Below are 71,522 nucleotides of genomic sequence, written 5' to 3'. Positions count from 1 at the left end.
TCACCTAGAAACAATGACCTCCTGGTTGTAGCATTTGAACACACCTAGTGCCTATATCTTGGTATCTCTACCAAAAGGAACCAAGGCTGGATTCTTAGAGAAATGGCTGATTCCAGAGCTGGGGCAGGAAAAGTACAAGATGAACCTGGAATAACTCACTTTTCCAGAAAGTAAGGAAGTGCTCAAAGAACGGTGGGCATATGAAAAGGACACAAAAGCGAGCTTGAAAGACGCCACTTGTCAAATTCTGGGACAATTTTGGCATCAAAATAAGTAATGAGTGTAGCAGTTTATAACCTATTAAATAAAGGAAGAATCCACAAACCCACATGACAAAAATAAATATATGAATGAATGAATGAATGAATGAATGAATAAATAAATGGGGGAGAAGAGAAAGCTCTTCTTTATTGTAGATGAAGTAATGTAGAAGGAATAATGGAATTAGAAAATCACCATTTGGCAGCCACCAAAAGAATAATTGCTTCAGTCAAGTGCAGTGGGATTGGGCGAGAGAGAAGGCAAGCCATGGCTTGTTATTCCACACACTTCTGTGTTGTTCAGGCATCTCACAATATGCATGCTTTCATGCATTACTTGTGTAATTAAAAATATGTTTATTCTTTTGACATGCTGAGGGACAAGTGTTTGTCACTGTCAGTGCTCACTGCAAGATAGTGGGAGATAGATAACTTGCACTGAAGCGACACCCAGGAGCACTGTCTCCTGAGAGACAGAGATAAGAGCAGCAGCCCTAATTAACTGTAATACCGAAAAACACACTAGAACATGGTGATAAGTGGAATTGCTCTTGCCTGAGTACCTTAGCACAGTGCTGGGAACATAATAAGCACTCGATAGAGGCTTGCAGAAAGTATAAAACAGCATATCCAGTCCACTAACTCTGAGTAAGAAAGGGAGAATGCAAAGTATAAGTATTATGTAGAAGTATATATAGCCCTAGCTGGTTTGGCTCAATGGATAGAGCACCAGCCTGCGGACACAAGGGTCCCAGGTTCAATGTACCTGGTTGGGGCTCGTGCAGGAGGCAACCAATTGATGTGAGAGACAAATTGATATTTTTCTCTGTCTTTCCCTCTCTCTAAAAATCAATGGAAACATATCCTCAGGTGAGGATTTTAAAAAATAAAACAAACAAAAAACCATGAGTTCATAATGACACTAAGAACAAGAAGAACCTCATTTGAAACTTTAGTCCCATAGGGCATCAATTTCATCCTCTAATATTGGCATTTGTAATGACAGCATTACATCTTTACCTTGTCTTTCTGGTATGAACTGTATTTTGGGTAGCCTGAATTGATGAAGGAAAGTTTTTACTTATATAAGAATTTTGGTTAATAAATGTAGGAAAGTGAGAAAATTTTAGAAAAATCACCACTTTGCAAGTCCTAATAAAATAACTGATTCAGGCAATAATCATCAATAGATGAAAGGTGTATGGGGAAATTTTCCATGAAGGGATCAGGAGATTACCACCATAACCCACTGATGAATCTGAACATCATTAAAAACAGAACCATGCCCTAGCCGGTTTGGCTCAGTGGATAAAGCGTCTGCCTGCGGACTCAAGGGTCCCAGGTTCGATTCCGGTCAAGGGCATGTACCTTGGTTGCGGGCACATACCCAGTGTGGAGTGTGCAGGAGGCAGCTGATCGATGTTTCTCTCTCATCAATGTTTCTAACTCTCTATCCCTCTCCCTTTCTCTCTGTAAAAAACCAATAAAATATATTTAAAAAAAAAAAAAAAAACAGAACCGCAAGATATTATATGCTTCCTGGTGTGATGAAATAGGAATGTCACGGCACCACCTATGAAGTATTCTTGCAAAATACATACATACATACATACATACACATATACACACATAAATAAATAAATAACCTGAATGCAATAGAGTCCTCAGCACTAACTTCCATATCCAGGAAAGATGGGGGAGTAAAGAACATGTTAAATGATACCACAAGGGAGCAAACAGACAAATTCAGGAGATGAGTTCTTCTGTAGCATAACTGCAACAAGTCAAGGGCATGACACAAAAACAGGAAGGACCTGCTCTAGATTAAGGGACCCTTAACAGACATCAAACAATGCAATATATATATATATTTCTAAAAAGGACATTTAATTATGAAGACAACTGGGTAATTGTGGACTTGCTTATTATTAAACATTACCAAGGACATTATTAGACGTAATAATGCTTAAGTGTAATGTCATAGTGGTTTTATTAAATTATGTCCTTTTTAAGAAATGCATGTTTGATTATATAGGAACGCAATATGGTGACTGGGATTTGCTTTGAAATACTGCAACAAAAGGAAAAATGGAATAGATGAAATAAATATGGTAGAATCTTATTTTTTGTCCAATCATGGTGGTGGTGGATGTGTTTGTTCATGCTACTACTCTCTGCTTTGTGTGTTTGAAATGTTTATAATAAAAAAAAAATAGTTTGTTGAGAGAATGACGGGGCCGACTAAGAAAAATTCCAGAATAAGTTGGAAAGAAGCATTTTTATTCAAGCTTAAAGTAAAAGCGTTGTTTAGATTCAGTAACTAGGACAGTTAAACATGGGTGAGAAGTGTACCAAACATTCTCAGCCGTTTAGACACCAATCTGGGACATTCGTTATGATTGAAATGTAGTCTTTTGTGTGTTTTTTTTAAATAAAAGAATCTTTAATCTATGAGCTTCGGGATATTGTTAATATCTATTTCTTGAGCTTGTAACAGCAGAGAATTGTAACCAACCCCGCCATCTTTTCACATTCTTTCTGTAAATGCTGACTGAGAGTAATACATAGCTTGTAGATAAACAGCATTTTGTATAAGAATACTAGGAACTAACTTTAGAAAATACAGACTCTGACCTTCAGTCATTCCAGCTCTAAGAGATTGCTGACCTTCAACCATAAAACCAGAATGACAAAGACCAGGATGATGCACAGCAGACCAGCACTTGAGATCCTTATCAGAATGGATTGTGCTGGCCTGCACGTAGAGAATTTTTCAACCCCTTTCCCTTGATTCCTTCGTTCTGTTTTCCCTCTCCCTTCTCATAAAATCCTCTGCCTGAACCAAGATAAGGAAAGGGGTTTTTTGACAAGAGTTCCCCATTCCTCAGGTGTCCAACATTTGAATAAATCTCTTTCCTTTTTCTCTAGCATCTGTCTCCTGAGTTTGGTTTTTGTGATGGCAGGCAGCTGAACTTGAGTTCCAGTTACAAGCTGAACAGTGGTTACATGGGTGTATAGTTTATAACTATTTGTTAATCTGCATGTATAAATCTTATGCACATTTCTATCTGTATATTACATTTCACACTTGAAAATGTTCTGGTGTGTGTGTGTGTGTGTTTTTTAAGCCTAATTGAATGCTAAAACATGGCATGCTTCCTCCCAATTCAGTGCAACCTGGACTGGTTAAGTAGAACACAGTAGCCCCACAAAGGTGGTGCAGTACTGTCATTTCAGAGAAAGAAACAGGAAGAAATAAGGAACTTTTAAAATCCTCTAAATGGGCTTATCTCCCCACTGTACATGGGGGGTAAATAGAGGGGCAGAGGCAAAAGGGAACCAAGGATTTCCCATTCCTAGAATGTTGGTTCAAAATAAGGGACTGCCCTAGCCGGTGTGGCTCAGTGGCTAGAGCGTCCGCCTGTGGACTGAAGGGTCCCGGGTTCGATTCCGGTCAAGGGCATGTACCTTGGTTGTGGGCTTGATCCTCAGTATGGGGTGTGCAGGAGGCAGCTGATCAATGATTCTCTCTCATCATTGATGTTTCTATCTCTCTCTCCCTCTCCCTTCCTCTCTGAAATCAATAAAAATATATTTTTTTAAAAATAAGGGACTGTGGCTACAAATGCATGACTCAGTTTCCCCTCTCTTCTCCCGCTGCAGCTCTGCCTATTGGTTCCTATGTGCTCATCTCATAGAGACAAGCCTTTTTGGAGAACCCTTTCTTCCCCCTGCCAAGGGAAGAAGGTTGCTTCAGGGTGGAGGGTAGGGTGATGGGCTTGAGTCTAGCTGGCCTCTGCTGCCCTCCTTTCCTTATTGCTATTCCTTGCCATTCCAAGGTTCTCACCAGAACAATCCTTTCTCCCAAGGGCTTTAGAAAGACGTGCGTTGGAAGCTAACCGAGGGTAAACCAAGATAGCAGGAGTCTCAAAGATAGAAAAATAGTCTGAGATCCTTAGCCTGTCATTCAGGGTCTGGCCTGTACTGGAGGAGCATTCCTCACCCAGACCACAACAAATTGCCAGAAACATCTGGCTTTCTGGAACCCTCACCCCACCCCCAAGCTTTTGTCTGAGCTGTTTCACTCACGTAGGCATCATTTTTATTTAATCAAGATGTGCATGGTACTCATTATATGGCTTGACATTATTAAGAACACTTTACAAAGATTACCTCATATATCCTCACAGCTCTATACTGTAAGCACTATTATGACCTCATTTAATAGAGAAGGAACTTGAGGGGAAAGGAGAGGAAGAGGCATGAATTCAAAACCAAAGCAGCCTGGAGCCAGAGTCCATGTTCTTAACCACTACACTATATCACCTCTTAAACATCTTCTAATTCACTTCCACTTCCCCCTACCTCTGCCCATATGGCCCCTGACATCCCCAAGCTCCCAGTTGCCACTTTTGCCTCCCGTTATGATGAAACAATCTACTTATTTGACTTTTTCACTAAAAAATTTTTTTCTTGCAGTATAATACACATAAAGAAAAGTACACCAGGCCTAAGCGCACAGCTCTCAACGAATTGTTACTAAGTAACCACCTGTTGAAATGATCGCATAATTTTTCTCCAACTCCCTGGAAAATGTTGTGCAAAATTAGAAAATCGGTGTTCTCTTTTTCTTTAAATATTTTGTAGAGTGCACCATTGGCAGCCTCTGGAGGTTTCTTTGTGGAAAACTTTTTAATTATAAATTCAATAACTTAATAGTTAGGACTGTTCTGATTTAATTTTTTTCTTATGTTTTAAGTATTCAACATTTCCCCCATTTTATCAAAATTTTCAGAAATCAAGAAATAGAACATTTTTAGCATTCTGGAAAGTCTCTTAGACCTCCTACTCAGACCCCAAAGACAATTCTCATGTCTATCACCCTAGATTAGTTTTACCTGGTCTAGAACTTTATCTCAGTGGAACTATATAGTTAATGTGCTCTTCTGTGTCTGGTTTATCTTGCTCAGTACAATATTTATGGAATTCATCCTTATGGTTGTATGTAGTTGTGAGGCATTTCTTCTAGTCAATGTATAGTAATCCACTATGCAACTATACCACAATTTATTTAGCATTCTTCTGTTGATAGCATTTGGGTCATTTCCAGTTTGGACTATTACAAATAATGCTTTTATGAACATTATTGCGTATGTTTTGATAAACACAAGCTTTTCTGTTGGGCATATACCTAGGAGTAGGACTGCTGGGTTATGAGGCGTATATACGGTCACCTTTTGTAGACATAGCTAAACAGCTTCCAAAGGGTTATATCAATTTATATTTTCATCAGCATTGTATGAGAGTTCCAGCCACTCCACATTCTCACCAACATTCAGTATTGTCTTTTCCTTTTTAGTCACTCTAGTGAGTGTGATTTTATATCATATTTCATTGCCTACAAATGAAGTTGCATGTTTATATCTTCCTTTCTAATCATCATGTCTTTTAGTTATTTGTCTTGCTTTAGTGCACTAGCCAGGACGTCTAGTATAATTTAAATAAAAGTCATTATAGTGGGCATCCTGGCCTCATTTCCAATCATAAATGAAAAGTATTCAACATTTCCCCACTAGATATGATATTTGCTATAGGTTTTTTGTAGATAATGTATGTTAAATTAAGGACTTTCCCATATATTTATTGCAAGTTTAAGTTTGCTAAGTTTTTTGTCATGATGCGTTTTTTTGCACCTGTTGAAATGATCGCATAATTTTTCTCCAACTCCCTGGAAAATTTTGTGCAAAATTAGAAAATTGGTGTTATCTTTTTCTTTAAATATTTTGTAGAGTGCACCATTGGCAGCCTCTGGAGGTTTCTTTGTGGAAAACTTTTTAATTATAAATTCAATAACTTAATAGTTAGGACTGTTCTGATTTAATTTTTTTCTTATGTTTTAGTGAATTGCATTTTCCCCATTTTATCAAAATTTTCAAAATTGAAGGTATAAAGTTCTTCATAATACTGTCTTCATATATTTTAATGTATCTGTGACCTGTATTGTAGTACCCCCTGTAGTGTGCCTCATACTAGTTATGTGCTTTCTACATTTTTTTTCTGGATCAGTCTCAGGGATTTATCTTTTTTTTTCTATTTTTTTTTTTCAAAGAAAAACTTTTAGATTTGTTGAGTCTCTCTGCTATAGTTCTGTTTTTCTATTTCATTGATTTCTGTTCTTATCTCTGTTATTTTTTCGCCTCTACTTTCTTTAAGTTTAATTTGTTGTTTCTAACTTCTTGAGATGGATTTTCATATAAAAAATAATATATAGCCCGGCCAGTGTGGTTCAGTGGATTGAGCATCGTCCTATGGACCAAGAGGTTCTCAGTTTGATTCCTGGTCAGGGCACATGACTGGGTTGCAGGCTCAATCCCCAGTAGGGGGCATGCATGAGGCAACCAATCACTAATTCTCTCTCATCGATATTTCTATCTTTCCCTCTCCCTTACTCTCTATCTAAAAATCGGTAAAAACATATATTTTTTAAGTAATAATATATAAATGTAAGCCTATAAATGTCTCTCTAAGCATAGCCTGAGGAGTATCCACAGGATTTCAGATGTAATATTTTTATTAACTGCCAATTCAAAATAAATTTTAAGTTCCATTGTGAATTTATCTTTGACTCATAGGTTTTTCCCCCCCTCTTCCAAGTATGGTGTCCAAACTTCAGTGGGCATAAAAGCTACTACCTGAGGACCTTGTCAAAATAGGGTTTCACCCCAAACCTCCTAGATTAGTACTTCTGGGAGGTAGGTCTGGGGATCAACATTCACAAGCTCTCCAAGGGATTTAGATGCAGTTGGGCTGCAGGAACACAGTTGGGTAGCAAAGCAAGGGTTTCCTGAGGGCAGAGAGCAAGTCTGATTCACCCGTTTGTCGGTAGCCACCCCGGGGCCTAGCATAAAGCATGTTTAAAAAGTGGGTGAACCAATGGGTGCGGGGAGAAAGGAAGTAAAATTGCTTATATTGAGAGAATTTGGATTCTTGAAAGCTATAAATTAGAGGATCCACTATGGCATCATTTGGTCCCAATTTAGTCCATTCAGGACAGAAATATTTTTTTTTGTCTTCAAATCTCTGCCTACCAGGCTGTCTCTTCACCTGTCCGGTTCTGCTGTCCTGGAACATGGACTTAAGTACGGGTGCCAGGCAGTCTAGCGGCCCCAAGAAGGTAAGGGTGGTACCGGAGATTTCCTGAGAGGGGTTGTTCAGAGCTGGGCAGCATTCCCTGCCCTGCCCGCCCCCACCCCACCCCCAGCCCACCTCCAGGTCTTGGCTGGGAAAATGCCCATAGAACCCATTCTAAATAAGGTTATCTACCCCACCTCTCAAGAGCTCTAAGCATCCCTCCCATCCCCACGCCTTTGAAAAACTTCCACAGGACCTTTCTGCCCCACCCCAACCCCAGAGCCCCCACCCCGGTCTCCTCTGCACTCGTAGACCCTGTGAGTTCCTTCTCAGCAGCCTCTTGGCTACCCCTCCCCACCTCCACGCATGGCTCTCTCGAGCATCTCAGAAAAGCCCGGGTCTGACTTCCACAGCCAGCTATTGTCCTGGCAGCACAGCCGCCACGCCAGCATCCCCACCCAGTCGGCCAGCCAGCCAGCCGGCTGCTCCCGGCCTCCCCAGCCCCCCCTCCCCGCCCCGCCCCAGGGAGGACCAGGCTGGCGGCTGGGAGTCTCCCTGCCGGCTCAGCCTCCCTCCTTCCCTCCTTCTCTCTCCTTGCCTCCCTCCCTCCTCCCTCCTCCGCCCGCCCCTGAGGTAGGGACCGTGCAAATCGAGGAGAGGGGGGACGGACAGTCAGAATGGGGTCCAGCTGAGGGCCCTGGGCTCCCCGTTGATGCTCTATTCAGGCTGAGTGTCCCGGAATCTTAGAACCTGGTTTTGTGTGCGCCGCGGTGGTTCCTAGACCTGGAGGGTCCCTCCGGCAGGCCCGTGGTGCCCCCGTTTTGCACCAGGACCCCCCCTCGGATGCTCTGAGCCACCCTCCTCAACCCGGATCTAAAACCCGGGACACAGCTCTCAGGCCAGCCTCTCTCTCCACCCCAACCCCCCTTTCTGGCGTCCATCCCCTCCCCAACACCACCTTTGCTGCTGCCTCTGGCTGTGGACCTGCACCTCTTCCCCATCCCCGCCAGGCCCAGGGAGCAGGGGGAACCTGGATGAGAGCCCCCTCAACCTGGGGCTCTCCCAGGCCATGGCCCAAGTGCTCCCAGGGAGGAGCCCCGGACCCTGAGCATCTGCTAGAGGCTTGGCAGAGGCTCCGCGGGGACCGTGTCTTCTGAGGACAAAAGGCGGCGGCCAGCAGGCAGACAGGGGGGGTTGGGGGGGGGGCAGAGGGACCGGCAGCCAGACGGGCAGACGGGTAGCAGGGGCCAGCGCTGGCCCCCTCCCAGCTTGGCGGTGGCATGAAGATGGGGGTGGGAGTGTGTAGTGGGGGAAGCACCTGCCGGGACCCCCACCTGCCAGCTAGCTGGGCACCCCAAGGCTGTGTGCTGCCCACCTGGTGTTCCCCAACACCCCCAGCCCTGCTCAGTGCACCCCTCCGGTGCCTGCTTCCCCTGATGTCTGCGATTTAGACCAGCCCAGCTGTATCCACGGCAACAGAAGCAGGAGTGTCACTGGCCGCCAGATCACGGAGGGTCCCACAATGTGGCCTGGGATGTGATTTATCCTGGGTGAGACAGCTTGAGCTCCCTCCCTGGATTCCAAGACAGCCCTGCTGAGAGGAGCCCAGGTAAGTAGTCAGCATCCCTCCACCAAGGATGGGGGCTGGGACTTCTCTTCTGTCTCCCCACACAGATTTCAGAGTCTCCATCACTGCATGTTCTCTGTCTCTCTCTCTCTGACTGTTAGTCTCTCTCTCTTTCTGCTCCATCACAAGGGCTACTTGGACACCCAAGCCTGGAGATTCCTCTAGCCATCCCCATCTTTTTCCAATCCCAAATGTCCCATGAGAAAGGGTACCACCACCTGTTTCCCCCGCACGGGGTCTGTTATCATCATGGTCGCATTTGGACAAGAGGCTGTGCTAACATTTCCTTGTGTGCTAGCTGTGGAAGGCATGCCTGGGAGCCGGTGGTGCTCTCCTCACAATGCCTGCACCCTGAGCAGGCTCAGCCTCCTGCAGCTGCCTCCTCTCCCTCTCCCTCCTCTTCCACTCTCCTCCAGGTTCCTTGGCCTGCATGCAGGGTGTGTGTCTGTCTGTGTGAGCAGGCAAGTGGGTAGACATGATAGGGAAGCTGCTCCCAGCCCAGACCACCCCCCACTCCTTCTTTCCTACTTCTCTCCCTCCCTCCCTCCATTCTTTCCTTCCCTTCTTCCCCTGTTTCTCCCCACAGGTAGTAGACTTTTGCTCACTCACCACCGAAGATATCGCTGCGATCCCAAGCTAGGGGGAGGAAGCCACACTGTAGGGCTAAAAGGAAGGTGAGGTGGGGGTGGGGAGCATTTCCAGGCCCTAGGCTGTCTAATGGCTCTGTGGGCACAAGGACCACACCACACATCAAACTGCAGGGGCCAGACACAACGTGGTTGTCCCCACAGTGTGGACCCCAGCCTCCATCACAAGGCTGTCTGTCTTTGTTTCAGACATGCATGTTGTGTCTGGGACCCCAAGATCTTATAGCCTTATGCATAGTGGCCAGTGTTCTCTGTCTGGAGGGGCAAGAAAGCCTGGTACATGGAGAGTATGGATTCTCCAGGGGCACTTCCCCAAACTGCAACTTGAGTGAAAGCGGGCCCCTTACTAAACCTCAGTTTTCCCATCTGACAAAGAGACTGGTAACCCTTCCATCATGGGTGTGTGTAGTGACTAAATGAGTTGGTGCATGGAAAGAAAAGATGTGTATAGAAGTGGCTCTGAAGCAATGTCAGCAAAGCTCATAGTCAATACTGTTGCTGATTATTCATGATTAATATTGTTATTGATTATTCAGGGGAGACACTGACCCCTCTTCTCTAGGGTCTTGGTAGAGATCTGGAGAGGGCAGCAGGTAGGCATATGGGGAGTAGTAGAGTGGAGGCAGATCAGCTCTGTGTTATAGCTCCTCATTTGTAGGGAGTGATAAGTGGTGGCTGTGGGCAAAGCCTCCTGTCCCCACCCCACTCCAGGCTCCTTTTCTTGCACATGCCCCGTCCCCTGTCTGTGCAGAAACACACACACACACACACACACACACACACACACACACACACACACAGGCTTGAGCTGCCCCCTCCCCCCTATGATCTAGCAGAGGCCTGGCTTGCAGCCTGCAGCATTCCTGGCCCTGGTGATGTATGCGTCTCCCTGTTGAGGGGAGACTTGGCAAGAGTTTGGCCTGTGGTCAGTGGTTGGCATGGCCTATAGACAAGGCTGAAGCTTCTGAGATCTCAGGGCTTTGGGTAGAGCTGGGGTGTGGCCCATGCAGCAGTCAGACCTGTGGGGGACGGGTCCCAGAGAGTTGCTAACCTAGAGCCTGGGCTGGGGAAACAGTGGGGTCTGCTGGCTGGTTTCTGGGTGTGGAGATGTGGTGGAATACTGGGTGAGGGGGTGGTGGCTGGAGAAGGGTCCTCAAGGCTGGGGAGGAGGAGGATGGGAAAGACTGAGGCCCAGAAAATGCCCTATGTGGGGGCAGGGAAGGGTGGGGCTTTGAGGTCTAGAGTAGACTTTTCTGAAGATGCATTTGGTGCAGAAGGGAAAGGACCCAGCTTGCGGTCCGGAGGCATCTGGCCCTCAGTGTGGGTGTGTATGTGCAAATGAAAATGTGGCTGTGTGTGCAGTCTGTTTGTGTTTGTGTGTCTGTTCACGAGCACTGTGAATGTGTATGAGTCTGTATCTGTGAGCAGGCCATGTGAAGGTGTGTGCAATTGTGTGCATGTTTGGGTAGGCTTGTGTGTGTGTATAGGGGAGTGGGTATGACTTTGCATGTCTGTCTGGGTAAGCGAATGGGCATGTTTGATTCTGAGTCTGGATGAGGGTGTGTTGCTCTGAGTCAATAAGCCTGTTGAATGTCTGGTTGTATGTGTGTGGTATCAATTTGTCTTTGAGTGTGCGTGTGTGAGTGTGAGGGTTTCAGAATGCCTGGGAATACATGTCCAAATAAGTGAATGCCTAGTTGTATCTGATCGTGTTTATATCTGTATGTGCCCATGTGTGCATATGTGTGTAGGAGCATCTAAATGGTATGTTTGTGAGTATAAGGCATGTGTATATGTCCATGCATGTATGGCAGAGTATGTGCGTGCACATGCTTCTATATGGGTGTGTCTGTCATGTATATGTATGAGTAGGCCTCATGTGTATGTATGTGAATGTCCATGTGGATTCTCCAGTATTTTTAATTGTGTATATGTCTGTGTGCATGCTTTAGTACATTTTGTTTGTAGACAGCCCTATGGGTTTACATCTGATTGGGGAGATGTTAGTGTAGATGGCCACATTAGTATAAGGAGAGCTAATTGTGTGGGTAAGGAAGAGTGTGTGAATACATGTTTTGTGCATGGAAATATATTTTGTTTGTGCACATTTGATTATGTATATAGATGGGTAGGGCTGGGGGAGGTGTGTACCTGTATGTATATGCACAAAAGGCTGTGTGCAAGGTGAATAGATGAATTTGTGTATATGTCTCATTGTTTGTGGGTACGCTGTTATGTGTGAGTGCATGTCTGAATGTGGTATGCTTGAATAACTACATTTCATAATACTTGAGTGCACATGTCTCATGTTTTGTTTGAATTTCTAAGTATAAATGTGGATATGTGACTGAATGTATATATGTGTCTATGTTAGTACGTGTGAACATCTGGCTGTTTGTGCATTTGAGTGAATATTTTGTACATTAAATATTTCCTGTGTCCATGCACATTTCCTGTGTCCATGCACATCTAAGTATATGCATGTGTGTGAATATGCCTGTATGTGTACCTAGCTGAATGTACAGATATGTGAATGTACCAGTTTTCACAGTTCTAATTATTTGCATATGTGTGTTGTGCTTATATACCATCATTTGTTCTGGAACATATGTTGTGGAACAGTGTAAATGAATGTGTGTCCATGCCACTATTGGCCTATAAGTGTGTTTGTGTGTGTATGTATGAGGACGACTTTGCATGTGTGTGTCGTGATGAGTGTTACCAATTCTTCTTTTGCAGCTGTACAAGTATGTGAGAATATGTGGTTGTTCTTCCCTGTGTGCATGTGTGTGGACATACCTTTGTGTCCAAGTCTATCTGGGAATGTAAGTGTAAATGAATCTTCTTTTGTTTACATACTTCTCATATGGATGTATGAACATGTGGGACCATACATGGTGTGCACATCTGTTATTTGTGTGTGTTTTTAAGTATATTTAGGTCTCCATGTCTGATTGTATACATAGAGAAATGAATGCTGTACAAGTCTGTGTGCATGTGAATATGCTCACAGGTGTACATGCTCAGTTGTGTGTATAAGTCTATGTGTGTTAGAATGTCTGTATATGAGTACATCATCTCATTGACAAGCTTGTACACACCTGGGTATTTATATGTGTGAGTACACTCATGCATGAATGTGTGTGAATATACTTATCTATATAAATGATTTTCACAGAGAGCACCCAAATTATGCCATCTAGGCAGAAATCTAGATGTGAATGTGAATGTGTATGTTTAAGTGAAAGTATATATGGGGAAAGCAGGGAGGCAGAAGGAGAGGGAGAAAGTATTTGCATTGTGTGTATGTAAGAGAGAGCCTTGGTGTTTCTGGTTAGAGTGTGTATGTGTGATATTTGGGTGTACAGGTATACCCTGCTTTCCATATGTTCTCATTAAGCCATTTCCCTTTCATGAAAGACCTATTTCGGTAAGGTAATAGCTTTTTTCATGAAAGCAAAGTGGCATAACACAAACTTTCAGAAAGTGTGAGGTACTTCTGACTTTACACCATTTTGGCTTACAAAAGTTTTCATAGGAATGCTCTAGTTTTGGATAGAGGGGAAACCTTTATTTGGGAAGGATGAGTGTGAGTGTGGATATATGTAAATGGTGTGTTTGTGAGGTACTATGAGAGTATCAGCCTATTTGGGTAGAGGATCATATGAGTAAGAGATTGGGTGTGGCTGGATGGGAACATGTGTGAGGATGTGTATATTTGTGGGGTATGTGAGGATGGATGTATTTGGATGATGCAAGAGAGTGGGAGTATCTGAATGATGTATATGTGGATATGTCTGTGTTGTATGAGTAAGAGGATGTGGGCATTTCTGGGTAGAGTATGTGTATGAGAGAGTATGGGTATAACAGGATGGGGGCATTCAAGTGAGAGCATACCTGGATGGTGTGTAGGTGGGTGAGAGCACAAATGTATCTAGGCAATGGAAGTGTATGATGTAGTGTATCTAGATGGTGTATATGTGTCAGAGAATTTGGGCACATCTTGGTGAGGATGGGGGCGTATGTGAATGTGTGTATAATCGGAGGGTACTATGGATGGTGTGTGTGGGTGTATTGAGAGAATATGGGTGTAACTGCATTGTGTGTATGGACTGTGAGTATTCTAGATGATGGTGATTAAGAGGAGGAGGAGGATCTGGATTGTGTGTATGTGTAAGAGAGAGTAGGTGTTTCTGAGTGTGGTGGGGGTCTGAGAGCACAGATGTGTTTGGTAGGAGGAGTGTGTGAGTGTATCTGGATGGGGTATAAGTGTTTGGGTTTAATTGGGTTGGAGTGAGTGTGGGTATATTGGGGTGTGAGTGGGTGTATCTGGATGATGGGGGGGTACGCCTGGGCTGTGTGTGAGATAGTATGTGGGTGTATTTTGAGGGAACATGCCTGAATGTGAGTGTATCTGGATGATGGGTGGTTGAGAGCACAAGTATGTTTGGGTGGCAGAGTGTGTGCTAAGGTAATCTAGATGGTGTGCTGTGAGAGCTTTGGTTTTGTATCTGGGTGTGTATGTATGTGAGTGGGTGTATAACTGGTTGGTGTGTGTGAAAGAGAATTTGGGGGCATAGCTGGGTGGGAAGCTTGTGTTTGGAGTGTGTGTGGGTGGTGTTGAGGGGTTGAGAGCATTGGATGTATCTAGGCAGTGTAGTGTCTGGAGAGATGCACCTGGATGGCATGCGTAAGAGTTGGATATATCTCAGTGGGATATGTGTGTGAATGCAGATGTATCTAGACAGTAGTGGAATGTATCTAGATGATGTGTGTAAGGAGTGATTATATCTCAATGGTCCATATGGGAGGAATCTGGATGGTGTGTGAGAGGGTGGATGGATCTGGATAGAGCCATGTGACTGGAGCTGTGTTTGGGGAGAGGTGAGAGAAAGACAGACAGACAGAAACAGAGAGACAAAGAAAGAGACAGAGAAAGAACATGAGAAAGTCTGGATGTACATGGATAGGATTTGTGTGTGAGTAGGTATCTCTGGATTATATGTAGGTGGGTATCTGTGTGTGGATGTATTTGGGTTGGGAATTTGTGAATGTGAGTATCTGGGTGGGGTGTGTGTAAGTGTAGTGTCTTTGAATGGTGTGTGTCTCATTTTGGGTGTGTCTTGATAATGTCTGTAAGAGATTGTAGGTGTGCTTGGGGCGGATATGAGGGCTCTGGGTTGGGGGGTGCATTTGAGTGTATCTTAATGTTGTATGTGAGAGTGTGGCTATACTGAGTTTGGAGTTTGCGTAAGTGTGGCTGTATCTGGGTGGAGTGCCTGTAACTGTAGGTGTATTTGAGGTGTGTATGTGTATAAGAGCGGGTGTGTTGAGATGGGATGTGTGCAAGAGTGTAGCTGTGTCAGTATTGAGTATGTGTGTGAAAGGGAGTGCATCTGAATAGTGTGTGTGAGAAAGAGAATGTGCAACTAGCTGGATCAGGGTGTATGAGAGTGGGTATATTTAAGCAGGATATGTAGGGTTCTCTCTAGATGGTGTACAAGAAAGAGATCAGGTTATCTGGGTATGTGAAAGAGAGAGTGTATAGCTAAATCTGTGCAGGGTGTGTGAGTGTAACTAGGTCAGGGGGTGTGCTTGTGAGCAAATGTGGTTAGTTTGTATAAGAGTGTTTGGTGTATTTGGGTGGGGAACTACCTGAGAATTCGTGTGTATCTGTATGTGAGTGTGGACTTATCTGGATGCTGTGTAGGTGGTGTATCTGGGTGTTTTGTGTGTTTGATAGTGTGTGTGTGTCTGTGTGTGTGATTGTGAATGTGTGTGTATATGTGTGTATATATATATATACATATATATACACACACACACACATTCACTATATATATATATATTTCCTAGGGCATCTATACCTCTGCTGGAGTGTCTGTGAGCACATACATGTGTATGTGTGAACGTCTGTACCTGAGCATGTTGGTACATGGCTTGTGTGTGCACATGCTTGTGCTAGGATGGTGTGTGTATATGTATATGTACATGAGGTGAATGCGTTTCTACACATGAATAAGTTGAATCTGCAAGGTCTCTGGAGCCAGACTCTGGGTTTGAATCCTAGTTCTGCCATTTTTTAGCTGTGCAGCTTTGGGCAAATCACCCAACCTCAACTAAGCTCGTTTCTTATTTGTAAGTAAGGGTAATAATACAGCCTGTCTCTGAGGGGGAGGATTGGATGTGTTAATATTTGAAAAGTGCTTAGGACAATGCCTGGCACATAACGAGTCCTCTGTGCCAAATAAGGTGTTATCCTGTGCTGTAATTATTACATGTGCTGATGTGTAAGTAACATTATGTGTCCACCTGGGAGTGTGAATGGGATTGTTTCTGCGTGCATATTTGCTATATCTGTATCCCTGTGTATGTATGACAGAATGAGCAGATCCAGTTTATATGTGAGAGTGTTTGTACATAAAACTAGGTTTGTACTTTTATGTGTCCCAGTGTGTGTATACAACTGTGGATGTATGAGGAAGGAAGTGTGTGTCTAGTAGGATAACGGTGGGGGTCAGTGCACAGACATCTGGTATATGAGTGCACAACCCTGTATTTGTGGCAGTGTTGTGTCCATGTGAGTGCAGGTGTTACCTTCATTTCTGACGTGCCTGCATATGTGTGTGTGCATGTGTGAGAGTGTCTTTTTATCTGAATATATAAACACGTTTGTAGTGGTTAGGATATAAATGTGTGCTTGTGAATCTCTGTTGTGAGTATCTGTAAATGTAAGAATGTTGGTATCCACGCTTATATGTGATGATGTAGGGTGTGTGTGTGTGTGTGTGTGTGTGTGTGTATAAAAGATTTGTGCCTATCTGGCCATGTGCTAGGATATGTGTATCTGTGTTGTGTGAGTGTATGTGTAGGTGTGAATGGGTGTGTGCATCAGAATGTTTGTTCCTATCTGTGTTTATAAGAATCAGTGGCTCTGTGCGTGTAAATGCATGAGTCTGCACTGCTCCCCATGCCTGCCTGCTTCTGTGTGTGTAGCAGTGAGCCTGAGCGATGTGCCTGTATGTGCAAGCATGTCTGTACTGTGCATATATGTGCCAGGGCTGATTTTTATACTGTGTGTATGTATATGTGAATGTGTATGTGTGGGAGGGCAGGGTTTGTATAATAGAGTGGGTTTTAATCCCTTAGCGTAAGAGCATAAGGTGGAGGAAGGCCTGGATCTGGAGGATGTGAGCAGGACTTGCCTGTGTCTGAATGTCAGTTCTGTGCATTCATGACTGTGTCTGACAGCATGTGGGTCCATACAATTTGGTTTGTAGGTGTATGTGTGTCCATGTGAATGTGTCTCTGCCTAGGCCTGTATTTCTATGGAAGGGTGTGTGTATGTGAGAGCACTTCACTGCACTTATCGGCTCATATAAGTCTGAATGGGAATGCAAATTTGAATCTCCGTGTGTGTATGTGCCTGTGTGCATGTATCTATCTATGTATGCTAGTGTGTCTATGCAATGTGACTCGATGTAATGTGCTAGGGCATTAGTAACCCACCACACAGAGAAGGTGAAATAGGTGTATGGCACACTGGAGTAAACTGAAGAGGATTTAATTTAGGGGTACTGGGGTTTGATGAAAAGAAAATCCTTACATTTTCTTGATATTATACAAATTGGTAAGAAAAACAAAAATGCAGAGTTTTAGGGAATTTACAAAATTTGATTACAACTTTGAAATGAAATTTTCTCATAGCACACTTGGCTCACTTCTGGAACTATAACTTTTTTTATTCCCTCATGCAAATTAGTAGTGGTCAACATTCTTCTGAGACTTTGGTCATGATGGCCTTGATTTATTTTACGGTCATTTAATTCATTTATGGTCATTTTTATCATGACTGGTAAATCACTTGGTGCTGAGCATAGGTCTTCTACATCAAGTTATTTTGTTTCTTGGTAAACACACACACACACACACACACACACACACACACACACACACACGAAATAAATTAAAATGACCAGTTTTGACATGGATATAAGCTTCCATCATGGCCTGCCACTCCTTGATCTTGGAAGGCATGTCGTTGAAGGTAAGATTCATTCCATGGAGGATGCTCAGGCACAATTTGCCCCAATGCCCTCAATAATTAGCTTGAATGTCTGAAACATAGATGCATAGTTCCGCAGATCAGCAAAGCTCACCTCAAAGGCATGAGCTTTGGAGTCATCAAGTACCATTTTTGAAGCATCAGATGTAGTTTCTAGTGTTGAATATGGCTGATGATACCAATCTTTCCAAAGAAATGGAACAATTGTTTGTTCGTGCCTCCTCTTTTCACCTCCCTTTGATAACTCACTTGTTCTTGCCATGGCCAGGCAGAGACCCAGGTTTTATGCCCGAAATAGCTACATGATCGCTTCTATCTCTTTGTAGTCACCAACAACAGGAAACTGCTTGCATTAAGTAGGTGGCAGCAAATGGTCAAATAGTATTTTCTTTCTTTCTTTCGTTCTTTCTTTCTCTATTTTTTTTGAAGAGTATGTTTTTAATTGGTAAAACTTTCTCATCAATAAGCAGAACTTGGATAATTCGTAGTGTTTGAATTTTGTGCTTCAAAGGTGGGATCCTTCTTTAAATCTAATGCCTTTTTCTTTTCTTTCAGTCAACTGTAATGTTGAAATTTCTTGCAACGAATGCTCATAAGTTTTGAATCCAACAGAAAATTTTCATTTTGAGTATTTCAAAATAATCATGAAGCTTTTCCCCTAAGTAGACACAGATATTACTCCACTCATCTTAATAAGTCTTTTTTTTTTAGTATTCAGCTTCTAATGCTAACTAACCATCACCCAGGGAGCCATACTTGACTTACTGCTTCTAACTTGAAGTTTGGCTTCGAATCCATAAACCTTGTCATTGTACTTAAAAAAAGCAACCTTGTTAGTATACCTTTACATATTTTTTAGCATCTTAAAATTTTTTTATATAATTTTATTCATGTGCTCAAAGAGCCATTTGTTTAAACCAGTAAGCATCCAATATGCAAAGTGATAATCGTTCACAAAGAAATGCTGAAACTTCTTTTGGCTCATAAATCTTTTACCAGATCCTTACACACTTAGGTTCACACTTAGGTTTAAAGCAACAGAGAAGGATGTACTGATCCCACTGCTTCACAGAAAGCTGACATGCAGGTGGGTGGTGCTTTGAATTTAATTAAATTCACCTAGGATCATTTACTGTGGACATTAAACCTATAGGCAACTTTTAAAAAATATACACTGAGTGGCCAGATTATTATGATCTCTGAACGCACTCAGTGTATATCCTATATAATAAAAGGCTAATGTGCAAATTGTCCCCTCGACCAGGAGTTCGACCAACAGGCAGGCCAGCCAACCGCCCATGTCCCCTCCCCCTGGCCAGGCTGGCCGGACCCCACCCATGCACGAATTCATGCACCAGGTCTCTAATATATTATATATAGACACTGAGTGGCCATATTTTTATGCATTCAGAGATGATAATAATCTGGCCACTCGGTGTATATTTCTATTGATTTCAGAGAGGAAGGGAGAGGGAAAGAGAGAGAGATAGAAACATCAATGATGAGAAAGAATCATTGGCTGCCTCCTGCACACTTGCCACCGGGGATCAAGCCTGCAACGCAGGCATGTGCCCTGACTGGGAATCGAACCCTAACCTCCTGATTCAAAGGTCGACGCTCAACCACTGACCCACACCAACGGAATACAGGCAAGCTTTATAAGGTAAGGGCTCCTCGGTGAATGAATCTCAGTGTTTTCAGAACAAATTCCAGATATAAACTTCCTGCCATCACAAAAACAGCACCAGTCCACAGACTTAGGCAGTTCCCACAATCTTTCAAAATATGTATCACTTTGAATATTTCAACCTTAGTTTTCTCAGTGCTTCTTGCATTTCTCTTCAGGGTTTCTGACTAATCCTATGAACCAAGACAGTTAATTAACATCCAGAGATGCATCAATGTAAAATGAAAATTCTTTGATTCAATAGTCTTCTGGGTTAATGTCATCTTGATGTCCTCTGACCTGTCCACACTATCTCCTTATAGCAATTGAAAGTGGCCCCTTTCCTATTTTTACCTCCTGGGTTTCAAATATAGTGTGGACAATTTCCTGGCAGACTGCTAACATGTGATATTCTACTGGGAGGGGCATCTTAGGTTTACTTGTTAATCATGTAATCCTGTCACTAGCTAGTTAAGCTCTATCTAAAAATGTTCTAATCCATCTCATACACTGAGTGGCCAGATTATCATGATCTCTGAACACATAATAATCTGGCCACTCAGTGTATATCCTATATAATAAAAGGCAAATATGCAAATTGTCCCCTAGATCAGGAGTTTGACCAGCAGGCAGGCCAGCCAACCACCCATGTCCCCTCCCCCTGGCCAAGCTGGCTGGACCCCACCCATGCACGAATTCATGCACCAGGCCTCTAATATATATACATGGATACACACACTGAGTGGCCAGATTATTATGCATTCAGAGATCATAATAATCTGGCCACTCAGTGTAAATGAACCTGGTTTCTTAATTTGCACTTCCAGTTGCTTTAAGAAGTCCAGATCTTTCTCTGTGTGATAATGTTTTGTGGTCAGTTGACCAACATAGCCTACTGAGAAATGAAGTTTCTTTTGATAACTTTTCCACACAAATCAGACATTTAGGCTGAGAAAGAAAGGACTAATTGGGCAGCTAAATGCAAATTTGAGACAATCTTCAGTAGATTTTTTAAATTAGGGACATCCCGGATATTTTTGGGACAGGAAATTCCTGTGTTTGTCCTATGAGTCTCCTGATTTTCCAGCTTTACTAAAAAAGTCCATCACGATGGGGGGAAAATCTTAACAATTAAATTTACTTGAATATAAAACATTGAAGAGCCCCAGCCGGTTTGGCTCAGTGGATAGAGTGTTGGCCCGCAAACAGAAGGATCTTGGGTTTGATTCCCAGTCAAGGGCATGTACCTCAGTTGCAGGCTTGATCCCGGTCCAGTCAGGCCTATGCATGAGGCAACCAATCCATGTGTCTCTCTCACTTTGATGTCTCTCTCTGTCTGTCTCTCCCCTTCCCTTCCACTCTCTCTCAAAAAAAATATTGAAGGGGTCAGCTGAGCTTTGTGACTTCTGAAAACTGAGTTTTTCAATAAACAAATTTTAGGTCTTCTGCATTCTTAAGAAAGCAGCACTCTGAAACAGCCATAAAAGCCTGGCTTTCCCTTTAATGAACCAATTCCATTCAACTACAGTCAAGCTTCATTCATTTACTGACCAATATTTTTACCTAAAAACAAAAGATAGTAACTAATTATGAAATCCCACCAAGAATCAGATTTGGCTAATTGTTAGTATTAAAAACCAATAGCAAGTAAATGAATACTCTAAGAAATAATAAAAACTTATATTATTTTAATGTTTTTAAACGTGTTCTTTTAGAAATACTAAAATACTTATGAATGAAATGGTATAATAGATATGCTTCAGAATATTCTGTAAGCGGGGGCAGTGTATGAGGTTATAGGTGAAATAAGGCCCTATGAGGTGATCATTGGTGAATCTGGATGATAGGTGCACTGAGGTTCATTACAGGATTCTTTCTACTTTTTTCTGTTTCAAATGTTCTAGAAGAAAACAGTTTCTTTTATAACAAAGCAACGATGAAGGAAATTAACAAGCTAATTATATTCCTCTTAGGAACACCTAATACCATATAATAGTAATAACAGCAACAATCACACAAACCTTCTGTTTCTATAGGAAAAAGAGTTGTGAAACAATAAAAATGAGATCAAATTAAAAGAAAAACATTGTACACTTAGGGGAAAACCAAAATAACCTCAGTGAAGATGAACGAGAGCCCCATCTTGTTCTGGCCCCCTGCTGTGGCAAGTACCCACCAGCCTGGCAGATCTGCTAATGTTTCCACTTGTGTGTGCAGGGTTTGGCTTGTCTACACATGCGCAGGACTACCTCTTGGTGTATACCTGTTGCAGGATGTGTATATCATGTAAGTGCATCTGTATCGTGAGCAAGTTTGTGTGTGTACACATGTCTGTGAGTATTATTGTATACATGGGCTGTTTTTCTCTTTGTGTGTATGTGTATAGCAAGGTTCAAGTGCATGTGAGCATGGTGGCCTGTGTAAGTGACTTTGAAGTTGAATGTTAATGTGTGTAATAGTGGTTGTATATGTGATGATATAGGTATGCCACTGTTTACATACCTGTGTTGCAAGAGCTTGTCTGAATATGTGAGAGAATTTGAATAATCAGGTATATTGATACAAAGGGGATATATGAGTCTATGTGTGACAGTGAGTAGGTTTACAGGTGTGTATCTGTCAGGATTTGAGAGTTCACATGTGTGTGTGTGTGTGTGTGTGTGTGTGTGTGTGTGTGTGTGTGTTGGGGGGTTTATAATTGTGGGTTTACGAACCATTGCACAAGTATGTGTGTGAGTGTGTCTGACTGTCTTTGTAATTCTCAGCCCTCTTATACCCAACACCCTCTTTTATGTAACATTTTGCAATGCCCCTTTACTATCTGTAACGAAGTTCTTAAATAATATAACCTTTCTCCACATATAATTTCAAAACTATTCATATAATATTTTATACAATAGTCATATTGTATTAACTCTAGTACAAATAAATAAGAAATAAAAGGAAAGTGGTTTATAAGAAAATAATTTGTATTTCAGTATGTAAGTGCTTGGCCATAACCCTCCCCAGGAGATTCAATGAAGCAGTTAGAGGCATGTAACATCTTACACTGATTACGTGGATTAAGGAGAAGGGGGAAATCAGAAGCTGCCCTTTGCAGAAACTGCAGGAAAATGACAGGCAAAGGCTTAGGGCTGAGATTTTTCTGAACTAGTGAACAGCTCAAGGGAAGTGCTCCACAAAACAGAATACAGTCTCCTGTGAACCTAGCCCCACGCCTGGATAATTCCGGGTATAGTAAATCCTCGCTTAACGTCATCAATGGGTTCTTGAAACTGCGGCAAAATGACGTATAACAAAACCAGTTTTACCACAGGCTGAGTGATGTCAACAAGAGTTAAGTTCCTAAACACTAAACACATCTGATCAACGTTACAACCATACGACATTGAATGAAACCTTATTCGAGGACCTACTATACATTAAAAACGAGGGAAATTGTGTTTCTCTCTGAAATAGAGGTAGATTCTAAGTTCAGTTCATTACAAATCCAAAGTCCCAGGGGATGCGGGACAATATGTTGGCTGTGTGGGACTGCCATGCACATCGCTGGATCGCCAGTATCCTTACCTGGGACCCCTAAATGTTAGAATAACACCCTACACCCCAGCCTGGTGACAACCAAAAATGCACCTACAAATTTCGAAAATGTCCCCTAGGGGGCAGTAACGCCTTAATTGAGGACGAAGCACTGGCGTTTAGGCCGGGTACACTGCCCCTGTGCGACTGAGGCAGCGTATATGGTACGCCCTCCGTGTGCGTACGCGCGCGTGTGTGTGTGTGTGTGTGTGTGTGTGTGCAGGCACAATGTCCCTATGTGTGAGCTAGTTGCTGTCCATGGGTCTCCATTGCAGTAGGCTGTGCGTCAGTGTGAGTGTGCAGGTGTCTTGTGTATCTGTGTCTAAAGGCGTCTGGGCACCAGGCTGAGCTTGTGCTCAGAAGAACTCTCTCCTCGGTGATTTACACAATTGCCCCAGCTTTCCAAGCAACACCAGGGTTTTGTTCCTTTGCTGCTATTGTTTTTTTCTTTTGATTTAGTTTAGCATTTGCTTTTGTTTTCATTCTGGACTATGTACACATTATCCACCTTCTTGGTCTTAGTCTATCTCCCTGTCTCCCTCTCTGTATCTGTATCTTTATTTCTGCCTCTCTCTTTCTCTGCCTCTATCTCCACCCCCTCTCTTCATCTGTCTCTCACTCCCCACCCCATCTTTATTTCTCTAAATCTTTTCTTGTTTCCTGGTTTTATCCCTCCCCTGCTATCTCTCTACCTCAGTATCTACCTATCTCCCTCCCTCCCTCCCTACATCCCTCCGTTCCTGGCTCTGTTTCTGTTTTTTTTTTTCTTCTATCTCTTTCTGTCTATCTGTCTCTCTCCCTCTATTTTTGTATCTCTATCTCTGTCTCCATTTTTGTCTCTCTCTCCTCTGTCTCTCCCGCTCTTTCCTTTTCTCTCTGTGCACCTCTGTTTCTGTTGTCTCACTCTCCTTTTCTCTTCTTTCCCTTTCTGTTTCTGTTTTTATCTCTTCCTCTCTGTGTGTAAGGCTGTCTCCCCTTTCTTTGTCTCTGGCTCTCTCCCCCCACCTTTCGCTATCTCCGTCTGTCTCTCTCTGCTCCTATCTCTTTCTCTTCTCGGTTAACTCCGTGTGTCTCTTTGACTCTCTCTTACACTCCAGTTCTGTCTCTTTAACTTCCTACCCTGTCTCCTCTCAAGGCTAAGGTAGGTGTGTGTGTGTGTGTGTGTGTGTGTGTGTGTGTGTGTGTGTGTACACATTTACACAGAGCCAGCTGGCTGGTCCACAGTTCTATGGGAACTATCAGGCTCCGAGGGCCCGCTGAAAGGGACCTGTCAACCCACTTCCCCTGCATCCCTGCCCCAGCACCTTCTTGTGGCTTATTGCCACTGGCTCTGAGATTTCCAGGTGCCATCAAAAAAGCCTGGCCCCGGGTAGCTGTGGCAGACCAGGTTGGATTGAGCTGGAAAACCGGGCAGATGGGAGACTTTTTCCTGGGAGAGCGGGGGTTAGAAAGACACCCACTCAAACCCCGCCTTCCCCAACCTCAAGCTCATCCCAGCCTCAAAAGTAACTCTGATCTTTTCCAGTGCCTGCCTTATCACCTTCCCTCTTGAACTTTCCCTGTTATCTTATCATACCCCACATTCTCTGCCCCAGCCAGGATTCTTCCTGTTTCCTGCCCAGTGTTGCCTGTGCCCTCCCACGCAGGCACTGCCCTGCTTTAGTTCTTTTCCTAGAATGTATCACTTTTTAAAAATAAATATATTTTTGTTAATTTCCGGGGGGGGAGAGGGAGAGAGAAATAGAAACATCAATGATAAGAGAGAATAATTGATCGGCTGCTCTTTCAGCAAATCCCACCAGGATGCTTCCAGGCAGCCCTCCCTGAGCCACCAGCCCATTTCATCCCTCAGTCAATTGGGGAGTGTGTGAGTCTATAAGCCCTGCCCTGTGCAGCTTTTGTTCTCATAGGGAGAGACAGGCAATAAAGCAAAATTTAAAGGTAAATTAAGCCCGGCCAGCGTCGCTCAGTGGTTGAGCATCGACCTATGAACCAGGAGGTCACGGTTCGATTCCCAGGCAGGGCACATGCCTGAGTTGCAGGCTCAAGCCCCAGTGTGGGATGTGCAGGAGGCCGCTGATCAATAATTCTCTCTCATCATTGATGCTTCTGTATTTCTGTCCCTTCCGCTCTGAAATTAATAAAAAGATATAAAGAAAATTTTTTATAAATATATTTTATTGATTTTTTACAGAGAGGAAGAGAGAGGGATAGAGAGTTAGAAACATCGATGAGAGAGAAACATCGACCAGCTGCCTCCTGCACACCCCCTACTGGGGATGTGCCCACAACCAAGGTACATGCCCTTGACCGGAATCGAACCCGGGACCCTTGAGTCCAAAGGCCGATGCTCTATCCACTGAGCCAAACCAGTTTCGGCAAGAAATTTTTTAAGTAAATTAATACAGTGTGTTAAAAGAGATAAATCCTAGCCTGACCGGCATGGCTCAGTGGTTGAGTGTCGACCTAGGAACCAAGAGATCCTGGTTAGATTCCTGGTCAGAGCACATGCCCGGGTTGTGGTCTCGATCCCCAGCAGGGGACGTGCAGGAGGCAGCCGATCAATGATTCTCTTTCATCATTGATGTTTCTATCTCTCCCTTCCTCTCTGAAATCAATAAAAATATATTTATTTTAAAAAAGAGATAAATTCTAGGAAAAGAACTAAAGCAGGGCAAAAGGCACGGGGGTGCTCTTATTTTTTTCACCCAGATTACTGTAAGAGCCTCCTAACTAGGCTCCCAACTTCCACACTTGTCCTCATGGTCTGTGCTCCTCATAGCAGCAAGCAGGATCCTGTTCAATCCCTAGTCATCGCATATCTGACCTCTGCTCACAACCCCTCCTATGGCTCCGATCTCACTCAGAATAAAAGTCAAAGTCCTCACCATGCCTACATGATCTGGCCTTGCCACCGTTCTGACCGCACCTCACTTCACTTGCCCCTTACTCACTCTGTGCCATCCTCAGTGGCCTCCTGTGCTTCTTCAAATGTACCATCTGTGGTCCCACCTCAAGGCTTTGCTCTGGCTGTTCCCTCTGCCTCGACTTCTCTTTCCCTAGATACCCACAGAAGTAACTCTCTCACCTCCTTCGGATCTTTGTTCAGATGACACCTCTATAAAACCTTCCCTGTCCACCTCATCAAAAATTGCATCTCCCCCACCCCTAACACTTCCTATCCCCCTTTCCTCCTTTTTTGTTTGTAGGAATTTATCATCATCTGACCTACTATACTTCATCCATGTATCTTCTTTTTTTTTTTTTATCTAGAATGTCAGCTCCACAAGGGCAGGGATCCTTTTCTCATTCACAGCTGCATCCACCATGCCTGGCACACAATAGATACTCAATAAATGGTTTCTTTTTTTAAAATAAAACACACACACAAAACACCATTTTATTTATGAGAGAGAGAGAGAGAGAGAGAGAGAGAGATTTGTTGTTCCACTTATGTATGCCTTCATTCGTTGCTTCTTGTATGTGCTGTGACTGGGAATCAAACCCGCAACCTTGGCATATTGGGATAATGCTCTAACCAACTGAGCTACCCAGCCAGGGCAATAAATGTTTTTTCAATGAAGGAATACACACAAGCATATCTACATCTTTTTTTTTTCTTTTTCTTTTGTATATCTACATCTTTATATTCTCACACTCTCTGCCTTACTTAAACTAAAAACCCAAGTCCTCGTCATCGCCCACAGCCCTCCATGACCTGGCCTTGGACACCTCTACGACCTTACTTTCTATCACTGTCTCCCTCACCTGCCCTAGTCCAACCACACTGGTTTTCGCACTGCTCCTTAAGCAGGCTAAGCACTTCCTGATCATGAATAAATACACCTATTTAATGAGTGGCTACCAGTATTAACAAGAAAACAAAAACAACCAAAAGAATGAAATAGAGTAGAAACTAATGAGAGTATATTAGACATAGATTCAGTACTGTTCTGTGAAACTTTTGATTCAGCCATGTGTGCACGTGTGTGTGTGTGTGTGTGTGTGTGTGTGTGCGCGTGTGTGTGTGCACGCTGCATTGCAATGTAAAATCTTACTATGGATGGCAATAAAAAAGGGAGATGAGCCAGGCTGGCATGGCTCAGTGGTTGAGCATGGACCTATGAACCAGCAGGTCACAGTTTGCTTCCCGGTCAGGGCACATGCCTGGATTGCTGGCTCAATGCCCAGTGTGGGGCGTGCAGGAAGCAGCCGATCAATGATTCTCTCCCTCTCCCTTCCTCTCTGAAATGAATAATATTTTTTTTAAAGGGATAAGAGCCACATCAACATCCCTGCCCCACACACCCACCAACATAGCAAACAGGTAACCAAGGACACCTAGAGATATGAAGTGTCCTCACTCAGCAAGGATGGGGTAGAAGCAGCAGTGGCCAGGGCCAGGGCCTGACACCAGCCGAGGAGTAAGCAGGGTGGGGGCATGAGGGAGGGCCTACAGAGACACGCTAACACTGCCCTTTCTGTTTCTTCCTCACTTTTTCTTTCCATCTGTTTCTCCCTGTCTGTCTTGTTTCTCTCCCTCCCTCTTCTTCCCTCTCTCCCTTTCTCCCTCTCTCCTCCTCTCCCCTATCTCCCTGTCCCTCTCCCTCTCTGTCCCTCTCTCTCTCCTTCTTTTCCTTTTTCTGTCTCTCTCTTTTCATCCCCTCCATTTCTGTCTCAATTTTTTATCCATTTATATCTTTGTTGTCATTTTCCATCTCTCTGGTCTATCCTTTCTCACTCCTTCTCTGTACCTCTGTGTGTTTTTTCCTCTCTGTCTCTCTCTTACCCTCATCTCTCTGTCTCTATGTCTGTGTCTCTCCCACTACCCCCATTTGCAGGTGCAGCCCAGCAGGACAACTGATGGAGTCCCCCAGAGCCCATCGAGTACCGGACTGGCTGACTCCATAGGGTTGGGAGCAGCCCCTGCCCTCCATTATGGCCAACACCACTGGAGAGCCCGAGGAGGTGAGCGGTGCTCTGTCCCCACCATCAGCATCGGCGTATGTCAAGCTGGTGCTGCTGGGACTGATCATGTGCGTGAGCCTGGCGGGCAACGCCATCTTGTCCCTGCTGGTGCTCAAGGAGCGTGCCCTGCACAAGGCTCCTTACTACTTTCTCCTGGACCTGTGCCTGGCCGACGGCATCCGCTCTGCCGTCTGCTTTCCCTTTGTGCTGGCTTCTGTGCGCCACGGCTCCTCGTGGACCTTCAGTGCGCTCAGCTGCAAGATTGTGGCCTTTATGGCTGTGCTCTTTTGCTTCCATGCGGCCTTCATGCTGTTCTGCATCAGCGTCACCCGCTACATGGCCATCGCCCACCACCGCTTCTATGCCAAACGCATGACACTCTGGACATGTGCAGCCGTCATCTGCATGGCCTGGACCCTGTCTGTGGCCATGGCCTTCCCACCCGTCTTCGACGTGGGCACCTACAAGTTTATCCGTGAGGAGGACCAGTGCATCTTTGAGCATCGTTATTTCAAGGCCAATGACACGCTGGGTTTCATGCTTATGTTGGCTGTGCTCATGGCAGCCACACATGCTGTCTATGGCAAACTGCTCCTCTTTGAGTACCGTCACCGCAAGATGAAGCCAGTGCAGATGGTGCCAGCCATTAGCCAGAACTGGACATTCCATGGCCCTGGGGCCACCGGCCAGGCTGCTGCCAACTGGATCGCTGGCTTTGGCCGTGGGCCCATGCCACCAACCCTGCTGGGTATCCGGCAGAACGGGCATGCAGCCAGCCGGCGGCTGCTGGGCATGGACGAGGTCAAGGGTGAAAAGCAGCTGGGCCGCATGTTCTACGCGATCACACTGCTCTTCCTGCTCCTCTGGTCACCTTACATCGTGGCCTGCTACTGGCGAGTGTTCGTTAAAGCCTGCGCTGTGCCCCACCGTTACCTGGCCACTGCTGTTTGGATGAGCTTCGCCCAGGCTGCCGTCAACCCGATCGTCTGCTTCCTGCTCAACAAGGACCTCAAGAAGTGCCTGAGGACTCACGCCCCCTGCTGGGGCACAGGAGGTGCCCCGGCTCCCAGAGAACCCTACTGTGTCATGTGAAGCAGGCCGATAGGCAGACAGACAGGGAGAAGGTCATGGCCACCATGATGGGGCTAACAGAAAGGGAGGGGTAGGGCCCCATACAGGAGCCTTTCTTTCTGAGCTCCAGCCCTAGCCTCTCAAACCACCCGGAATCTAGGCACCTTTGCCAACACCTCCCCAGGGGTGGGGGACTGGGAAAGAGGTGTTTCTAGTCCTAGGGCCTGTCTCTGCTGCCTCCTTTTCCACTTCTACAATCTCTCTCCTCTCTCCTCATTCTCTCTCTCTCTCTCTCTCTCTCTCTCTCTCTCTCTCTCTCTCTCTTCAGAAAAAGAAAACAAAAGTGAAAATGCAGGTTTTTCTACTATCAGCTGAGGAGTCAGGCTTCCTTGCTTTAATGTCTCTCCTTCTGACACTGTCTAGAATGCGGAAATTTGTCCTGTAAAATAGACTTCCAGAGCTCTTCTGGGCCCCTCTGCTCCCATGCACCCTCCCCTTCCAAGTCCTCTAGCAAGGCCTGGATATTTAGGGGGAAACTGATCTGTTGACAAGAGGGACCAAAGGGGGTGCAGGGTCCCCAGGGAGCAGGGATGTTTAATTGCTATGTTGTGTGCAATGTTGTTTTAGGCTAACTCTGGTCCCAAGCCCAGTCTCCTCTTGCTACCCATGTCCAGACATCCCAAGTGTTTCTTGAGCATCTGAGAAGCCAGGAGGGGAGGGAGAAGGGCCCTCGGGATGGGCACAGGCTAGTGAAGAGCAGGATGTGAGCTGCATGCCTGGAGCTGAAGAGACGTGAGCTTGACTGGATTCTCTAGAGCTGCCTCCTGGATCCCCAGCCCCCAACTCTTCTTTCTAAGGGTGGAAATCCACTCAAGCTCCACTAGGGCTGATGCGGGTGCCATACAGGCAGGATCAACCCCCCAGGGAAGTATAAGGAAAGAGCTGAACTCCCCAGAGTAGCTGGATCTGAGAGACTGGCATCAGAGCGGAATTCAACCCCAGAATTGTCCCCTGGGTTCATGCTACTCTCCCAAAGATGAAAATTGGGCGGGGGGGGGGGGACTTGGTATCTCATAGTGGATAAGCTCCAAGGCACTGTGGATTGGAATCCATCCCTATGTGACCTCTTTTTGTCCTCTTCAAGCCTCAGGGCCCTCAAGCCCTTCCGTGGTAGCCCTTGGTCTTCTGGGCCCTCAGCTCCCGACTTGCCACCCTTCACCCTTACCTCCTCCCAAAGTGGAACAGACTGTAGCCAGATTCCCCAGGTGGGTGATCCCAAGCTTCCCTCCCAGGGCAGAGTCCACTCTGGGATCACACCAAGGACAGTTCTTGTGGCCTGGGGATCCAAGCTGGCACTCCTTTGCCTGGTCTTGCCCAGGTTCTCTGTGGGCGGGGCAGATCTGTATTTATCCACCCCCTTTTCCTTCCCGATTGAAACCCTCGTCCTAAGCCTTGACCCCAGAAGAATGGGGAGGGCACTCTAGGCAGGAGAGACATTAATGAGCCTGGCTGTGGAGTTGTCCTGGAAAGGCAGGCCAGAGTGGCTGAGAGGCTGGGGGTGGGAGGGTACCTGTTCTCTCAGTGATAGTGATGGGGGTGCCTTTTCCAGGGGGTGGGGTGGGGGGGCCACGGGGGTGGGGTAGATAGGGTACATTCAGGAGGGTTTTCCTCCATTTCTTTTTTCTAACTGCCTGGATTCACCATTGGATTTTGTAAATGGAAAACTGAAATGAACAATGCTATATTGGATGTTTTCTCTTTCTGACTGTGTGTGTGTGTCTGTCTGTGTGCGTCTGTGTGTCTGTGTGTCCTGTCTGCATGACCACATGTGGAGAGGTATGATTGAGTGAGACAGTGTGTTTGTGTGACTTTGTATGGGGAGGCACCCCTGCCTGGTACACATGCGTGAGTAAATGCCTGTATGTGGAGACATATATGGCATGCACACACACATACATGTATGCACCTAACTGAGAGGAGACAAACTACAGTATGTGCCTGCAGCAGGAAGTCGAGTGGCCGGAGAGATAGAACTTGAAAAGTACATATGTATATAGCAAGAGGGAGATTCCCATCTCATCAGATGTTCCTCCCTTGGCCCAGGTTCTGAACATGGCAGACCAAATACTTGAGAACCCCATTCTCTTCCCAAAGCCTGGAGCCCCCAGGTATCACTTTCAACCTCCCGAATCAGTCTCTTCTCCAAAACCCAAACAAGGTGTTCCTGAAACTGGACCGCCATGGAGAATGGGGACTGGGAATTAGGGATCCATCTTGGGGAGAGCCAATGGGGTTAGGAAATGCCCCCCACAAAGTAATGGCCTGCTCAATCGGGGATGGGAGATCTTCTGAAGGGTCCATTTTATGCAGCTGGGACTTTGGTAAGCTTTGGCTAAATTCAGAGGGAGGGATGTCACAGGAGGGAACCCAAGCCTGGAAGTCTACCCAGCCAGACTGTTGCCTGGGGCACTCAATTATTATTTATTTATTCTCTCAGGTGCACAGAATTGAGTTGACCACACTCCTCAGTTCTTGGCACAGCTATATCATCATTGATCCATGCGAAGCCCTTTTATTCTTTGTTTTGTTTTGTCCCCTTCATCAGCCATCCCTGATCCCATCCCCCCTCCCACATAGGCACCCACTCTCGTGTATTTAACATACGTCTTTCCAATCCACCATTCATGTGTTTATTTACATATATGTGTATCTGTGAAAAAAATATATGGTATTGTTATGTGTTTTAATTTACATAAACAGTATTGTGCTATAAATCTTGTTCTGTTTCTTTTTTCACTCAACATTCTGTTTTTGAGAGATCCAGCCATGTTGCCGTATGTAGATCTAATTCATTCTAGTGGTCATCTTATACACATATATCACATTTTCCTTACCCATTCCCCTGGAGATGGGGCTCTAGGTTGCTCCCAGTTCGCTACTACAACAAGGCTGCAATGGGTAGTTTCCTCCACTTCTCTTTAAGGACACCTCATTCAGAGGAGAGGAAGCTGAAGCTCAGAGAGTTACAAAGTGGAGGAATAAACCCCTGATTTGAATCTTTACCACAGCCAGAAACCCCCACCATGCCTCATCAGAGACCTGTCCCTCTGGCCAAAAAAATTTTTTTTTCAAATACAATTAAATACCGTATATACTGAGGAAGGGAGGGGAAGACGTATTGAGTACATGAAGAGAAAGACCTAGAAAAATCTAGCATACGAACTGAATCACATCATTTTAATGACGCATAGATGTTACTTTTTTTTTTTTTTTTTTGCGTGATTATTTCTAGAGCCATTTTGCAGAGATGGAAAACGCCACGTCAAAACCTGGCCTCAAATCAAAGTCCCTAGGTCTTCACTGAGGTCCCGGCTCGGGGTTAGAGCAACCTGAGCCCCCAGGGGTCTCACTGGAGCCTGCTGCCTGGCAAAAGCTGGGGGCAGGGACTGGAGACGAGGCAGATTTAAGAAGTGCGTAGTTACTTGCGGCAGGGAAAAGGAGGGGAGGGAAGCGGGGGGGGGGGGGGGATGGATGAACGACAGCGAGGCTCTCCAATTTGATTTGAGCACGTCGTGCTCAGCGCCTGCCTTCATTTTTTGTTTTGATTTTTTTTGATCTTCAGAATCACTGGTAACATTGATTAATAAAATTACATCGGTTTCAGGGGTACGGTTTTATAATATATCTGTGGAACGTATGGCGTTCGCTACCACAAGCCAAGTCTCCTTCTATCACCATTTATTTCCCCCTCCCCCACCCCTCTGATTCAATAAAAAAAAAAAAAAAGGAACCACTGGTACTTTTCCCATTGGACAAAACGTTGAAAGGGTGAGGGAAAGGGGTTTCTTCCCCAGGCTTTTCTCTCAGCCAATTGCCCCTCAGCTTTCTCTCCGGTCGCGCGGGGGCGGAAGCCCAATGATTGGCCGAGCTGAGGGCAGCCAATGGGAGCGCGGCGAGGTGGGGTGTTGGCAAGCAGATTGCGTGAGAGCGGGCCGTGGTCTCGCGAACGCCAGCGCCCGCCTCGGCAGCGGGCAGCCAATGGCGAGGCAGAACAGGCCCCTGACGTCAGGGAGGGGCGGGACCTGAGCGCTTGGCGCGGAGGGAATAGGACGTGCGTCGTGGGAGGGAGCGCAGAGCGGAGCTGCGAGCGGAGCTGGTGGCGTCCAGGCGCGGCCGCTCCGCCTCAGGTGTGACTGGAAGCAGCGGCCTGACAGAGAGGGAAGCGGTGAGCGCCGGTGCCCTGAGCGCGGTCACCATGGACCGCCCTGACGAGGGGCCTCCTGCCAAGGCCCGCCGCCTCAGCAGCTCCGAGCCCTCTCAGGATGACGCGCCGCCGCCGCCGCCACCTCCGCCGCCGCCGCCGCTCATGCGACTGCCCCTGCCTCCGCCGGAGCAGCGCCCTAGGCTCCGGGAGGAAACGGAGGCGGCACAGGTGCTGGCTGACATGAGGGGGGTGGGATTGGGCCCCACTCTGCCCCCGCCGCCCCCCTATGTCATTCTGGAGGAGGGGGGAGTGCGCGCGTACTTCACCCTGGGCGCCGGGTGTTCCTATTGGGATCCGGATTTCGAGTCTGGGTACGGGGAGGCGCCCCCTCCCTCAGAGAGCCTGGAAACGTTCTCTCCTGAGGAGGTGGCGGGGGGAAGCCTGGAGATTGACATTCAGGTTACGGAGCCCGAGCCCGAGCCGGAGCCTGAACCCGAGCCCAGCGGCTTTAGTGGGGAGGCCATCGATACCTGTGGCTTAGGGGGTCGGGAGTACCAGGTGTTAGCCGGCCTCCAGGGGAAGGAAGAGGCCATTATTATAGTGGAGGATGATGAGGAGGAGGTGAAGGAGAATGTGAGGAAAAAGAGGAGGAGGAGGAGGAGGAAGCAGAGGAAGGTGAAGAAGCCAAGCAAAGAGATAAATCCCGAGAAGATCCAGTACGTCCTGCAGGCACTGGAAAGCATTCAGCTAGACCTGGAGGCGGTGAACATTAAGGCAGGCAAGGCCTTCCTCCGTCTCAAGCGCAAGTTCATCCAGATGCGGAGACCCTACCTGGAGCGCAGAGACCTTATCATCCAGCACATCCCAGGCTTCTGGGTCAAAGCAGTATCCTTGATACCTAAACCCATGGGCTACGGGCCCATGACAGAAAGGGGGGCGGTGGGGGGGGGAGGGAGACGGGGTGAAAGTGTGGGGGCGGGCCTCTATTGAAAGAATGACTACGTTTGGTGGAGGAGGGACGGAAGGAGGGGGGCGAGACATCAGCGAAGCTGGATTGGAGATGGGGAGGGGGGGCGGGGGCGGGAGGAGGAGGAGCCACACAACATACAAACTGAATCACAGATGGGAAAGGGTGAAGAAGCACGTAACATAAATGGATCATACATATGTAATACTATATGTAATACTTTAAAAAACAATTAAAAAATAGAGAGAGATGGATCACAGGCAGTGAAAAGGGGTGGGTAGTAGAGGGGCACATAGCAGGAAAATTGGACCATAGATGGTGAAGGGAGGAGGGAGGGACACACAGAAAATAAATGGACTCTGAGACAGTAATGGGCACCATAATGGGGAAATTGCCCAGAATGGGTGCATAACTCACACATGACTCTTCAAGCCTGGGTGTCTGCTTAGACGCTATGGAGAGCCTAATCCTGGCTGGAGGAAAGGGAGCTAGAAAGGGACTGGAGCTCCTAAAGGATCAGGAGAAGCAATACCTAGGAATGGATATCAAGGAGTTAAATGAAGGAAAGGGGAGTAAAAAAAATCCCATTCACTACTGGTGATAATCCCATCTCTGGGGGACACACATATAGACATGCAACATGTTAGGAACACATGGATTTAACATACTAACAGAATTACATAGATACAGATCCTTGACACTCCCATACAAAGTATTCATGATCACAGACCCTCAGTACCCAGTTTAATTTGGACAGAACCCCTCACATCTAGTGAATAACATCATGTGAATAAAGACCCATAACAACCAGATATAGCATTACTTGGACATGGGCCTTCAGCCCCCTGACACACAATGTTTTGTGAACACAAGCCCTCAGCATCCAGAGACACATCACATAGACATAGACCCTCAGCACCCAGACACAACAAGTAAGAACCATGGCAAGGCCATCCAATACAGAGGTTTTACAAAGCATAAACACGAGCTCTCACCACATAGTATCATGGAAATAAAGTACCCACTTGTTCCACACACATCAAATGCACACAGAAGGATTTCTGCTCCAGCTTCTCTTTTGCTTCGCCCTGCCTGACCTGACTTGCCTGGCCTTCCCTCCCTCCTCTCAAAGAGTAGTCACTCCTTAACCTAAACCGCTCCCTCCCGCAGTTCCTCAACCACCCCAAAATTTCAGTCTTGATCAGTCAACGCGATGAAGACATCTTCCGCTACTTGACCAATCTGCAGGTCAGGCCAAAGATGTTTTTACTAAGACCAGTCAAGGAATCTGGTCCTTGAAGGTGAGGCGGGGGGTGGGGGGGGTGGTGATTCCATCATTACCCCCACCCTGAGCAGGTACAGGACCTCAGACATATCTCCATGGGCTACAAAATGAAGCTGTACTTCCAGACAAACCCCTATTTCACAAATATGGTGATTGTCAAGGAGTTCCAGTGCAACCGATCAGGTAAGAGACAGTCCCCAGGGCAAATCCATGGGACCCGCAACTACCCTTGCCCAGTGCCTTCTCCACAGCCTCCTTTTTCCCCAGGCCGGCTGGTGTCTCACTCCACCCCAATCCGCTGGCACCGGGGCCAGGAACCCCAAGCTTACAAGGAAAGGAACCAGGACACCAACTACAGCTTCTTCAGCTGGTTCTCAAATCACAGCCTTCCAGAGGCCGACAGGATTGCTGAGGTGGAGTCCCTCCTGGGAAGGCCTTGCCGGGCTTGCCTCTAGGTGCCTGAAGTAGATTCTGGGGCTTGTACTCATAGCTCTGTTTTCTCCTTTCTCCCCTCTCTTTCAACAGATTATCAAGAATGACCTCTGGGTCAACCCTGTGCGCTACTACATGATGGGAGAAGGCGGCTACAGAGCAAAAAGAAAGAAGCAAGAAAAGAAAGAAAGGTGATGGGGGGTTAGAGACTGAGAGGTGATGTTTTAGTGTCACACAGGGTTTATAAAGCCAAAAGGGACCTTTAAGACAATTCAGTCCAATATGTTTTCCAAGTGGTGAATGATGCCCAGAAATGGGGTGTGATTGGCCTTAGGTTATACAGTCAGGGGCAGAAATGGGACTCGCCCCACCCTAGCTTCGTCCCTGGGAGCCCTTGTAGCCTACTGCCTCCCCAGTTACTTCCCATCTTTCAGTGTCTTCTCTTGTACCTCCCCCCAAACTTATATTCAACCAACAGGTTTTCCCACATTAAAAAGAGGGACAGATACGAGTTGGTGATCATGGATGACTTCGATGACTATCAGCTGATGCAAGACATTATCGGCGAGACCTCAGACAGTGATTTTATCACTGACGACAATGAGACTGTTCACGACATCAAGATCTCCGACTTCATGGAGACCACCGACTGCTTCGAGACCTCGGACGAGATAACTGACTTCAGTGAGAGTTTCTGTGACAGTGAGAGCGTCTATGACTGTGAAAGCCCAGACCGCCACCTCACCACCGAAAACAATGACAGCGCTGATGAGCACACTTATGGTGGTGAGAACTCCAAAGGTGGCGGCTGTGGCAACAACCTCGACAGCAGCGACAGCGACTACGGAGACAATGAGACCAGCGATGATGAAGATAATGACGGCAACGAAGGTGACAACGAAGGCAGTGATGATGACGGCAATGAAGGTGACAATGAAGGCAGTGATGATGATGACAGAGACATTGATTACTATGAGCATGCCATTGAAGAGCCTGAGAAGGGTCAGCTTAACATCAACAACCTGGGCTACTATGAAGGTGAGATAGAGAACATCTTCGAAGAAGAATCATCAATGGAGGAAGAAGATGAGGAGGGCAGTGAGGAAGGTGAGCTGGACCCCCTCTTGTCCTCCCTCCTTTCTCTTTCCTCAGGGCAAAGCTGGCCAGGACCAGGGAATCGAGACATGAGCACAATCTGCTCTTGTGGTGAAAAGAAAAAAGCATCTGTGCAACTTGTAAAACAAGGCAAGGCCAGGAACATTTAACTTACCAATGTAACAAAACCAACGAAATATGTTTCAGTTCTAGCTGATGGGCAGATAGGTTGCAACAGCAAAATACAAAGGGGAGGGAAGGTATAGGAGAGAGTCGGTGGGAAATTAAGGACTGGCAGAGAGGGAGAGGGAGAAGAGAGCGAAATAAAGCAGCAAACACATTACAATTCAGTACACTCTGTACCCAGCCCTAGCCTTCTGGGAACTCCCAGTCCTGTTCGGGGAGCTGGGGGCAAAGTGAACATTATGCTCTGTGAGCCCAGAGGAGGTTGTGCTCTGTGAGCCCCAGAGGAGGGAACAGCTAATTGTACCTCAAGAATGAGGAAGGGGAGAACTAGAAAAGGAACTGACACATTTGAATTGGAGGCTGCATTTGTCTTCAGGGGTGTTATGGGGCATTCTCAGTAAAAGGGATCACATGAACAAGGACCTGGAAGGGTGAAAATGCATATGTTGGGCACAGTTTCCCAAATTGTCTTCTGAGGACCCTTCACCAGTTCTGAAAGCTGCTTCTCACAAAAAGGTTCAATGGTTGCATATGTCGGGGAAAATACTGCATACATGAATATCTTCATGTAGTCACATGTACATTAACACCTTAAAGGCTCTGGAAAGTCCTGCTGTAAGAAACCTATTTAAACTTCGTGGAACGAAGCATTTTTCAAGCTTCTTGACCACAGAAGCCATTTTTTCTCATCAAGGAATGCCTTTTGAGAAATGAGTATGGGGTTTGAGGGAAAAGATGGTATTTCAGGTGACTCCCAGGTTTGGTTCCGGCCTCGAATGACTGGAGAATTGAGCCATTTCCTGGGAGGGAAAGGGGCATGGTGGTGAGATTGATGGAATGCAGGGAGAAACACAGAGTTGGAAGGGTTATTGGACATAAGGCAGGCCTCTGGGGGAAGACCAAGCACTCCTGAGAATTTTTACCTCGAAGTCAAAAAGTTCCACTGAGGGCAGGGGACCAAGGAAGGAGGCATGGAGTGAGTACCCTCAATCTCAACATTTGCAGCTTGACTAGGGAAATTGAGGGAGTTGCTGGCCCCATTCCCTCCCATCGGGTGACACCTGTTCTTTTGGAGAAGGAGAGGCAGCGCTATCTGCCCAGCCCTAGGGTGGGAGCAGGGGTGGGGGGTTGGGCTGGAGAAGACAGACTGGGCCTGTTTGCAACAGACTATGGAGAAGGAGTGAGGGAGCTGCCTGGGGATGAATAGGTTTATTCAGCCGAAGTCGCAACTCAGAAAGAGACACACATTGCTACATACAGGAGGAGAAGAAGCTGCTTTCAGATATGTATCCATTTTGATAGGACAGGCTAGGATCCCACCCTACCTTCCCCCTCCCCGCCCTACACTTGGCTGCTTGCTCCAAGCAGAGGTGCCTGGCCCCCAACCGCCCTAGTTAGGGGCTATGTTCCCATTAGAAGTGACATGTACCCGCCCCTCTAACCACCCTCCATTTTCCGTTGTTTTCCTCTCTCTCCCCTGTGCTGCCAGAAGATGAGGACAGCGATGACGAGGAAGGAAGTGAGGAGGAAGAAGAGGAGGAGGAGGAAGGAATGGGCGAAGACTGGGAAGACTCTGACGTGGAGGAGGTGCTTCAGGTCCAGAACGCTTGGGCCAACCCCCGGAAGAGGGGCAAAACCGGATAAACAAATGTTTCACCCTTGCCCTTGTGGCTACTGCCTCTGTGTCCCTCTCCCTCTGTCCCATTTGCCCTCCCCCTCAGCTAGGGCCTTGAGGCTCCACATTGCACTTCTGGGGGGTGACCAAGTTCGTACACGGGTTTGAAGTTTATTTTTATGGTTTAGTAATCGCAGAGTTCTTATTTTGGGGGGGAGGGAAAGGGGGACTCCCCCCTTCCTTTCGGCCCTCCTCCCTCGCAGGCTTCTGTGTGCTGCTACGTATTTATTGTGATGCCTTGGCCACGGCCCCTCTATCCCCCTCCTCGTGCTGTGTGGAGTGAACACCCCTGATCCCGAAGCGGGGAGGGCTGCTGTGGCCTTGGGATGGCTGCTGCCTCCCAGTTGTCCTAAGTCTCTTCCCCTCACACTTCAACCTGCTGTGCCCGCTAGCCCGCATCGGTGTCTATGCAAGGCCGCTTTGCCATTGCGGTATTCCTGTCCCCCACCCCCAGAAGCCCTGCTCATTCCCTGTGAACCCTGGTTATCCTAATAAAGTTCTCAGCAAATTCAAAGTGCTGCTTTGAGTCTTTTGTTCCGCCCGGTGCCCAGTTCCCAGCAGCAGTCTCCCTTGCTATAGGCCCATCTACGCACTGGCCTGCAAGATGGTAGTTGCGAGTTGTTAGGGTGGGGGGATTTGGCGGGCAGGGGGTCGAGCTCTGCAGGACTGCAGATCTGTGGCGTCAGGCCAATGCGGACCATTCTGACCAATGGCAAGACGAGGCTGGGGAAGCCCCTCCCTCTCCTGGCTGCTGCAGTGGCCTCAGCCAGGTATCAAACAGCTTCCCACGCCTTCCCCTCGCGCATGCGCGCAGAAAAGCTCTGCGCCCTAGAACATCCATTTATTCGGTGATTCATCTTTTAATTTATCTTGCGTCAAACCTTTCTTCGGGCCTAGTGTGAGCTGAGCGGGGGCGGAATGAGCCAGAGAAATCCATTTTTCTCGCATGTAGTAGAAAAAACAGTTGGATAATGCAGGGGTGCTCTCTCGTCTTAGGGAGGGGGTGCAGGGTCCCTGGAGCTGGGTCTGGGAGAGAAGGCAAGAAAAGATGGCTCAGGTCGAGGAGTTTGCAAAGCAAAGAGAAATTACTATGTAGCTGTGTGATTGGGGGCGGGAGGAGTCGTGAGTTGGGAGTCTGAAAGGCAGGGAGATGTTTTAAATTTTGGATACAGTAATTTTATTTCAGGAGACACCGGAAATAACGCCCAGATTCTTTCTGGATCATAATGACAACTAATGTAACAATCAGGGTCAGTGTTCTGCAAGATACCTCCAGAACTTTCCATCCAACGCCCTTATTTTGCTGGGAGGATTCAGATTTGTGTTTTAGAGAATGCCCTCTGCTGGCTGCCAGCAGAATGGATTGGAGGAAGGGAGAGCAGTGAACAAAGCTCTAACTCAAGTTGAGAGGTGTGATGGGGTGGTTTTTAATTTTTTAAATTTATTTTAGAAATCTTAGATTTACAGAATTATTGCTAAGGTAATAGAGAGAGTTCCCATATACCCTACAGTCAGTTTCTGCTAGTGTTAACATCCCACATTGGTATGGTACATCTGTCACAATTAATAAACCAGTATTAATACTGTATTGTTAACTGAAGTCCATACTTTAGTCATATTTAATTAGTTTTTACCTAATTTCCTTTGTCTGTTCCAGGATGCCACCTTACATTTAGTCATCATGTCCCTGTAGGCTCCTATTGGCTGTGACAGTTTCTCAGACTTTCCGTTTTTAATGACCTGGGGTCATCAACATTTGAGGAGTACTGGTCAGGTATTTTGTATAATTTTCTCAATTAGGATTTGTCTGATGCTTTCTTCATGATTAGAGTGGGGTTGTGGGGTTGGGGAAGGAAGACCACAGAAATACAGTCCTGTTCTCATTGCATCATATCAAGGGTACGTGCTATCAATATGCCTTATTACTGTCCATGTTAACCTTGCTGTCATGGCTGAGGTAGTGTATGTCAGGTTTCTCTGCTGTAAAATTACTCCTCCTCTCCACACTGCTTTGGAAGGAAGCCACTAAGTAGCTCATGCTTAGGGAGTGGAGGGTTATGCTCCATCCCCTTGAGGGCCAAGTGTCTGCATAAACTAATTGGCATTGTCCCACACTAGAAACGTGTCTGTTCTATGAGAGCTTTTAAGATGCTGGAACTGACAGGCTTTATTTTTTCCATTTTATTTATTTATTTATTTTTTAGAGTGTCAGCCTATTTTTTTTTATTTTATTGATTTTTTACAGAGAGGAAGGGAGAGGGATAGAGAGCCAGAAACATCGATGAGAGAGAAACATCGATCAGCAGCCCCCTGCACACCCCCCACTGGGGATGTGCCCGCAACCAAGATACATGCCCTTGACCAGAATCGAACCTGGGACCCTTCAGTCCGCAGGCCGACGCTCCATCCACCGAGCCAAACCGGTTTTGGCTATTTTTTCCATTTTAAACAAGAAGTTTATTTAAACAACAAGATGCTGGCCATGAAGGAGGAACTATCTAGGATTCATTTCTTTCAGAGTAATTTACCTCTACTTAAAGACAGATTGCCCTACATGTAACAGCTATGTATAAGAAAGTTATAAAAACTGTCCTTGGGTTTATAGTGATAAATGAAAAACATTAAAATTCTCCAATGGAACGAGGTATGCAAGGACTTTTGTGTTGTTTTTGTTGTTGTTAAACAGAAGTAAAATAACTTACTTGAGTAGGAGATAAGAGCTGAATGAGCTTCCACTAAAGAAAGGGGGTATTTTCACAGAACCAGTCTTTCCCCCCATCTCATCTCCATTTGATGTCAATCAAAACATACCATTGGCAATTTAATTTAAAACATGCAAGTGCTTGTGCACATACATCAGTTACTTTATGTACAATAAAGGAGCAGGGAAGGGGAAAATGAAAGAACAGAGAGAAAAGAAAAAAAAAAAAAGAAAGAACAGAGAAAACTGTACTGTAATAGGATGCACTGGATCCAAATTGCAGTTTTCTAACTGAGAATGTCTTCTTGGTCTGGAGCAGTGGTCGGCAAACTCATTAGTCAACAGAGCCAAATAGCAACAGGACAACGATTGAAATTTCTTTTGAGAGCCAAATTTTTTAAACTTAAACTTCTTCTAACGCTACTTCTTCAAAATAGACTCGCCCAGGCCGTGGTATTGTGTGGAAGAGCCACACTCAAGGGGCCAAAGAGCCGCCTGTGGCTCGCGAGCCGCAGTTTGCCGACCATGGGTCTGGAGGAACAGAGTTCTGGAGTACAATAGCAGGTTCTCTTTTTAGCAGACACCTCCTGTCTGCTGCTGGAACACATCAATTGTATCCTCATCCTCCATTTCCAGCTGTGTAGGTATGTCTGTTTCATTGATTGGCTGCCTGTCAAATCGGAATCTGATCTGCCTCATTGACAAACCCTGGCGTTCACAATAGGCTTTCATTAGTTTACTAAGTGTGTATGTCTCTTAGTCTAAACCACAGAGCCATCCTACCCCACCACCTTCAAATTAATATAATCATTGTTCTCAGTCTTTTTTTAAAAAAATATATTTTATTGATTTACAGAGAGGAAGGGAGAGGGAGAGAGAGCCAGAAACATCGATGAGAGAGAAACACCAATCAGCTGCCTCCTGCACACCCCCTACTGGGGATGTGCCCGCAACCAAGGTACATGTCCCCGACCGGAATCGAACCTGGGACCCTTGAGTCCGAAGGCTGACGCTCTATCCACTGAGCCACACCGGTCAGGGCTGTTCTCAGTCTTGACTCCTTCCTTGGGCTTTTGGTCAGTCATTGTGAGCACTGGAGTCTTCTCAGCTGCAGCTTCACAAAAGAGGTACCAGGTCCGCACCAAAGGAGCACACCAGGACTGGCAGAAGCGGACCGGCTTTAGATGTGGGAAAAGAAGGATTGAGAGAAGTCAGGGATCACCACCAGGTTGCTGTGGAACCTTTGGCAAGGCCCCTTCCTCTCTGGGCCTCTTCTGTGAAATGGTTGGAACACCTGATCTGGAACATACTCCATGATTCTGATAAATATTTTGGGGAGAGCATGGGGTCTTGGATGCCTCTAGTTCTGACCTGGGACCGCACTAGAAGGGAAACTCTGACCCAGAAAAGGGAACATCTTGCCTCAGGGCCAGAGCTGAGAGTGTAGGATTCTGAGTCAAGAGAAAGACTATATTTTAGAGTTGGATGTGGCCTTAAAGACCTTCTAGAACAGTCCATTCCTTTTGTGCACAGGGAAGAGACAACTGCGTGCAGTATCTGCAGCCAGTCCCAGTGAGCAGGTGGTGAAGTGAAGGGGAGGAGAAAGCAGCAGGGGCAAAGGCCTGGAGTGGGCCAGGAAGAGGTCAGCCTGGCAAGAAGATCCCAGCCAGTCTGAGTGACGGACGGCCTGGGTACCCTCGCCTCAATCTGCTCTGCCTCACATGCCTCCCTCACCCTCTGTAGAGGGCCTCCATTTTCCCATCTGCAAGATTAGGCATCAGCCCAGGAGAAGCCACCTGCCTAAGTTCTCAAGATGGAATCCAGCCGCAGAGTAGACCTCTGAAGCCTGGCCTTCGTCATACTCTTCTCTGATTCCTCTCTGTCTTCCTAATGAAATCCATAGGCCCTCATTTAGGAATTTGAGGCTCGGCTTCACCCACCCTGTCAGAGAGGGCCTCTGGCTTCAGAGGCACTATTAGGAGCCAAGTATGGGATTCTAATGTAGTTAGCCAGGGTGCTCATGCCCTGGCCTGAGGCATGGGAGGAGAGGATGTTCTTTGCCTAGAGCCGTGGTCGGCAAACTGCGGCTCGCGAGCCACATGCGGCTCTTTAGCCCCTTGAGTGTGGCTCTTCCACAAAATACCACGGCCTGGGCGAGTCTATTTTGAAGTGGCGTTAGAAGAAGTTTAAGTTTAAAAAATTTGGCTCTCCAAAGAAATTTCAATCGTTGTACTGTTGATATTTGGCTCTGTTGACTAATGAGTTTGCCGACCACTGGTAGAGTGACATCTCGTTGTTCCTTGTGCCCTCACTCCTTGGTGTATGGTATGGCTTCAGGTCCTGCCCAATCTCGGCCTCCAAAATGAATGGACTGTTCTAGAAGGTCTTTAAGGCCACATCCAACTCCAAAGTATGGTCTTTGCTGAAGACCAGAGAATACAGGCCCCATTTGCTGGGACCCTAAACTGAAACCAGGAGGAGAAGGAGGAGTTGTGGACCCAGTGGACCCCAGGGCCTGTTCCCATGCTATAGCTAATTGTCTTTGTGTCCTTCACAGCTCACCCCATTCCTCTGCAGCAGAGGGCCCTGCTCCTGGGTGTGAAGTCCCCAGAATCTCCTGAGGCCAGACCTTTAAAATGCTACTCACTGCCCTAACCGGTGTGGCTCAGTGGCTAGAGCGTCGGCCTGCCGGACTGAAGGGTCCCAGGTTCGATTCTGGTCAAGGGCATGTACCCTGGTTGTGGGCACATCCCCAGAAGGGGGTGTGCAGGAGGCAGCTAGTCAATGTTTCTCTCTCATCGATGTTTCTGGCTCTCTATCCCTCTCCCTTCCTCTCTGTAAAAAATCAATGAAATATATATATTTTTAAATGCCACTCACTGCTATGAACCAAAGATTGGCAAAATTTAACCAAAATAGATTCAGGAATATCCCTCCTTCTTAGGTCATCAAAAAAGCCAGCACTGGCTCCGTCATTTGGGGGTGTGCAGGATGGTTAGGAAGGAATCCTATTATTCATCCAGCAAACATTTATTGAGCACCTGTTGTATGCCTGATACTAAACTGGATGATAGAGATATAACGAGGAGACATGACAGACTGAGTCTTTGTTCTCCTGGAGTCGAGAGTTTAAAACAAGGGTTTTTTTGTGGTTTGTTTATTGGTTGGTTTTGTGTCCTTTACTGTAATTTTTTACTTTTATTTAAAATTTTCTTTCACTTTTTCAATTACATTTGACATACAATATTATATTAGTTTCCGATGTCTAACCTAGTGATTGGACTAAGTGAGCACCCCAATAAATCTTTTTTTTAAAGATTTTAAAATAGGTTTTTAGAGAAAGAGGAAGTGAGAGGGAGATAGAGTAACTTCAATGTGACAGGGAAACATCGATCAGCTGCCTCCTTCATGCCCCCTACCAGGGATCAAACCCACAACTGGGCATGTGCCCTGACCAGAATCAAACCAGCAACCTTTTGGTGCACGGGATGACACCCAAATCAACCAACTGAGCCACACCGACCAGGGCAACCCCAATATATCTTGTATCCATCTGACACCATATATAGTTAATTACAATATTGTTGACTACATTTCTTTTTTAAAAAAAATATTTTATTGATTTTTTACAGAGGAAGGAGAGGGATAGAGAGTTAGAAACATCGATGAGAGAGAAACATCTACCAGCTGCCTCCTGCACACCTCCCACTGGGGATGTGCCCGCAACCAAGGTACATGCCCTTGACCGGAATCGAACCTGGGACCCTTGAGTCCGCAGGCCGGCACTCTATCCACTGAGCCAAACCGGTTTCGGCTGACTACATTTCTTATGCCCCCCTCCCATCTTTCAAAACCCCAGTCCTCCACCTGCACCCCCGCAACCACCAGTCTCTCTGTGTAAGACAAGTATTCTTAACTCTTTTTATGCCATGGATCGGTTTGATGGTCGGTGAAGCCTACAGAACTTACCTCATAAAATAGTATCTTTTAAATGCATAAAATAAAATACCTTTGGTTACAAAAGAAACTGATTATATTGAAATACAGTTATTAAAACATGGAAAAAGCAAATATGTGCTATAGTAATATATGTGCTCCTCGTTAATTCACTAAATCATAAGATCCATTGGAGGGTCTAATGACAATCATGATTTTAAAATAGAAATTACGTGATATTTCAAAAGATCTGCGACATCATTTTGAACTGCAACATCTATAATGTGATATGAAAAACTGTGATTTCTGTTGGTGACAGTCACAAGTAATACTACTGTGGCTAATTACATTCTTTGCTGAAAAAAAAAAAAGCTAAATTTCAACAAGAGGAGAGTGAAAAATAAAGATGTAATTTTTTTCCCATACAAATTCATGGGCCACTCCAAACCCTGTCCCCAGACTCAGTTGGAGGCCTGTGAACCCAAATTAAGAACCTCCCTGTCTCTCCTTCCTTTTTAAACAGCTATCATTTGGAGGCCAGAAGTCTGGGTTTTATTTTGGGTCTTACTGCTATGTAACATCATGCCAACCAGTTTGCCTCTCTGGGCCATAGTTCCCTCAGTCTGAAACTATGGGAAAAGCAAGAATTGGGACAGGAGACCTTAACTATTAATGTTCTGGGCGATTACTTTATATTCTCTCATTTAATCCTCACAATGATAGTGTCAGTTGAGATTTTTACTTATTTATTTTTTTAAATATATTTTATTGATTTTTTTTTTTTTTTTACAGAAAGGAAGGGAGAGGAATAAAGAGTTAGAAACATCGATGAGAGAGAAACATCAATCAGTTGCCTCCTGCACACCCCCCACTGGGGATGTGCCCGCAACCAAGGTACGTGCCCTTGACCGGAATCGAACCTGGGACCCTTGAGTCCGCAGGCTGACACTCTATCCACTGAGCCAAACTGGTCAGGGCTACTTATTTATTTTAAAATAATTCTTTATTATTGAAAGTATTCCATATGCCCCCTTTTTGCCCCCATTGACGCCCTCCAGCCAGCTCCCCCTACCCAGGCCCTCACCACTCGATTTTCTGTGTCCATAGACCATGCATATATGCATACAAGGTTCAGGCGAGATTTTTTAAAAATATATTTTATTGATTTTTTACAGAGAGGAAGGGAGAGGGAGAGAGAGTTTAGAAATATCGATGAGAGAGAAACATCAATCAGCTGCCTCTTGCACACCCCTTACTGGGGATGTGCCCGCAACCAAGGTACATGCCCTTGGCTGGAATCGAACCTGGGACCCTTCAGTCCGAAGGCCAATGCTCTATCCACTGAGCCAAACCGGTCAGGGCCAGGTGAGATTTTCTTAAAAATTTAAATTCTTTATTGTTGAAAGTATTACACATGTTTCCTTTTTCCCCTTTGACCTCTCCTGGCAGCTCCTACCCCCAGCCCTCACCCTCCTACTGTGTGTGTGAATTGGTTACTCTCACATGCATGCATACAAGTCCTTTGGTTGATCTCTTACGCCCCCTGCCGTTCAGGCGAGATTTTTAAACTGTCTTCCCATTTCACAGATGAACTGAGGCTCCTAGTGAGGTTGTCACTTGACCAATGTCTCAGTAAGTAGCAGGGGCTGGTGGGTAACTGGCCGCACCCTCATAACCCTTTCCTCCTCCATGGATGAAATTAGGAGCTACACTCATTTTGAGTGAGAGAAACCTAACTCGGAAATCCCTGCAGTGAGGGTAGAGCTATAGGAAATTCGGGGCAGTGTCGTGTCTCTTAACGGGGCAGTGGTTTATACAAAAGGACTTGCAGAGTAAGATGTCCAGAAGCAGGATCTCCAGGCTGGTGTGGCTCAGTGATTGCGCATCGACCTATGAACCGAGAGGTCACAGTTAGATTCCCAGTAGGGGACGTGCAGGTGGCAGCTGATCAATGATTCTCTCTCATCATTGATGTTTTCTCTCTCTCTCTCTCTCTCTCTCTCTCCTCTCTCTCTCTCTCTCTCCCCCTCTCTGAAATCAATAAAAAATATTTTTTAAAAAGAAGTCAGGATCTCTGATCTTTGGGTGACTCGCGCCAGGCCCCACTTTGGGCTTAGAGTCTGAGTGTTTCCAGCTTGGCTCATCAGCCAATCAAAGACCCCCGAAGGGGCGGAGTTTTCTTCCTCCCGGATCCGGGCCTCGCGGGGAGGGGGTTAAAAAAAAGTGTTTCCATCTCCAGCCAATCCCAGGGCCGACAGGAGGGCGCTCCTCCAATGGGAGCCCGAGGCTGTAGGTAGCGGTGGAGCTAGCGATCCTGCTCATGCTTCAGCCTGCGGGAGGGACACCTCCTGGGTATTCTCGAGATCCAGCTCTCGGTTCCCGGAATCTGCTCACGCGTGGCGTGTACGGCGGAGGGTGTCCGGTGAGAGGCTATAACGACCGGGGTGGGAGGGGGGGGCGTGGGGGAAAGAGGCCGGGCGGGAGCGCGTGAGGGGTGGGGCCTGGGTGAGCTTTTACCTGGGCGGCCTCTCAACCCTAGGTCAGCGGGTTGCGGAGGATCCCGCATGTAGCAAAGGGAGGGCGAGGGCCCCTGCGACCCCAGACTGCGACTAGGTGAGTACCCCGTGTAGCCCACTGCCCGTGCCCGCCTTCCCGCCCCCCCCCCAATCTCTTGAAAAACCGTTCTGTGCGGGTCTGCAGCTCACATGACCGTCTGCGTGCGTGTCTGTAAGTCTCCTCTCTTTCTGCCCCGCCTTTCCCTCTCGCAGTCTGTCTCTATCTCCACCTTTCTGTCTGTCTCTATCTTCTGTTTCTCTCCCTCTCTAAACAACATACTGAACCACCCAGACCTAGAAGGCTGAATCCTGTTAAAGCTAGCCATGAGACCTTGAGCCATCTGCTTCACGGATGTGGGCCTCAGTTTTCCTCATCTGTCAAATGGAAGTCTAATAATCTCCACCCGAGACAATACATGCGCATCACTTTGCCCAATACCCAGCCCCTAGAAAATATTCAATAAATGACGGTCGTGATTGAGAAGAATATTCTCTCTCTTGGTCTTTGGCTTTGTTTACGCCTTGCCTGTCTCTGACCCTACCCTCATTGGTTCTTTTTCTCTGTTATTGTTTTCCTCTTTCTACCTGTCTCTTTTCCATCCTTAAATAGGTTAAAGGTGCATTGTTTATGGCAATGAGGTTGGCCTAAGAGCAACTGTGAACTTAGCTGAGGGCTCTAGACCAGTGGTCGGCAAACCGCGGCTCGCGAGCTACATGCGGCTCTCTGGCCCCTTGAGTGTGGCTCTTCCACAAAATACCACGGCCTGGGCGAGTCTATTTTGAAGAAGTGGCGTTAGAAGAAGTTTAAGTTTAAAAAATTTGACTCTCAAAAGAAATTTCAATCGTTGTACTGTTGATATTTGGCTCTGTTGACTAATGAGTTTCCGACCACTGGTCTAGACTGTTCTGGGGGTGGGAGGGGAGAGCCTGGACTTGGGCCGCTTCTGGCTTATTGAAGAGAGATCCTCTTTGTTCCCCAGCCTCCTGTGTTAATCAGGTAGAGACCCCCAGGTTGAGAAGCAACTTGAAGGAAAAAAAAGTGGATCAGGCCCTTTATTCTATATTGTGTTAGTCAACACAAGAAGACCAAGCGTCTCTCCTAGTTACATCCCCATACAGCTCTTCTGCCCCCTCCCTGAAAGCCCTTGACCAGGCCTTCTGGAACTCACCTTCAAGCATCAGCAAAATCCCCTCCATTCTCACCCTGGCTTCTGAATAGTCTTAGTTTTCTTTCCATCCCTTAGAGGCTCTCATGCCTGTTGGACCCAACACTCCATTTTTACAGTGTATGTTTTGAAATGCCCCCTCACTATTCTGAAATGAAGTGCATAGATAATAGAATCTATCTACACACATCATTCCCCCAAGCCAATATAATGTCCTAACTAATATCAGTGAGAAGTAAAGGAAGAGCAATTTATGATAAAACAATATGTATTGTAGTATGTAAAGCCGGGGATGTAATTCTATTAGGGAGTCATAATGAGATGGTCTTGCATTTAATGATGCTTAAACCTGGGAATGTGACAGCTGCATGGGTGTTGATTGGTGACTCGGAAACCGCAAGTAGAATGATGCAATTTTCCTAGATGATGAGCAATTCTTCACAAAGTTCTAAACAAAACATAGTGCAATCTTTCCTCAATTTATGTAGTTGTAGAATTTCTGGAACAGTCAGTATATATTAGAATCCATGATGTGGCCTTCATAACCTCCCTGGGCCTATATCCCTACCACTCTCCCCACTTGCTCTCTCTGTGCCACCCATCCTTGCCTCCTTTACGCTACTTGAACATATTAGGCACACTTCCACCTCAGGGGTTTGTACTGGGCCATCACCTGTACCTAGATTGCTTTTTTTGCACAAGACTCATGCCCTCACTCCCTTCAGGCCTCTACTCAGATGTCACTTTTTAAAAAATATATTTTTTGATTTTTTTACAGAGAGGACGGGAAAGGGATAGAGAGTTAGAAAATCGATCAGCTGCCTCCCGCACAACCCGCACTGGGGATGTGCCCACAACCAAGGTCATGCCCTGACCAGAATCAAACCCAGGACCCTCAGTCCGCAGGCCGACGCTCTCCCCTGAGCCAAACCAGTCAGGGCAGATGTCACTTTCTTAATGAGGCCTACCCTGACCATCCTTTTTATTTTATATATATTTTTAAATATATCTTTATTGATTTCAGAGAGGAAGGGAGATGGGAGAGAGAGATAGAAACATCAATGATGAGAGAGAATCATTGATCGGCTGCCTCCTGCATGCCCCCCACTGGGGATCGAGCCCGCAACCCAGGCATGTGCCCTTGGCTGGAATCGAACCCGGGACCCTTCAGTCCGCAGGCCAACGCTCCATCCACTGAGCCAAACCAGCCAGGGCTATTTTATCATTTTAAAAAATATATATGCTTTTATTGATTTTAGAGAGAGAGAGAGAGGAAGGGAGAGAGAGAGATAGAAACATCAATGAGAGAGAAACATCGATCGGCTGCCACCTGTATGCCCCATACTGGGGATCAAGCCTGCAACCCGGGCATGTGCTCTGACAGGGAATCGAACCAAGACTTCTTCATTCATGGGTGGACGACACTCAACCCCTGAGCCACACCGGCTAGGCCTGACCATCCTTTTTAAATTTGCAGCTCTCCACTAGCACATACCCTGATCTGTTTTTCTCATAGTGTTCCTCACCCTCTTACAGAATATAAAATTCACATTTTTATTATGTCTGACCCTCCCACTCAATTGTAAGCTCTAGAAGGGCAGACATTTGTGTGTGTGTGTGCGCGCGCGCGCATGCCCTGACGCATCCCTATTACCTTAAACAGTGCCTGGCACATAGTAGGCTCCCTCAGTAAATGTTGAATGACTAAGTAAATGAATGAATAACCAGGCTTTTTACCTACATGGTTGTCTGGTGGGGTATTCTAAAGTTGTATGGAATGTGGTTCAATTCTTTGCTGTGTGGAGCTATCTTGTGCAGCTGAACATCCCTGGTCCATGCCCACTAAATGTCACCAGTGATCTCCAACTATCGTGACAATAAAAAATGCCCCAAATACCCCTTGATTGTCCACCCCGCCCTACTGCTCCCCCAGCAGCTCCGCATATCTCTCTTACCAGGAGGCCAGGAGATGGGAGTAGGTGTCCTCACTCTAATTGCCCTACCCAGACACTTTTCTTTTCCTCCTCCTTAAACTACTTATTTTAAAATCCTCACCTGACAATATTTTTTTTCCATTGATTTTTAGAGAGAGTGGAAGGGATGGTCTTATTGTTGAGTTGTAAGAATTCTTTTTTTAAAATATTTTTTATTGATTTCAGAGAGGAAGGGAAAGAAACCGGTTTGGCTCAGTGGATAGAGCCCTGCGGACTGAAGGGTCCCGGGTTCGATTCCGGTCAAGGGCACGTACATTGGTTGTGGGCACATCCCCAGTGGGAGGTGTGCAGGAAGCAGCTGATCGATGTTTCTCTTTCATCGATGTTTCTAGCTTTCTATCCCTCTCCCTTCCTCTCTATAAAAAATCAATAAAATATATTTAAAAAAAAAGAGAGAGATAGAAGCATCAATGATTAGAGAGAACCACTGATCGGCTGCCTCCTACACGCCCCCCACACGCCCCCAACTGGGGGCCGAGCCCACAACCAGGGCATGTGCCCTGACCAGGGATTGAACTGTGACCTCCTGGTTCATAGGTTGGTGCTCAACCGCTGAGCCATTCCAGCCAGGCAAGTTGTAAGAATTCTTTATGTATTTTAGATACAAGTACCTTATTGGATATATAAAATGCAAATCTTTTCTCTTTCTCTGGGTTGACTTTTCACCTTCTTGATGGAGTTCTTTGATGCATAAAAGTTTAAATTTTCAAGTCAAGTTTATGTATGTTTTCTTCCTTTTTTAATCCTTATCCGAGGATATGATTAGAGAGAGGAAGGGAAAGCGAGAAACCTCAATATTAGAAACATCAATCAGTTGCCTTCCCTAAGCCCCCCAACTGGGGATCAAACCCGCAATGCCCTGACCAGGAATTGAACTGGCAACCTTTTGGTGCACAGGACGATGCTCAACCAACTGAGCCACTCCGGTCAGGCCATATCTATTTTTCTTTTGTCACTTGACTTTTTCATGTCATATCTAAGGAACCAGTCAATAACCCAAGGTCACAAATATTTATTCCTGTGTTTTCTTCCAGGAGTGATCTGATTTTTAGCTCTTACATTTAGGTTGATGATGCATTTTGAGTTAATTTTTGTGTGTGGTGAGGTAGGGGTCCAAATTTTATTCTTCTGCATGCGAATATCTAATTGTCCCAGTACCTTTTGTTGAAAAGAGTATTCTGTCCCCCATTGAATTGTCTTGGAAACCTTGTGAAAAATCAATTGACCATAAATAATAAATTTAAAGATTCATTTCTGGACTCCGAATTCTATTCTATTGATCTATGTCTGTCATTATGCCAGACTGCACTGTGTTAATTACTATAGTTGCATATAGTAAGTTTTGAAAACAGGAAATGGAATCTTCAACCTTTGTTTTTTTTTCAAGATTGTTTTGGCTCTTCTAAGTCCCTTTCATTTCTATATGGATTTTAGGATCAGTTTGCCAAGTTTCTGCAGAAATCAGCTAGAATTTTTATAGGGATTGTGTTGAATCTGTTGAATCTCTATATCAATTAGGAATTATTGCCATTTAACAATATTGTGTCTTCCTGTTCTTCGTGAACATGAGAAGTCTTTCCCTTTAGATTGTCTTTAATTTCTTTTGGAAGTGTTTTGTTGTTTTCAGTATTACAAGTTTTTCACTTTTGTTAAATTTATTCCTAAGTGTTTTACTTTTGCTGCTATTATAATTAGGATTATTTTCTTAATTTCACTTGCTGATTACTCATTGCTAGTGTGTAGAAATACAATTGATTTTTATTTATTGATCTTCTATTCTGCCACATTGCTGAACTTGTTTATTAGTTCAAATAGTTTTTTAGTGGATTCCTGAGGATTCATTTCATATTAGATCATGTGATCTACAAATATAGTTTTACTTTTTCTTTCCAATCTGGATACTTTTTTAAAAAAAATTTTTATTGATTGATTTTATTTTTTAAATATATTTTTCTTGATTTCAGAGAGGAAGGGAGAAGGAGAGAGAGATAGAAACATCAATGATGAGAGAGAATCATTGATTGGCTGCCCCCTGCACACCCCACACTGGGGATCAAGCCCTCAACCAGGGGTATGTGCCCTTGACCAGAATTGAACCTGGGACCCTTCAATCCCCAGGCCACCACTCTATCTACTGAGCCAAACCAGCTAGGGCTATTTATTGATTTTAAAGAGTGAGGAAGGGAGAGAGAGAAGGAAAGAGAGAAGGATGGGGGTGGGGGAGAGAGAAACATCGATTTGTTGTTCCACTTATTCATGCACTCATTGGTTGATTCTTACATGTGCCCTGACTGGGGATCGAACCTGCAACCTTGGCATATCTGGATGACGCTATAACCAACTGAGCTACCTGGCCAGAATGTGGGTGGGCTTTGTTTGTTTGTTTGTTTTTTCATGACTAATTGCCCTGCCTAGACTTCCCAGTACAGTGCTGACTGGAAGTAATGACAGCAAGTATCCTTATCTTGTTCCTGATCTTAGGGGTAAAGTATTGAGTCTTTCTGTATTAAGTATGATGTTAGCTGTGGGTTTTACCTTTTACCAAGTTGAAGAAGTTCCCTTCTACTTCTAGTTCTCTGAGTGCTTTTGCCATGAATGGGTTTTGTCAAATGCCTTTTCTGCATCTATTGAGATGATCGTGTGGAGTTTATGCTTTATTCTATTAATATGGTGTATTATATTGATTACTTTTCAGATGATAAGCTAACCTTACATTTCTGAAATAGATCCTAATTCATCATGTTATATATTACTTTTTCTATGTTGCTCGACTTGGTTTGCTAGTATTTTCCTGATTTTCACATCTACTGTATATTCATAAGGGATATTGGTCTGTAGTTTTCTTGTGATGTCTTTGGTTTTGGTGTTAGTGGAATACTGGCTGCATAGAATGAATTGGGAAGTGTTTTCTCTGTTTTTGTTTTTTTTTTTTTTGGCTGAGTTTGTGAAGGATTGATATTTGCCTTGTGTATGTCTTATGTCTTTTCTGTTCCGTGTTCTTTAATCCCTTTCTTCTTTTGTGTTAAGTAGATATTTTCTACTTTAACTTTTTAATTTCCTTATCAACTATATATTTTTTGAGTTACTTTCTTAGTGGTTGCTCTGGGGATTACAATTAACATCTTAATTTGAAACATTCTACTTTGGATTAATTCTAACTTACTTTCTTTTTTTTTTTTTTTTTTTTTTTTTCTCAATTAAAATAACAAATCATTTATTTGTACTAGACAATGTTATAGGCATGTTTTATACAATCTCTGCACCAGGCAAGTTACTATTACAGCCCCATTTTACAAATGAGGAAACTCAAACAAAGAAGGGTAAAAAACATGTCCAAACCTCCCAGCTAATCGGTGGGAGAGCTGGGATTCAATCCTTGGCAGTCCAGCTCCAGAGTCTGCGCTTACCTCTGTGTTCCCTGCTTTTCAAAAGAGTGTCCATCTAGAGTTTGGGCCCAGTGTTTCAAATGATGTAGGTTTCCAGTTAACCCTAAACTCACCGTATAAATAAAATGAAAGCCACTCCTTCTGCGTTGTCCATTAACAGCACCAGGAAAGGAGAAACTGGATCACCGTCCATTGCACACCACAAAACATCCTCACACTCATTTTCCCCAGCTTTCCCAACCCCAACCTTCACATTTCCCCGTGTGCAGGTGTAGCCCCACCCTAGATTTGCAGTGGTCGGCAAACTCATTAGTCAACAGAGCCAAATATCAACAGTACAACGATTGAAATTTCTTTTGAGAGCCAAATTTTTTAAACTTAAACTTCTTCTAACGCCACTTCTTCAAAATGGAATCGCCCAGGCCGTGGTTTTTTTGTGGAAGAGCCACACTCAAGGGGCCAAAGAGCCACGGTTTGCCGACCAAGGGAGAGAATCAGAAGAATATGAGTGACCTTAAATTGATCCCTTCGCCTCGTTAACACCCCAACCCACCCCTCACACACACAAGTCCATCTCTTTTCCAAGTTCCAGGACTAGGAATGAACTATTGCCACCTGTTAGTTTCTCCCTGGGATGTAACAACCCAGACCTAGCCAATACATGTTTACTTAAGATACTAGACCCACTGGTGTTTGCCTTTTTCTTTTTTTTTTTTTTTTTTTTTTTTTTTAATTTCTTTATTGATTAAGGTGTCACATATTTGTCCTCATCCCCCCATTCCCATCCCACCCCTCTCCCCACGCATGCCCCAATCCCCTGTTGAACTTAACCGTTGGATAGGCTTATATGCATGCATACAGGTCCTTTGGTTGAACTCTCCCCCTCCCCCACCCTCCCCCTACCCTCTTCTATCCTCCCTCTGAGGCCCGATAATCCGATCGATGCCTCCTTGCTTCTGGTTCTGTTCTTGTTCCTCAGACTATGTTCATCATTTCCTCTAGATGAACGAGATCATATGTCACTAGATATATACTAATAAGAACTGAATGTGAGACGAGCAATAATATTTATGCTGACAGGCAAATGAATCAATCTGTAGCGAGCTTCCCCCTGGACCAACAGTTCTTTTGAGACCCAATTTCGATGTCCAGTAGTTCCTTATGTGTACATGTCAGCACTGACCCCTCAGCTCTGGATGGTGGACAAATGGTGGTAACGGAGGTCCGACTCCCTCTGGTTTGGTCTCGGCCGAACCCAGGGGCACGGCGTCACCCGGACTAAGGGGCACGTGGCCTCACCCATACCCAAGGGGCGCGTGTTCTCACCCGGGCCTGGGACCCAGCCTCACCCGGATGGATCCAGGGGCGCACGGCCTCACCCGGACCCAGGATCTGGCTTCACCCGTACCCAGGGACGCTTGGCCTCTCCCAGACCCAGGGCCACTTGGGCTCACCCGGGCCTAGGTGCACGAGGCCTCACCCGGATCCTGGGACACCTGGTCTCACCCGGACCCAGGGATGCTTGGCCTCTCCCCGACCCAGGGCCACTTGGGCTCACCCGGGCCTAGGTGCACGAGGCCTCACCCGGATCCAGGGACGCATGGTCTCACCCGGACCCAGGGACGCTTGGCCTCTCCCCGACCCAGGGCCACTTGGGCTCACCCGGGCCTAGGTGCACGAGGCCTCACCCGGATCCAGGGACACACGGTCTCACCCAGACCCAGGAACGTTTGGCCACTCCCAGACCCAGGGCCACTTGGGCTCACCCGGGCCTAGGTGCACGAGGCCTCACCCAGATCCAGGGACACCTGGTCTCACCCGGACCCAGGGATGCTTGGCCTCTCCCCGACCCAGGGCCACTTGGGCTCACCCGGGCCTAGGTGCACGAGGCCTCACCCAGATCCAGGGACACATGGTCTCACCCGGACCCAGGGACGCTTAGCCTCTCCCAGACCCAGGGGCACGTGGCCTCACCCGGGCCTAGGTGCACGAGGCCTCATCCGGATCCAGGGACACATGGTCTCACCCAGACCCAGGGACGCTTGGCCTCTCCCAGACCCAGGGCCACTTGGGCTCACCCGGGCCTAGGTGCACGAGGCCTCACCCGGATCCTGGGACACCTGGTCTCACCCGGACCCAGGGATGCTTGGCCTCTCCCCGACCCAGGGCCACTTGGGCTCACCCGGGCCTAGGTGCACGAGGCCTCACCCGGATCCAGGGACGCATGGTCTCACCCGGACCCAGGGACGCTTGGCCTCTCCCCGACCCAGGGCCACTTGGGCTCACCCGGGCCTAGGTGCACGAGGCCTCACCCGGATCCTGGGACACCTGGTCTCACCCGGACCCAGGGATGCTTGGCCTCTCCCCGACCCAGGGCCACTTGGGCTCACCCGGGCCTAGGTGCACGAGGCCTCACCCAGATCCAGGGACACATGGTCTCACCCGGACCCAGGGACGCTTAGCCTCTCCCAGACCCAGGGGCACGTGGCCTCACCCGGATCCAGGGACACACGGTCTCACCCAGACCCAGGAACGTTTGGCCACTCCCAGACCCAGGGCCACTTGGGCTCACCCGGGCCTAGGTGCACGAGGCCTCACCCAGATCCAGGGACACATGGTCTCACCCGGACCCAGGGACGCTTAGCCTCTCCCAGACCCAGGGGCACGTGGCCTCACCCGGGCCTAGGTGCACGAGGCCTCATCCGGATCCAGGGACACATGGTCTCACCCGGACCCAGGGACGCTTGGCCTCTCCCAGACCCAGGGCCACTTGGGCTCACCCGGGCCTAGGTGCACGAGGCCTCATCCGGATCCAGGGACGCATGGTCTCACCCGGACCCAGGGACGCTTGGCCTCTCCCAGACCCAGGGCCACTTGGGCTCACCCGGGCCTAGGTGCACGAGGCCTCACCCGGATCCTGGGACACATGGTCTCACCCGGACCCAGGGATGCTTGGCCTCTCCCAGACCCAGGGCCACTTGGGCTCACCCGGGCCTAGGTGCACAAGGCCTCACCCGGATCCAGGGACGCATGGTCTCACCCGGACCCAGGGATGCTTGGCCTCTCCCCGACCCAGGGCCACTTGGGCTCACCCGGGCCTAGGTGCACGCGGCCTCACCCGGATCCAGGGACACACGGTCTCACCCAGACCCAGGAACGTTTGGCCACTCCCAGACCCAGGGCCACTTGGGCTCACCCGGGCCTAGGTGCACGAGGCCTCACCCAGATCCAGGGACACATGGTCTCACCCGGACCCAGGGATGCTTAGCCTCTCCCAGACCCAGGGGCACGTGGCCTCACCCGGGCCTAGGTGCACGAGGCCTCATCCGGATCCAGGGACCCATGGTCTCACCCGGACCCAGGGACGCTTGGCCTCTCCCAGACCCAGGGCCACTTGGGCTCACCCGGGCCTAGGTGCACGAGGCCTCATCCGGATCTAGGGACGCATGGTCTCACCCGGACCCAGGGACTCTTGGCCTCTCCCAGACCCAGGGCCACTTGGCCTCACCCGGGCCTAGGTGCATGAGGCCTCACCCGGATCCTGGGACACCTGGTCTCACCCGGACCCAGGGACGCTTGGCCTCTCCCAGACCCAGGGCCACTTGGGCTCACCCGGGCCTAGGTGCACGAGGCCTCACCCGGATCCAGGGACGCATGGTCTCACCCGGACCCAAGGACGCTTGGCCTCTCCCCGACCCAGGGCCACTTGGGCTCACCCGGGCCTAGGTGCACGAGGCCTCACCCGGATCCAGGGACACACGGTCTCACCCAGACCCAGGAACGTTTGGCCACTCCCAGACCCAGGGCCACTTGGGCTCACCCGGGCCTAGGTGCACGAGGCCTCACCCAGATCCAGGGACACATGGTCTCACCCGGACCCAGGGACGCTTAGCCTCTCCCAGACCCAGGGCCACTTGGGCTCACCCGGGCATAGGTGCACGAGGCCACATCCGGATCCAGGGACGCATGGTCTCACCCGGACCCAGGGGCGCTTGGCCTCCCCCAGACCCAGGGCCACTTGGGCTCACCCGGGCCTAGGTGCACGAGGCCTCACCCAGATCCAGGGACACATGGTCTCACCCGGACCCAGGGGCGCTTGGCCTCCCCCAGACCCAGGGCCACTTGGGCTCACCCGGGCCTAGGTGCACGAGGCCTCACCCAGATCCAGGGACACATGGTCTCGCCCGGACCCAGGGACGCTTAGCCTCTCCCAGACCCAGGGCCACTTGGGCTCACCCGGGCCTAGGTGCACGCGGCCTCACCCGGATCCAGGGACACATGGTCTCGCCTGGACCCAGGGGTGTGTGGGCTCTCCCAGACCCAGGGGCGCTTGGCCTCGCCCGGGCACGGGATCCAGCGTCATCCGGATCCAGGGGCACTTGGCCTCACCCGGACCTGGAGTCCGGCCTCACCTGGACCCAGGGGCATGTGGCCTCGCCTAGACCCAGGGACGTGAGGCCTCACTTATACCCAGAGGCGTGTGACCACACCCGAGCCCAGAGGCGCGCAACCCCGCCCACACCCGGGTCTCAGCGGGGCCCTGTCTTCCCGATGCCAATTCCTGCCGGTCAATCCCCCCTCAGCAATTCCCCTGGCCATCCTTCCAGAGCTCCAGTATGGCTGCTGCAGAACTCGTCGGGCGGCGGCTCGGCGAAGCTCCGGTGCACCCGGTGCATGGCGGTGGGCCAGTCTGGCGTCGCTGCGTCGGCCCTTGGGTCTTCATCGGTGGCTGGTCGCCGAGCATGCGCACCTGGCCGCTTCCGGGGCGTTGAGATTCTTGACGGACTCAGAGGTCAGCAAGCGCGGAGTCTCCCACCCCATGTCTCATAGGGGCTCGTCTGTCCGTGCTTGGCTGCCAGTGGAGCCGTCCCCTCAGCCGGAGACCGTCGGGGGATCTGCGCCGAGCACGTTCCAGGCCGCTGTTGTATCGCCTGAGCCTTAGTTCTTTTGTGTCGCCTGAGCCGTAGTTCTTAAAGTGTGGTCTTTGGGTCACCGGCATCAGCATCATCCCACCTACCCCTCTTTTATTCTAGTTGTAGAGCATCTACTCAGCCAGCCCTATGGTGGTCTTGGATGGTGTCTGCTCTGCTCTCTTGTCGTAGTCTCAAAGTTGTTGTGGTAGGCAACAATCAGGCTTCCGCCCTATGCCTCCATCTTGGTCCTCCTTTGTATAGTTAAGTCTTGATTGTTGTTGGTGTCACTGGGGGGGCTCTCTTTGTCTATAAAGGAAGAGTTGCTGTGCAGGAGACACGTTTATGGGCCGGGTCTTGGTGCAGCAAAGCTTTGGCGCTCACTGAATATTCCCGTTGAATGTGTCCCTTATGCACGTGGTTGAAATCTGGTGTCATCTCCCACAGACCACCAGATGCCCTCGTTTCTGGGTCTCCAATGGGGTGTAGATCAGCTACTGCCTTAGGCACTCAGCAAGGATTACAGCAAAAACTGTAGTTTCTTCCTCCTGTCTGAGTGGCCCTGGAGCAGTCCGACTAGAACAGCAGATCATCTGGTCCGCTGCCAGAGGGCAGGCCACCCACATGCATAAGCCGTTGCTTGGGGCGCAGGTGTGCCTGCAAGATTTGCGGGGCAGGTCTTCAAAACGTGCGGGGGCGGGTCCCAGGGCGGGGTGGGGTCTCAGGGCGCCCACAGGCCATGGTGCGGCGAGCCAAGATGGCTGTGAGTCTGGTCCTTCTGCCTTCCACGTATCTAAGTCCCCTCGTTCCGCACTCCAGCGCAGCAAACACTGATTGCTGGGCGCACCTCCGCAAGAGTCCCGCCTCTCCCCGCAGGCATCTGGGTCTCCCGGGGTTCGCCAGAAGATGGGTTTCAGGGTGATGGAGAGCCAATCTCCCCTAGGTTTGGAACAAAAGCCCCTCTCCCCCGCCACCAGCCAGACCCACGCACCTCCACACCTCATCCCCTCCGATTTCGCTGGGTGCGAGGCAACAGAACAGCCCCTAATCTCCGCCGCCATCTTTTTCATACTTCCCAATCTTTACCTCTTAATCCCTTCATTTCAGTCAACTCTACTGAAGTCTAGCGCCGCTGGGAGGTGCACGGAAAGGGCGCCCGGGCCTCCATCCAGTGCGCGGTGCGCGCGTCCCGCGGAACCAGGCGCGCGAGGGCCACGCGGCTGGGATGGGCGCTGGGCGGCCGCCGAGCTCCAGGCACCGCCATCGCCGCGTTCCGGACGTCGCCACCGCGGCGTCCCCCCCAATTTATACTTCTTAATCCCTTGAATTCAGTCAACTCTACTGAAGTCTAGCGCCGCCGGGAGGTGCACGGAGAGGGCGCCCGGCCCGCGGCACCAGGCGCGTGGGGGCTGCGCGGCGGGGACGGGTGCTAGGAGGCCGCCGGGCTCCGGGCGCCGCCGCTGCGGCGGTGTCCCCAGCGTCCCGGGCCGGGTGGCCTGCGGGGGCGGCGGAGTTGCGAAAGTGAGTGAGTTTCCCAGGGTTTCGCCCGGAATGGGGTTCAGTGCAATCGGAGCCGGTGCTCAGTGTACTCCGGAGCCTTTATCTCCTTCCTGCCAGTGAACTCCGGCCAGGTCATCAGCCGCCCCCTCCTCTCCGGTTCCATCCTCCCCGCAGGCGCGTGTGCTCGTGTCTCCGCCCGTTTCTCCATACCTCAGGTTTTTACGGCTTCCCCGACTGTCCCCGTGGCCTTCTCCTTCCCCCCAGCTGTGGGTATTTCAGTCCGCCAGCTCTCCTGTGGTTCTGGACGATGTCCGTTCTGACCTCTAGTTGTATTTTTGAAATTGTTGTGCCCGGCTGCAGGTTAGGTGTTTAACCTATGCCGCCATCTTGGTTCTCCTGCCTTTTTCTTGCTGTGGATAAAGAGCTATGGCTACAGCATGATCAGGTCAGAACAGTATCGGAGAGTCCGCAGGAGGATATAGGGAAAGAGCTGCAGACACAAATGCGCAGAGGAGACAAGCAGATGCCATAAGGAAATGGAGTAAGTCAGGCGTAAGAGCAAATTGTCTTCAAGCACGGATTCCCTCTGCTATGTTTTGTCTTCCCACTTTTGATACAGTTAAGGATACCTACACTCTCCATTCCTAAAGAACAGAACTTTCCAACTGGTGGAATTATAGATGTCCCTCAAGATATTTGATCTTCTCATTCTTTGGAAAAGACAGGCAAATTGCTTGATCCTGGCCTTCTCCCAGATGGGCCCGGCTTAACGGTGGGCAGGCAGTCACGCCAGGCAGCCTTGGGGCTCCTCCGCTCCGTGGTCTCCCCGCCACATTCCCAGACCCGCAGTCTCAGTCTCCTCTAACTTACTTTCAATAGTGTGTAAAAACCTTTGCTCCAGTATACCTCTGTTTCCTCTCCCCTCCTTTGTAGTATTTTTATGCAAATTACTTCTTTATAGATTATAAGCCCATCACCAAATTTTATTATTATTGCTTTATGCAGTTATCTTTTACAACAGATAGGAAAATAAAGTGTTATAAAAATTATTTTTCATACCCATGTAGTCACCTTGAAGTTACCATTTAGTGTCCTCTAATTTCAGCCTGACACTAGCAACAAATTCTTTCAGTTTTGTTTATCTTAAGTTCTCTTTCATGTTTGAAGGACAGTTTAGTTAGATGTGGAATTCTCCTTTGACAGTCTTTTTCTTTCAACATTTTGAAGATGCTGTGACACAGTCTTGTGTCCTCTGGTTTCTGATGAGAAATCAGTTACTAATGTTATTGAGGATCCCTTATACACAATAAGTCATTTTCCTGTTGCTGCATTTGAGATTTTCTTTTTGTTTTTGATTTTGACCAGTTTCACTATGTATCTAGGTATGGATCTCTTTGAGTTTATTCTACTTGAGGTTGTTGAATGTATAGATTAATATTTTACATCACATTTGTGATGTTTTGGCTCCTTTGTCTTCCTCTTGTCCTTCTGAGACTCCTGTTATACTTATGTTGGTACACTGATGTAGTCTCACAGGTCTGTGAAGCTTTGTTTCTTTCTCTTCATTCTTTTTTCTTTCTGCTTTTCATAATGGATAATCTCTATTTACCTATCATCAACTTCACCCTTCTCTTCTGCCAGCTCATATCTGTTGTTGAACCCCTCAAAATGTACTTTCATTTCAGTTGTTATACTTTTCACTCCAGATTTTCTGTTTGATTCTTCTTTATGATTTTTATCTCTATTGATAGTCTCTATTTTATAAGACATTGTTCTCATACTTTAATTCTATATATATATGGTTTCCTTTAGTTCTTTGAAAATGTTTATAATAGCTAATTTAAAGTCTTTGTCTATTAAGTCCCAAATATTAGCCCCCTTGGGGACATGTTCTTTTGGCTGCTGTTTTCCCTGTATATGTAATATAATTTACTGTTTCTTTGCATGTCTCACAGTTGTTGTTTTTTTGTAAAAAACTGGTCATTTTAGATACTCTACTGTAACAACTCTGGTATCAGACTCTTCCACCCTCAAAGTTTGTTGTTGTTCTGGGTTGTGCATGTGTGGTTGTTGTTATTGTTATTTTCCTTGTTGCCCTTTACTTGTGAATTCTGTATTCCCTGTATTACAGAATGGGGCAAGAGCAGGTCACAGTTGTTCATATGGAAAAGAATAATACACAAATAAACTTTTACGTACTTAAAATTCTAAACCTACTTTTGCCCCACCCTGTATGTGGACCCTGAGTTCTCTGCCAATTTTTTTTAAGTTCTTGTAATTACTTATTTTTTAATCTTGTCTGAGGATATGTTTAGAGAAAGGAAGGAGGAGAGAGAGAGAAAAACATTGATGTCCTAGAATCTAGAGGAACATCAATCGTTCGTTCCCCACACCTGCCCCCACTAGGGATTGAACCCACAACTCAGGTATGTGCCTTGACTGGGAGTCTTTCTAGATTTTTAAATGAGAAATTTGAAAACTGCTTGCATAAAGTGTTTATTTTATATTAGGTTTTATGCTTGAAATGGATACACCCAAATTCCGATCAAGACTTTTTAATGATGTGTTCTTTCAAATTTTCAGTAGTCACGATCAAGAAAAATTTATGTATAAGTAACTGATAAAGTATTTAAAACCAATTTTTAAAGTCTTCAAAAATGTTTAACAACTGAAATGGTATCTGACAGCTTTTCTTTTTGTTTTATTGACAAATATATTGTTAAAATTTCTTGTGATAATGTGATTAGATTTCAAAACAATTGAACTCTTTCATATAAATTATTTCAAAATAATGATGAAGCTCTTATTTGCAGAACATCCATCATTGTTAGCCCCGCAGCTAGCTTGGACACCATTAAAAGGGCTCATCAGCTGCAAATGAATAAAAGTATCTGATATTCGTGAAGACAGAGTTTCAGGGCTTCTACCAGGAGCTACACTCTCTAGAAGCCCCTGCTTGGCCTTCCTGCACCCCACCCCACCCCAACTAGTCACAACTTGGCTGTGTATGGTGTTTCTTGGCAACTGGAACACAGATTCCTCCAGCAGCTCCACAGGTCCCTTGTCCTCAGTGAGCAGAAGACTACAGAAACTGTCTACTGAAGAGGCTGTCCATGTGATTGAGCTCCTCGGCTCTGCTTAACACACTTACCACAGAGCAGTAACTGAGTGCTGGATGTTACTCATTCATGCTCACCACCTGCAGGTACTGGGAGAGGGATTTGTCAGACCACATTTCACTAAGGGTCACCCTCTAAGGATCTCCAGGAGGCTGCCCATAGAGAGAGGCAGTCTGCCTAGGGTCTCCACTGCCTTAGGTTCTCCATGAACACCTTTAGGACTGAGGGAATCAGTATCTCTTTACTTACCTGTAATCTACATATCAACTAGAAAATTTTGCCTTCTGCTATTTGTTTATTAATTTATTTATTCATTTGTTCATTTATTTTTGGTAGAGAGTTTTAACTGCTGCTTCAATTCCTTTAATAGAGGACTGTTCAGGATTTCTTTTTCTTCTTGAGTCAGTTTTGGTAAGTTAAAGTTTTCTAGGAATTGGTCTATTTTGTCTGCATTCTCAAATTTATTGGCATCAACTTCCCTTACTTTTGATTCTCTGCTGTATATAATCTGTAGTTATGTCTCCTTTTTCATTGCTGTTATTGGTTATTTGTGCCTTCTCACTTTTTTTCATGATCAATCTCTCCAGAGGTTTGTCTATTTTATTAGTCTTTTCAAAGAACCAACTTTTGGCTTTGTTGCTTCTCTCTATTATGTCTTTGTTTTCTATTTCTTTAATTTCTGCTCTTATCTTTTTTGATCTCCTTCCTTCCACATTTTTTGGATTTATTCTGCTGTTCTTTTTCTAATTTCTTATATTGGATACTGAGCTCATTAATCTTCAGCCTTCCTTGTTTTTTTGATTTGTGCATTTAAGGATATAAATTGCCCTCTAAATACTGCTTTTCTGTAAGTTCAGACATGTCCTATTTCATTATTGTTCGGTTCCGAGTACTTTAACATTTTCATCATGGTTACTTCTTTGACCTGTGAGTTGTACAGAAGTGTGTTTTCAAATTTCTCAATGTTTGGTGATTTTTAAATTTTATCTCTTTGTTATTGAAATCTATCTTAATTGCATTATGGTCAGAGGCTGTTGTCTGTGTGATAACAATTCTGAAATGTATTGAGACTTGATTATGGCTTAGTACGTGATCAATATTTTTGAATGTTTCCTATGTGCTTTATAAGAATGTATGTTCTCTAATTGTTGATTACAGAGTTCTACATATGTCTATTATCAAGCTTGTTAGTTGTATTGTTCAAATTTTCTATATCTATACTGATTTTTTGGTGTCACTATATAGCAGTAATTGTAAGAGGTGTATTAATATTCAACTATGATGGTGGATTTGTCTATTTCTCCTTGCAGTTCTTTTAAAATTTTTTTATATATTTTGAGAATATTTTATTAGGAATATTCAAATTAATAATTGTTATATATTCCTGATAAATATGTAATGACCCTCTCTATTCTTGATAATGCATTTTTCCTTAAAGTCTATTTTACCTTATATTAATATAACAACACAAGCTTTTCTTCTTGTTAGGATTTATGTGGCATATAATTTTCCAACCTTTTACTTTACAACATTTTCATGCTCTTAAGCTTTCATTATACCTCTTGAGAATGGCATATAGCTGGACCTTTTTTAAAAAAAGGTAATCTGATGATCTTTGTTTTTTAATGGGCAAGTTTAATCTGTTTACATTTACTGTGATATATCTGGGCTTGTTTCTACCATCATACTTTTTAAAAAAATATATTGTGTTGATTTTTTACAGAGAAGAAGGGAGAGGGATAGAGGGTTAGAAACATCAATGAGAGATTAACATCAATCAGCTGCCTCCTGCACACCCCCCACTGGGGATGTGCCCGAAACCAAGGTACACACCCTTGACCTGAATCGAACCTGGGACCCTTGAGTCCGCAGGCCGTTGCTCTATCCACTGAGCCAAACCGGTTAGGGCACCATCATACTTTTTTATTTCTGTTTCCTACCAACATCTTTTCTATGCTTTATTTTTATTTATTTATTTTGCTTGCTTTTTTAGCTTTAAGATTTATAGTGTTTGCTTTCTTATTCAATTTTTTCCTCCCTACTGTTTGGAGTTTACATTTTTTCTATTCTTTTTGTGGTTATCCTTGACATTTTACCACACATGTTTAATTTATAAGGTCTAAAGTTAAATAGTATTTTAGCTCCCTCTTCAAGAACACAGGAACCTTCAACTGTAGGCATTTCTTTCTTGTGTTGAGTTTGTTCTTTTTTTCTAACCTCATAAATTCTACGTCATCAGTAGTATTATTTTATATGCATAGTGTTTGGATTTACATGCATACATTCTTGCATCTCAGACCATCATTCTGGGATCATTTTCCTTCATTATGAATACAGTGTTTAGATGCTCTTTTAGTACAGGTCTTTTGGTGTTAAATTTTCCCAGTCTTTGTTATATGTAAATGTAATTTTATCCTCATCTTAAAAGACAGTGTTATAGGTATTTAGAAGTCTGCTATCAGTCTAATTGCTGTTTTTGTAGGTGTTTTTGTTTTCTTATATTCTAGCTACCTTTAAGATTTTCTCTCTCTCTCTCTCTCTCTCTCTCCCTCTCTCTCCTCTCTCTCTCTCTCTCTCCCTCTCCTCTCCTCTCTCCCTCTCCCTCTCCCTCCCTCTCCCTCTCCCTTTCCTCTCTCTCTCTCTCTCTCAGAGGGAAATGTACAGGGGGCTCTTCAGTGTCATTCTAAGATGTTTAGGCATGTATTTCTTTTTCATTTATTCTACTTTAGAAATGCACTTGCTTTATGCCTCTGGATTTTTTTTTCATAATTTCTAGAAAATTCTCAGCCATTATTTCTTCAAATGTTGCTCTCTCCCATTATTTATATATTTTCTTTGTCAGAATCCAGTTACTAACATTTTTTACCTCTTCATTATATCTTCCATATCTCATAACATCTTTTTTTAATGTTTTCTGTCTTCTTGTCTTCCTGCACTTCATTCTGGGCAGTTTCTCCAGATTTTTACTAATTAACTCTTCAGCTATGTCTGATCTGCTGTTTAATCTGTCCACTGAATTTTTTGTTTCAACAGTTGCATTATTCATTTATATACGCTCCCTACATTTCATGTTCTAATTCACTCCTAATAATCTTTGTTGCTTGCTCATCTTTGTGGTTGCATCTCCTATTTTTTAAAAAAGATTTTTGTTCAACCAATAATCACTGTTTGTATAAGTATGACATTGTAAATATTGTTCATATCTAAACCACATAGTATACTCTGATTATATATCCTTTGTTGTATATCCTTTTGTTTTCCTAGTAGTTGTCTGTTTTTTTCTTTGCCTAGTGTTGAAATACCTATTACTAATTCTTATCTGAAATTCTTTTTAAAATCCCTATCAGATGATGTCCCTCCTCTGCTCAAAACTCTCCCATGGCTCCCAGCTCCTCAGAATAAAAGCCATAGCCCCCACCATGACCCAGAAGTCTCTACACATTCTGGACCTCAACCCCTCTATGACTTCATTTCCTGTCATTCTCTCCATTACTCACTCTTCAGCCACACTGGCCTACTGGCTGTTACTCAAACTGACAAGTACCCTCCCTCTTCATTGGCTTTGTACTTGTTCTCACTGCCTGGAACATTCTTCTACCCAGATAATCTGATGACTTGCCCACCCACATCCAGTTTTCTCAAGTGTTACCTTCTTAGAGAAGAATTCCCTGACCAGCACTGTCTATCCCCTTATCTTACTTTTTGTCTTATGTTTTTCTACAAAACACCGATCACCACCTGAAATATCTCATATTTATTTATTGTGATTAGTGTCTGTCTCTCCCCAATAGACTGTAAGCTCCACAAAGCAGGGCCTTTTGTTTTGTTCACTGTTGTATCCCCAGTGCCAAGAACAGTGCATAGTAATATTTAGTAGATGCTCAATAAATATTTGTGGAATAAACACATTCAAAGACATACCTATATGGCAGGGCTTGGGGAGGGATGGGAGTGTGAATAATACGGAATAAACAAGAAAAGGAGTAAGAAAAAATAAAGTGTATATTCCCTTGTCTTAGGTCACCCACTCCATGACATTCATCCTTTAGTATCTGCTCTTCGCTAAGGAGAAAACACCACCACCTGTCGTCTGTTAACCCGAGGACAGAATGTCCAGGTGAGCCTGCCTCACAGTATCTGTACTTCACTAACCTTGACCACATGCTGCTGAATGAAGCTCCTGCGAGCCCTCCCTCCAAGCACTGCAACAGCCCAGCTCCAGAGCAGACAGGCATTCCACCCCACAGAAGTGATCTGCTGTCACCTACTCTTGGGGGGCAAAGGGGGTTATGGGGAGATTAGAAGAAGATAGATGGGCCCACTCCCTGTCAACCCATATTGTTACCAGACAACTCATTCTGGTCCCCACAACAGCCCCACTGATGCACTGACTGAGGGGAGCCACATGGTTAGTTCCCTGGACTCCCGCGTGACCTCACCCACTGACTTCGCCAGAAGGGGCTCTTGTAAACCCTTCTCGAAGCTGAAGCCAGACAATGACTGAGAGGTTCTGTTCAGCTCCTCCTCTCCTGAGCAGCTTCACCTATAGGAGTAGCTTCAGTAACCAGTGGGGTGTGTGCTTGCCACTCAGGTTTTCAAAACAAAACCATGTGTTATTTAAGGATACTTACACAGGAAGCAAAACTTTCAACAAAAGCCAAAAAGAGAGAGAGAGAACATCAAGGTCAGGATAATGGTTTCCTCTGGGGCAGGGGAAGAGGTATGTGAAGGGAAATAGGAGGGTTCAAAAATACTTTAACGTTCTAGTTCTTGGCATGGTTGGTAGGTAGATGGGCGTTTTATTATTCTTTAAAAGTTTTAGAAACTGTTCAGTGCATTTAAAATTTTAACAGAAACACAGTTTTCAAACAAAATAATATGTACAACACATAGAATCAAAGATAATCTCCATAAACACACCAGAATGCCTGCCTATGGAGGGAGAGGGTTGGAAATGGGAGTGGAGAATGAGAAAATGGGATGTACGAATAAATAAATAAATAACATATACATGGAGTACAGTTTCCTCTACCTCCTGCACCACAATATTGAATATGATAAAGAAGATGAACCTTATTAAATTGATTGGTCCAAAATCAATCCGTACAAAACCAAATCACATGAATACTGCAAAGAGTATTATAATCAAGTAAATGGTTGCTACAGGACGTTTTCCCAGGTGGATTTTTTTAAAAAAATATATATTTTATTGATTTTTTACAGAGAGGAAGGGAGAGGGATAGAGAGTTAGAAACATCAATGAGAGAGAAACATCGATCAGCTGCCTCCTACTGGGGATGTGCCCGCAACCAAGGTACATGCCCTTGACCGGAATCGAACCTGGGACCCTTCAGTCCGCAGGCCGACGCTCTATCCACTGAGCCAAACCGGCTAGGGCCCAGGTGGATTTTGATGGCCCCCTGAGTGGTCATTTCTCCGAAGTTTTATCTGTGTTCTCTGTCCAGCATTCCTGAAGGATTTCGAATGCAGCCCTTGGCTTATCAGCCCATTTCACAATAAAACTTGAAAACCAATAGAGAGGTTCCCAGAGGGGAAGGGGGTGAGGGGAGGTCAAATATATGACCCCCTTTACCCTTGTAAAGGGGCTCAAATATATGGCAACAGAAAAAGACTAAACTTTGGGTGATGAGCACACAGTGCAATATACAGATGATGTATTATAACATTGTATACTGGAAGCTAATATTGTCTTATAACCAATGTCACCCCAATAAATTTAATTTCTTAAAAAAGAGAAAGCAGGAGACTAAACTGGTATCCCTACAAGAGGAAAAGACCAAACCCTCATACCTCAAAAAGAAGTACAGTCCCACGTTGGACTGTGTGTTGGAAATTGCCTCTATGGTTTAAAAAGAACATGTATGCTTATCTCATGGACACGGACAATCGTTTAGTGAAGGCCAAGGGAGGGAGGGTGGAAGTGGTCAAAGGAGGGGAAACACCTACAATGTCAACATTAAAAAAATGTTTTTAAAAAAGTCACTTTTTCTTTTAAAAAAATTAGTTTGTCTATAGTTATTACTGCCTTTCATTCTGTATGTTGGGTTTTAAATTTTCTCTGTTTTTTTTCTTGATCACTCTTGTCAGAGGTCTGTCTCCCTTATTAGTCTTTTCAAAGACCAGCTTTGGTTTGGTCAGTTTTCCCTGTTGCTTTTCTTTATAATGGTGGTGGTATAATTTGGATCATAAAAATATTAAAGGATTAGCGTATCATCTGTGTATATCCCGGGGAAAAGAATAGCCATCCAGAAACTTAAAATGTTCACCTGGATTTAAATGATTTTAAGCATGAAATAGAAATTCTGGCTAATGGGGGAAAAAACATAAATTATCCTTATCCTTTTACCACCACCTACTTGAGAGAGAGAGAAAAAAAAAGCATTTCTCTTTAATAGCCAGAATGAAGATTTTGAAGAGTCCTGATAAAATCTTAAGCTAAAATGTACATCCACAGAAGATGCTCACGTATGTCATTAAAATGTGAAAATAGTTTATCTAGTTATACAAATTAAAGGTTTGCTAACTTTCCGTCACCCTCACAGTACCCCCATACCTCCTCCAAATCAGAGCCAGAGCAACTGCTAGGATCTACTTATCTCCTCTGAGCTGTAGGTAGTTTTGCTCCAGCTTTGACTGGATCCCAGGAAAAATCCTGCAATAGGATTTCCTGCTGCAATATATATATATATATGATATATTATATATTTATATGATATATATTTATATATTATAGATATAAAAGCCTAAGTGACCATTTGTCCAACCCATAGCTATGACACACAATGACCACCAGGGGGCAGATGCTCAATGCAGGAGCTGCCAAGCTGTGGTGATTTGGCAGCTTCAGTTCTTGGGTGATGCACCCGGAACCAGAGAGGAGGGAGCTTGATTTTGGGGTGTGTCACCTGAGAACCACTCTCTTGCAATCGGGACCCCTCAGGGGGATGTCGGAGAGCCGGTTTTGGCCCGACCCCTGCAGGCCAGGCCAAGGGACCCCACTGGTGCAGCATCTGTGCACCGGGCCTCTAGTCCTATGTAATAAAAGCCTAATATGCTAAGTGTCCAGTCGACTGGTCAGCCGTTCAATCAAAGTGTAATATGCTAATGATATGCTAAGGCCGCTCAACTGCTCTCTATGACGTGCACTGACCACCAGGGGGCATATGCTCTGACCGGTAGGTAAGCTTGTTGCTGGGTCTGGCCAATCGAAACTGAGAGAGATGATCTGGACATGCCCTTGAGCCCTCCAGCAGTCCCTCCCCAGCTGGCCAACCTCCTACATCCCTCCCCAGCTCCAATCATGTACCGGTGGGGTCCCTTGACCTGGCCTGCACCCTCTTGCAATCTGGGACCCCTCAGGGGATGTTGGAGAGCCG

General features: G+C 46.1%; 3 protein-coding genes across 6 annotated transcripts; all 3 read left to right on the top strand.

Annotated features, from left to right (window-relative positions):
• The first annotated feature begins 27,913 nt into the window (after positions 1-27,913).
• GPR173 (G protein-coupled receptor 173) lies at positions 27,914-29,168 on the top strand. The gene has a single exon (XM_054718476.1). The coding sequence runs from the start codon at positions 27,914-27,916 to the stop codon at positions 29,033-29,035; it is 1,122 nt and encodes a 373-aa protein (XP_054574451.1). The 3' UTR covers positions 29,036-29,168.
• A 3,967-nt stretch (positions 29,169-33,135) lies between these two features.
• On the top strand, positions 33,136-39,366 carry TSPYL2 (TSPY like 2). Of its 4 annotated transcripts, none has more exons than XM_054713953.1 (8): positions 33,136-34,103; positions 35,356-35,433; positions 35,542-35,653; positions 35,738-35,883; positions 35,996-36,093; positions 36,381-36,940; positions 37,055-37,147; positions 38,676-39,366. In XM_054713953.1, exons 1-8 carry the CDS (start codon positions 33,270-33,272, stop codon positions 38,825-38,827), a joined length of 2,073 nt encoding a protein of 690 aa, XP_054569928.1. In that variant the 5' UTR covers positions 33,136-33,269; the 3' UTR covers positions 38,828-39,366. The 4 variants fall into 4 exon arrangements, with proteins under 4 accessions (XP_054569928.1, XP_054569921.1, XP_008156538.2 ...); XM_054713946.1 differs by having other exon boundaries at positions 38,673-39,366; XM_008158316.3 differs by lacking the exon at positions 37,055-37,147 and having other exon boundaries at positions 33,137-34,103; positions 36,381-37,009.
• A 25,275-nt stretch (positions 39,367-64,641) lies between these two features.
• On the top strand, positions 64,642-64,872 carry KANTR (KANTR integral membrane protein). Its single transcript, XM_054718473.1, has one exon. It carries the CDS (start codon positions 64,642-64,644, stop codon positions 64,870-64,872), a length of 231 nt encoding a protein of 76 aa, XP_054574448.1.
• The last annotated feature ends 6,650 nt before the right edge of the window (positions 64,873-71,522 follow it).

Source organism: Eptesicus fuscus, chromosome 1 (genome assembly GCF_027574615.1).
Source record: "Eptesicus fuscus isolate TK198812 chromosome 1, DD_ASM_mEF_20220401, whole genome shotgun sequence".
Lineage (NCBI taxonomy): Eukaryota > Metazoa > Chordata > Mammalia > Chiroptera > Vespertilionidae > Eptesicus > Eptesicus fuscus.
This window is presented reverse-complemented; position numbering and strand designations above follow the sequence as displayed.

Coding starts and splice junctions, on each gene's coding strand:
- GPR173 (XM_054718476.1), top strand. CDS start 27,914: ATGGCCAACACCACTGGAGAGCCCGAGGAGGTGAGCGGTGCTCTGTCC.
- TSPYL2 (XM_054713946.1), top strand. CDS start 33,270: ATGGACCGCCCTGACGAGGGGCCTCCTGCCAAGGCCCGCCGCCTCAGC. Junction 34,104..35,355: donor CAGGCTTCTGGGTCAAAGCA/GTATCCTTGATA, acceptor TCCCTCCCGCAG/TTCCTCAACCACCCCAAAAT. Junction 35,434..35,541: donor GCTACTTGACCAATCTGCAG/GTCAGGCCAAAG, acceptor CACCCTGAGCAG/GTACAGGACCTCAGACATAT.
- KANTR (XM_054718473.1), top strand. CDS start 64,642: ATGTCTCCTTTTTCATTGCTGTTATTGGTTATTTGTGCCTTCTCACTT.